Consider the following 59,422-nt stretch of genomic DNA (forward strand, 5'->3'; position numbering starts at 1 on the left):
CCTTCATAGAATTCTGACACAAAAGATTGGTTGGGTTGAACACTGGCTCCCATGATTGCATGGTCTCACACATTTGACTTCTTGTTTTAATAGCAGAAGTCTATGACGTTAGCAGTACCATGCTGAGGACCTGTGCCCATTCCTGCATTTCTGTGGAGACCTGAGTGTGGTCTCAGGTATCGTAGAGGATAGGCAGAGATGGACTAAAAAGGGTTAATGCAAGGTTTTTTTTCTGTGTTTTTCCTCTTTCCTCCAACAGATGGAAAATCAATTGTCTGATTTGCTTTCTTTGGAAGCCAAGTTTTAACTGTATATGGTTTTTAGGATATTTATTGAAATGAATCTACTTTCTCGTCCTTCCCCTTTTGGAGTGTATTTGTATATTTAATTAGTTACAGAATCATACAATGGCTTGGTATTGTAGGAACCTTAAAAATGATCTAGTTTCAACCCTCCCTACCATGTGCAAGCTTCAAACTCGCTAAACTAGGTCCTAGATGAGGCTGCCCAGGGCACCATTCAACACCTTTCAGCCTGGCCTTGAACACCTCTAAGGCTGGGGCATTTCACAGCTTCTCTGGGCAACTTGTTCCAATGCCTCATCATGCTCTGAGGGAAAATTTTCCATCTAGTATCTAACCTAAATCTCCTCTCTTTTAATTTAAAATCATTCCATCTTGTCCTTCACTGTCAGACTGTGTAAAGTGTCTGTCTCCCTCCTGATCATAAACTCCTTTAAGTACTGGAAGACCACAACGAGGTCTCACAGTGGACTTGCTTGAACAGCTTTGTGTCTTTCTTGTGCTGGTGGCATCATACCTGGATCAGTACTCCAGATGAGACCTCACAAGGGCAAAGTAGAGGGGAACAATCACGTCCTTTGCCCTGCTGGCTACCTCTCTTTTGATGAAGGATACAGTTGGCCCTGCAGACTGCAGGCACGCGCTGTCGGCTCAACACATTTTGTCCACTTTTTGTCCACCAGGACACTCACACCCTTCTCCACAGGGCTGCTCTCAGTGTGTTGTTCTCCCAGTGTGCACAGATCTAGGATTGCCCTGACACAGGTACAGTACCGCAGTTGGCCTTGTTGAACTTCATTAGGTCCATGTGGGCTTATATGGGCTTATGTGGGTTATATCCAGTTTGTCATTCACCAGCACCCCATCCTCTGCAAGGCTGTTCTCAAACACTTCTTTGCCCAGTGTGTTCTATACCAGGGAATGTCCTGAACCAGGTGCAGAGTCTTGCACCTGACCTTGTTCAACTTTATGAGGTTCATATGGGCCCACTTTGCAAGTAGGCCACTGTCACCTTTACAGACTTGAATTGCCTGATGTGAACCTCATGGAGTTTTCTCTGCTTGGCATTCTTTGTATCAAATGCATAACTCAGCTTTATGTAATCCGCAGAATGCTGAGGGTGCACTCAGTCCCATTGACAATGATATTGAACAGCATTGTTTGAGGTATGGACCCTTGAGAGACAATGCACATTTCTGGCTTCCAGACATTGAGCTGTTGGTTGTACCTGTAGATGTGGTCATCCAGCCAGTTCCTAATCCATCTAATAGTTCGTCCATCAAACCCATATCTCTCCAGTTTAGAGGCTAGAGATATTTTGAGATACTGTTGTCAGTGGTGTTACAGAATTCTAGGTACATTACATCAATTCCTTTTCTGTTGTCTTCTGATATCTGCTCCGTTGTAGGTCAGTGGATTAATCAAACACGTTTTGCCTTTGGTGTTGCCATACTGACTGTCTCTGAATGCCTCCCTGTCTTCCATGTGCTTTCATGTAATTTCCAGAATAATTTATTCCATCTGATTTTATCAGGCAAGTAGAGACAAGTAGGACATTGCTTTGCCTTTAGGCAGGACTGTCTCTTCGCCTGGTACACAATACCATGCATCAATCTCCAGCTCACATTCCCAAACACTGTGCCTGTTGAACTCCTCTGGTAGCGTAGCTACTTGTGTAGCTATGATATCTACCCACTACTGCTTCATGTACTGCAGCAACTCCCATGTAGCAGGTCTCCATGCATCATAAGGTCTGGACAGGTATTTTAGTCCCTGGGAGATCTGTTTGGATGGAGATGGAAGCACTACAATCTACCTGTGCTGATATTTGTGATATATTTTGTGATATATATTGATATTTCAGCTACAGCCTTACTGCACTTTTTTTTCTTTCAGTGGGTCACAGTCTCCCGTACAAGTTCAAACTTTTGATGAAACAGTTTCTTCCATTTTCTTTAGTAACATTTTCACAAGCTGAAAGCCATCAATTTCATCCGTTCCAACATCCTTCTTTGTGTTTCTTCTGTAGGAACTGGGAAGCTGAATATTTGGCTGCAGTAGATTTGATTTCCCTGTCAGATGCTGAGGTCCAGGGCTTCATACTACATGCAGGCCTCTCACATACCACAGGAACGCATTCTTCTTACAGTAAGAAGACTCAACAGGACAGACTTCAGCCAGTCCTTAGCATTGTGCTGTATATTGTCTGCTCTCCAGCTTTTTCTTCCACAGCATCTTTCCATTACTGCTTGTGCTAAGTCTCTGCAGCCTGCCTTTATCAGTGAACTTACTGTTTAGCACACGTCACTGCAGTCAGCACCCTTCAATTTTGTCAAGTCTGTCACGTGGGTGTTTGGGGGTTTATTTTACATTTTTCAAGCCTGGTGCTGAAGGGTAGCAGATGGTTCTTTCAAGTACTCTAGTAAAACAGCAAATCAGAAACCTGTTCTTATCAATGCTACAGAATTCCCTGGGCTGTTTCTCCCCCACACACACTTGCTGTGGGTGCTGACCTTGAGATCAGTGGCAAGCCTTTGCACCGTGAGATCATCTGCATGATTTGGCTGAAAATTTCTCCCTGTAACAAGTAAAGAAACTGGTGTAACGCTTCTTATTGCCCAAAGCCTTCCCAAGTGGAAGATGCTCACAGAATGCTGCCCCCTAGGTAACACTTTGACATCTTCATTGTATTTTATTTGCATTTTGAAAGCTGTTTTTTGAAGAAGCCTATAATTCTAATGGTGTAATTGTTTCATGCCCTTGGAAGAAGAAGTAATTCTTCGTTCATAGTACGAGGCTTGCTATTAACACAAACTTGCACCAAGATTTTAAATTAATATTTCTGGCTCTGTGAATTTGTGGTATGACATGTATCATTTGCTCAAGCACAGTTTTGTCAGGAAATAAGAAGTGAGTGTAGCAAGGCTTTTATTTCAGTTCAGTCACGTTTTTGTTTCTAGAAAAACTGCTTTACTGGTGCATGTGAGGTGGAATGAAAGAGAAGAAAAGCCAACTGTTAAGGTATAAACACAACAGCTGAATTTAGGACTGCTGATAGCTTTCTGATTTGGATTATCAATTACATTTGGGTTTGAAGCAAGTACACAGTCCTCACATTTACTTCCACACAGCTTTCCTCTGTACACAGAAAGCGTATGGCAGCTTCCTTGTGAAATAGGGATGGAGGCTTTCCCACCAGTCTTCTCTGCTCTTCTAAGGTACAGCTTGCCCTGTACAGCTCTAAGTCCATTGGAAAGAAATGCACAGCTTGGCACTGGTAAGATGCTCTGTTGGAACGCAAACAGCGTGCCAGCACTTGGAGTTCATAGCTTTGGTGTAAGTTCTGGATTCTCACTTTCATCTTGGTTTTACATTTATAGATGCTGGCTGATACGTGGACAAGTAGAGGTTATCTAGCTGTGTAAAGGGCTGCCTCTGCTGCATTTTAAGTAGGGAATATATTTAGAATAACTTCCTTGCCATTACTGCCTGATGCAGTAAAGAGATTCAAGTATTCAACATTGTTATACTGCAAATAATGCTTTGTGTTTATAATAAATCACTGCTGCAGTACAAACTGAAATTTACCTGGGCGAGTCTGCTGTGCTACACATCTAATGCATCTGTTGTCCCATGGTTCAGCCTTTCATTCAAAAAAAAAAAAAATGTGAACAGTCTTATCATAGAGGAGTTTATTTGCAGGGGGAAAATAGGATATTGTTGTTTCATTTGTAAGAATTCACTTACAGCTACATCCTTCTGGGTAAACAGAAGATGAGCAATCTCCTCTGCCAGACCTATCACATACAGGTTTGTGATAGGTCTAAGCACATACAGCTCCTTTTCAAGCACCTGTTTCTTTTGCTGTCAGATGTGGTTGCTTATATAATGTGGGTTTTTTTCTTAGTTAATTGTGGCAAACAAAATCAAGTGCAAACATGTAAGGAAGTTCGCTGTGTCAAAAACAGAGAAATTCTCAATGCTGAGTTTGAACTTTCCTTCGACAGTTCTAATATTCTTGAAATAATTTTCTTGGGCAAATTTCCTATCCTTCTTTTAGGTCAGATGAAACTAGTTTTGTACCTCAGTATACTGGTAGTGGGCTCTTGTCAGCTGGAGTTTTGGGATGGCAGTAATGAAACGACAAGCATGGGTCTTCTGAGCCATTTTTATAACCATTGAGAAAGGAAAACATTTCTCTAGAAGGAAGATAAGCTAGAAGTGAATTAGTTACCTGACTAGAATATTGAGCTCATACCTCTGCAGCAAAGGAAAACCTATACCATCATACACCTTTTAGGTCTAGAACTCCCCATGACAAGGGAGCCTTAAAGCTTAGAAATAAAATACTAAGAAACAAAAACACAAGAAAACCCACCTTTCTTTTGCTTAAGGTATAAAGCAGGTGCAGATGAGCCACACATCACGTAGCTGGTCTGTGTATAGAAAAACTTCTCCCTGTGGGTGGATGGGTGAGCTATTGATACAATTAATCCAATTCTAACAAATGTTACTTACTGAAAATGACAGTGTATTGTGACTGGAACCATTTCTGAGCTGAAACTACGACATTTATGTAACTACTAATAAAATTTTGTCTTTTCTTCTAGGAACTTGGTGGGGTACTTTCTGTATTGGACTTGATACTCAAGTTGGGCTAAGAGAGACATTGTGTATAGCATAGCTGAAGTCTACTCAAGAAAGCAGCATAATATCCAATCCCTTGGCTTGCTATTGACAAAAGCAGAAAGGTATCTTACGCAGGGAGGGAGCATAATTCAGTATATCAGGGAACAGGAAAAGCTGTTTTACTTCGACTTACAGAATTTCCTGCTTTTCCTTGGGTTAATTGCCTGCGCAACCTTCCCCGTATCATTTTTAAACCTTTTGCTTTAAGATAGGTAGAGCCTCGTATAAGCAGCAGGGCTGACAAAGGACAAAAAGTTATCCTTAAGTCTGCACCAGCTGCAGAGATCCAGCTACTTCAATGCCAAGTCACAAGGAGATGCTTTTTAACTGCAGGATTGCCCAACTCCCAGTAACACTTGAATGAACAATGAGCTGATAACAATAAAAGCTATTTTACTACATGCCAATTTACATTCTGCAAAGCTTATGAAAACATAAAATCAATCATAGATGTCTTCAAAAAAAAAAGTCTGCCAAGTAAATGGACAGGCCACAGAACTCTAGCTAACTTATACACTTCATTAAATCCAAAGGTCATGGTGACAAGGAATGAAGAAGAACCAGCTATTCTAAACAAAATTAAATGCTAGATATTGGTCAAACGTGAAATAAATCTTAGTAGCACCAATTGTCTTTCTTCACTGCTACTAATTGCTGTTACCAGGACCTGGAGCCACCTCACTTGCTGTGTTTTCCAGCACTACCTGGAGCTTGGGCCCGGAAACTGGAAATTAGAAATCATTTGCTGAAACAGATGAGAATAAGGCTTTTAAAACCTATTTAAAATAATCTGAGAATCATGCAGGTGATAACATCCCGAAAGCAGGGAAACGCATTCTGATCCACAAAGCCCATCTCCTGTGGTAAAATGCTTGATTCAGCACAGGAGATTTGCGTATGGAATAACTCATGGCATACAGATATGTCAAAGTAATTTCACCTACTTGATTTAGACTGAAGGCATTGTAATTTGGGACAGCTAATCTTGCTGCTGCAACACCTGCATGTGGAGAAATGTCTTTCTTTCCAGTGCTAAGCTTGGCACAACAAAATATACAAAATATCTGTGGAAATCTGAGGGGCAGAACTTGCTGCTGTCAGCTCATGAGTTCAACAGTGAATATTGCAATAAAGCAGAAAATCCAATGCTTTCATATAAGTTATTTATTAATTGAAAATGTCTTTTCATCACAGTTTTAAATCCAGAAATTTCTGAACATCACCGACATTATTAACATAACTCAAATGTGAGGATTCAAGTATCAAGAATCACAGCTTTTGCTATGAAAACAACTTTAAGATTATTCTGTGCTTACCTTAATGACACAAACATATTGTGCTGGAATCCAACCACAATCCAATCTAGACAAAGGTGTTTTTCAACTTCATGATACAACCTAATCATGGTTTGTGCTTGTTATCAGGCAAAGTTAAAAAAAAAAAAATACAAAAAAAGTAAACATTGACTCATTAATTGTAACAGTGCTATTCTGAGAAATTACATCCAGGTTTTAAATTCACCAAGGCATCAGATCACTAATTTTGCAATGAAGAGAGCAGCAGACTAAAAAATTAATCCTCCAATTGCAGTGTCCCAAGAAGTACATCTACATTCAAGATTGCACTGTCACACAGCAGTACAGAAGTTTAACCTTAATTTGATAGTGCAAGCATGTTTTAAGTCTGTACAATTGAAGTGGCAGATATTCCAACCTGTGTATAGTATCTGTAAGGGTGCCTTCATCACTGTACTACTGGTAACCAGGCACCAAGTTACTGCTTTGTTCTGCTGAGCTACATTTTGCAAGGAGTAAAAATGTATCAGCAGCCAGAGCTGGCAAAAGACTCCCTGTTCCACGACATCATGCTCCCCAGATTCAGGCAGCCTGTGCACACAGCAGTGCAAGCTCAGAACCTGTCTAGAAAGAATTTTCTTGCAATTTATGTGGGTAGAATTAAGCTGTCCCTTTTTGTTCTTCAGAGAAAGCAAATGTGCTACAATTGATAACAGTATCCAAGCCTTACCCTTGTAAATGTGCATTCTTGGTGCACTGGAAGTTTCTGATGTGCAGTCAAGTGTCCTTGTCCTTCAGCTGGCAGGACACACACACACACACACACCATTGAAATGATGTTGTTTTGTTTTTCTTTCTTACTGAGGAATCTCACATCTTTTAAAGATGTCAATTAAAATAGTGGAATTGTGGGTAAAAGTCTTGCCTACAATTACTTTTAAGTCCTTACTAGATTGCAAGTTCCCCAAGTTAAAAAAAAATGTATATACCTTTCTCAGTAAGGGATATTTGCTTGTGTGACCATAAATACAAGGCCAGAAGCCCATCTGCTCCTGTTCTTTGGAGTTAATGAGGAACATTGACATCAGTGACTTTCCTTCTACAAAGGACAGTTACATTCTTTTTACAGAAGAGAGTTTATATACGTTCTCACGTCAGCATTTGGGATTCATTCCTATAGGCCCTTCAGGGTCCCCTTAACATTCTGTAAGTTATTCCTGCGGCTTTGCATCCCATCTTCCTCCTCCTCCTCGCTGAGCCAGCAGCTCATTGTCCTGCACTGCCATCCTCTCTGAGCAACTGAGACTCACATACATACCAAACAAGGGCTGTACCTGATCCCAAACTTGCCAGCTGTTAGGCACAAATTACAGCTCTTTGCTCAGAAGCCCAGAGGCTAAACAGCTGACAGCTCTGCAGCCAGTATTAAGATGCACTTACAAAGCTGCTCATTCACCTGCATAGATTCCTAGTTGTAGCCAAGCACTTCCTCATCTTTCATAAGCATCAGATTATCCCACAGTTTTTAAAAAAAAAAAAAAAAAAAGGACATGCCTGCTTCTAAAAGAAAGTTACATCACCACATTAGAAGATGTTGGTGCTTGCACAGACGTTTAAAGGCAGTTTGCTTCCCCCATCCTACACAAACAGAGGCAGTAGAAAAAGGTGGTCTGTTTTCCCCTTGACACAGATGGTGATCTATTTCCATAATGCAGCAATCTCCAAGTTCTCCCCACTAACGAGGGTGATGTAAGAACAATAAACGTGCATTTCTTCCCTACTCCCTTTCAGAGGTAATGGGCACTGTGATCACATTGCTGAAGAACAATGTACTCATGTAGTACACTAAACATGTAAAAACATGTGGCACATCATGTTGTCAATACGTCTCAGTACAGGACAGGGTTGCTTATTTTTAAAGAAGGTAAAAGTTGCATTCATGACATTTTTCTGGTTCAGAAAGCTTTCAAAACTACAGCAGTCTTTTGCAAGATGTTGGGATTGTGCTTTCTGAAGATTGCTACAAGCCTCCAAAACAGACGTACTTTATTTCTAAGTATTCATCAATGCCATACTTGGAACCTTCTCTCCCTATGCCAGACTGCTTTACCCCACCAAAAGGACTCTCAACCGAGGAGACTATGCCTTCATTCACACCAACCATTCCAACTTCCAGCTGCTCTGCAACTCTCCAGATCTGTGCTGGATCTCGGGAATAGAAATATCCTGCCATGCAGACACAGAATAATGCCAAATGAAAATAAAGTCAGGAGGAACAACAGCAGATTGATACTTAGTGATATGGTGCTTATTACTTCATTAAATATTCCCTTAGCACTGAAGCTTACAAGAGATATGAAAAGAGAAGCGTACCTGCTAAACCCACATCAGCTGCATTCGCTATAGCAATGGCTTCTGCTTCAGTGTCAAATCTGTCAACATAAAGAAAAAAGAAATACAAATGAGGCCTGTCCTTGACACAGCATTTTGCTGACTATGCTTTAACAGGAGTAAGTCAGTATGCAGGTTTGTTTGTTGGTGTTTTTTTGTGTTTTTTTTTTTAAATATATTTTCAAAACTAATTTAAATTCAAAGTAATGGAGAAGTTTCTAAGACTTACTTCAATTTGAACTACAATTAAGTAGGTTTATCTTCCCTAGATGCTGGTAGTTGAACATTTACTTTCACATGAGTTAGCTCACTAATCTCCCCAGCCATGCAGGCACTCAGCTATGAGATTACTGTGCATTCTTCTGTCCAATCACTGTGGACAGAGGCAGAGAAGATTTTAAGGAGAAAATAGAACCAAGTTATCCTCAAACAGAAAAACTCAGGGCTAGCAAATCACATAACAAATTGCAAACTCCTGCCTCCCACTTCATGCTGCAAAACATGAAATTTGAGTGTTTTGCTGTTACCATCCTTGCTTAACTGCTGATGCAATTTAAAAGAAAATCATTTTCAAGAACGTGCAGCAATGCTTAGATCAGGTCAAGAGAGAAACAAGCAAACTGGATACACGTAGTACGTTTCCACAGATGAACTTGAGCCTTATAGCAAGACCTATGTGGCCTTCCAAAAGCTTCTGGCAGTCAGTCAGTCAAATCTTATTGCTCAAAACAATACCTCATCATTTTATATCGCTGCGTTTTACCAAGAATCTTACTTGATAACTGGTGCTAAAGGGCCAAATGTCTCCTCTTGTGTGCAAAGCATTTTTGTTGTAACGTTACTCAGTAAGGTTGGCTCAAAGAAATTCTTCCCCAAGCTGTGTCGTTTCCCTCCAGTCACAACAGATGCTCCTTGTGAAACTGCATCGTTAATGTGTCTCTCTACCTAAGGTGTGCAAAATGAAAATCTCAAAGCTAGCATTTAAAAAATGATCATCACGGCATTTTTCACTGAAAAAATAATAGTATTAAAAAGACTCTGAAGAGAGGTTTATCCTTCACCAACTATTTGCAGAGTTATTCAAAATTTCTCTTGAATTAAATTATGAGTATGTCCCCCATCTAGCAGACATCCAACTTTCCTACTGAAATGAACATCTAATGTGAGGAAAGGACTGAGTAGCACACCTGACATTCATCATCAGGCACTGTGCAAACACAAGCACATAAAGAGAAACAGGTAACAGAAGGAAGTTTTCAAGACAGGCCTGACAAAGACATTTTCTTCCCCTGTGTAACAATTTATCCAAAGACAAGAAAGTACTGACAAAACCAAATCTCAATCTAGAATAACTCCCTTGAAATAACAGAAAGGCAGTTATGTGACTATGCAGTGCTTGCAGACTTGTGTGTACGGCCCTATGCTATACACAATACCTTTGTGGTACAAAGGGAAAGAATTCAGTCACATCTGTATACTTGAAGGCAGGCCAAGTATTAAATCCTTTGTCTCCCAGCTAATTCTGAGTATTATCAGAATTTCTAATTGCTTTAACTTTAGAAAGGGTGAAATGTTAGAGAAAATGTGACTTACCACTGCAATATAAAAATAAAATTCCTGGGGTCACAAGTAATTCAAAATAGAAGATCTGAACTATGCATATAGGATTTCAAATGATTACAGCATCCAGAGCCCTGGTGCTTTTAGCCTCAGTGTGTTACTTTGCTTAGTTTCTGCCAAACAGAGGCAAAGTAATGTCTTCAAAGTAAGTTTTCAATCACAGTGCCTCAGAATTGTGGCTCACCTCATCACTCTCACAGCATATCCAATCTCAGCAAATGTTGTTCTTGAGAACAGCTGAGAAATAATTAGGAAGATTTATTTTCTCATGAAGGAGGAATCTCTTTTCTCTTTAATGGAAATAAGAGAATGACACATTAACTGGCCATGTCTCTTTCCCTATATCTACACACAAGCTTGGAGGAGATAGCAAACTTCCAGCCACACCGTTAATACCTTCTAACAACCATAAAGAAGTTAAATAGAATTCTGTGTTACTTTATGGATCATAAAAAAAGGAATTTATGTCCAAAAAAAAAAAAAAAAAAACTTTAGTTATTTATTTTTACCTTCTCTACTGCTTTTTCATTAATTAATGGCCCTTGGGTAGTTTTTGCATCAAATCCACTTCCGACACGCAGCTCGCTCTCTATGGCTTTAGCAAACTTCTCTACAAATTTGTCATGGATCCCCCTTTGCACCAGGAAACGGTTTGCACAAACACACGTCTGAAAACAAGCATGAAAAGGAAAAGCAAACAGTGGTTTATATTGTATCTCATTACCAATTCCTTCTGCCCACCATGCCACAATGACAGGATACTACAGTGCTTTGTGCTCTGCCTATTCTCCAACATCCTAAGCTGTTCCCCAATTTCTTTTGCCATCCTGTTCTCTTAAGAGATACAATTCCAACCAGCTGTAAACATTTGCATAAAATACACCATGCTGTTTGATTTAAGTGGCTTATGCTGGGAAAAGGCTTTGTGATTTCTGTGGATACTGGTATACGGATGGAGCAGGGTTCAGAAGCTGCAAGAAATATTACATTCTAATTACATACACCAGAGAATGCTGAATTGAGCAAAAGAATTTCAATTCACACGTGGTGGTGTGGGATCTTTTTTTTTTTTTTCCCTCCTAGCTTCTTCATTAACTGAACTTGAGTTTTCTTTCCTCCTGGAGTTTGTTTGCAAGTGCTTTCAACTGCCTGCTGTTAAACTCATTTATGCCATCCCCTATGCTCTGACTGAATCCTTCTTTGATTACTACAGCCTTTCAAAAGTAACAGCTATCTTCTATATGTACCAAAGTATGTCGATGTAATTTTTTTTTTGTTATTCAGACTTGCTGCATGATGGCTGGTTTAAGTGCCCACAGCCATGTGTGGCCCCAGCATCTTTCTCTGAATAACAAAATATTTTATGTTTACAGCCCTTCTATTCCCAGAAACAAGGACTCTTACCTGCCCGGAGTTTCTGTACTTAGAAGCAAGGGCTCCTGCAACAGCACGGTCCACATCAGCACTGTCAAACACTATAAAAGGAGCATGCCCTCCAAGCTCCATGGAAACTCTCTTCACAGTGCCAGCTGCATGTTTCAGCAGTATCTGAGGAAACATAGAAATTTCTAATTCTACTAGATGCAAAACTAAGGGACCACAGAGCTTACAAATGGAAGGCACTGAGAAAATAACTCCAGCAGGGAGTAAATCTGCATCTTCTGCATTATGCTACACCATCTGTTTTCTCCCATCACAAATACAAGGAATAATTTCCTTCATTAAAGTCTTTAGAAATTACACTCTGCTGAGAAAATAATGAAGGAAAGGATTTGCATCACACTCAGGTCAGGCTGACACTATATGCTGACACTGTCATTGTTTGCTCGTTCATTTCTTTTTTTTTTTGTAACAGAAAATCTTGACAACTCACAGCAGTTTTCTAATATGTGCCAGTATTTGGTATTAAGACTTGCTTTAGGTATCAGGCCTTCTCTTCATTCCACATACAGCCATTACATAGAATTCTTCTATCTTTAGCCATATCTACAGTTTTACTGATCTCATTGGGGACTGATTAGTAAGTCTGTTTATGCAGTAAAGCTGACAGGAGGCTGAAGTTGAAACAACTGCTTTCTTTCAACTACAGAAGCCGTTCCCAAGCAGCACCTTTGAAATTCTATTTCAGTGTTCATATTAGTGTGCTGTCACAGTATATGAAACACAACCATTTTATACAGAAGTGCTCAGGTCCTAATTCAGTAAGGAGCAATTATGCAGAAGCTGCACACAAGCATCTTTTTGTGAAGTACTGACACAGAAGTAAATAGGCAGTACCTCAACAGGTACACACTGATGTGTACAATCTCTGCACAGCAGCCAGAAAAGAAAGCTCTATATGAAAGCACACATTTCCCCCTACCTTTCTGGTGTAAGTACAGTAATAATCTTCAAGGATATTCTGCCCACTTATGTACCTTTCCTGTTGCAGTGGAGCCCGTAAAAGATATTTTGGCTACCAATGGATCAGTGCACAGAACTTCCCCTACAGCTGGTGCCTGCTGTCTTGAACAAGGAACAACATTATACACTCCTGCTGGAATTCCAGCCTGGTTTGCAAGCTGCAACAAAGGAAAGAGAAATTGCAATATCAGTGAAGTTTGTATGAGGAATATGTAATTTAATGTTTACTGTTTTAAAGAAATTGGTTTCCAGTCAAAAGAAGCACAAGGTGCACACCACAACTCTCAGATGCCATAGTGTCTTGCGTGCAGCTTCACCCCTGATTAAGCAGGCTGTCATTCAAAGTAACCAAAGAAAAGATACAAAAACATTTCCCATGCTTCGGTGGCCAGATCCACTTTGAGGGTCTAGGCTGTACTAGAGACAACTTCCAAAGACATCTAATGAAATAAAACTTCTTTATCAGTTCAGCCAACTTGTCTTCATGTATGAAATTGGCTCGAGTTATCCACAAATCCCATTTCTAAGTTCTGTCGTGTAGCTTCAGTCCATCATTAACCTACAGCTTAGCATAAAAGCTCACCTCTCCAAGAGCTAATGCTGATAAAGGTGTGTCCTCTGCAGGTTTCACTACCACTGTACAGCCAGCTGCCAAAGCTGCACCAACCTTCCGGGTAATCATAGCACTGGGGAAATTCCACTAGAATGAGAGAAAAGAACAATCAAACTTAGGGAAATATTGCTCCAGTTGTTGCAGCAATAGTAGTAGTTGTTTTCTGTGCTTACATGGCAGCCTAAACAGACCTGCATGGTGTGCTTTGGCTGAGACAAACATTACAAAGAAGCACTACTGGCCAATGAAGAAGTAGGACAAGGGGAAACGGCTTTAAGTTGAAGGAGGGAAGATTTAGGTTGGATGTCAGGGGGAAGTTCTTTACTATGAGAGTGTTTAGGTGCTGGAACAGCTGCCCAGAGAGGCTGTGGATGCCACATCCCTAGAGGTGTTCAAGGCCAGGTTGGATGGGACTCTGGACAGCTAGGTCTCATTATTAAATGGGGAGGTTGGTGGCCCTGCATGTGGCAGGGGGGTTGGAGATTCAGGATCTTTGGGGTCCTTTCCAACCCAGGCCATTCTGTGATTCTGTGGTAGAACTGAAATTTTACAGGGGTGTTTCCTGAGGCAAGAGAAGCTGTAAGGCCCCATGCTGTAAGCTAAGCTGAAAATTTTCGTATGATTTGAAATATTCAGCTGCACTTACTGGGGTTATAATTGCTGCCACTCCTACTGGCTGTTTTAGAACCAGGATTCTTCTGTCTTTTGCAGATGCTGGAATGACATCACCATAAACTCGGCGAGCTTCTTCTGCAAACCACTCCAGAAATGAGGCAGCATATAGGACTTCCCCTTCTGCTTCTTTCAGAGGTTTTCCCTTTGATTACATCAAATTGAAAATACACTATAAATGGCAGACCGAAGCAATACAAATAAACTGACATAATTTCAGAATTCTTTTCAAAATGCTTTATAATCCTGTATTACATACCTCGCAGTCTCCAGGAAGAACTTGGTGTTATTCCACCAGCAATCACTATGCAGTTTCAACATACATACAGTCATCACACACTCACACTTTGACAGCTGTGCCTAGCTTCTACCTGCACTCCACAAGGGAGATGGAATAGCAGACTGTGTTTATTTACAAACTCTGCAGTTAGCTGATACTGCCATTCTGAAGCAGATACAAATGGAGGCAAAACATTTACAAGCTTCTGTCAGGGACCACTGTGTTTGGGTGTATTACTCTGCAGACCTTCAGGTGTGGTCTTGTGGTCTGATGGCCACTACCTGTTGAAGAGGGTCCAGAGGAGAGCCACAAAGATGATCAGGAGGCTGGAGCACCTCCCTACAAAGACAGGCTGAGGGAGCTGGGCTTGTTCAGCCTGGAGAAAAGAAGGCTGCGGGGTGACCTCATTGCAGCCCTTCAGTACCTAAAGGGAGCCTGCAAACAGGAGGGGAGTCAACTCTTTGAAAGGGTAGATAGCAGCAGGACAAGGGGAAATGGTTTTAAGTTCAGGGAGGGAGGATTTAGGTGGATGTCAGCAGGAAGTTCTTTACAGAGAGAGTGGTGAGGTGCTGGAACAGCTGCCCAGAGAGGCTGTAGATGCCCCGTCCCTGGAGGTGTTCAGGACCAGGTTGGATGGGGCCCTGGGCAGCCTGGGCTGGTATGAAATGGGGAGGTTGGTGGCCCTGCACGTGACAGGGGGGTTGGAGATTCATGATCCTTGAGGTCCCTTCCAACCCTGTGAACACAGCAGAGGAGCTGCTGTGGCATCTTCCAGAATGGCTTTATTCAAAAGAACACCACCAATCTGTGCATTTCCAGACTGGTCTGCAATGCAAACTCAAACATGTTAAGTGAGCACAACTGGGAGACTGGCTTAGTGGTACATCCAAAATCAGGCACTAATGCAGACATAACACATCACTCCTACTTACAAGCCACACTAAAATCAATTTGACTTGAAAAGGCTGTGTGTCAGTTTAACAAACATCATTACTGCAGTCATTAATTGTCAGATGGCTTCCCTGCCATCTGAAGAGGCTGCAGTAAAAAGAAGCCTCCACAAAACACTAGGATCTTCAGCAAAGCTTGTTCTTGTTACTGTATATCTGCACACATCCTTTGAATCTAGTTAGTAACTTTGTTTTCCTATGATTAGGCATAAGCTACAGAATCTAACTGGTAATTTCAAGCAATACCAGTCCAAAAATAAGAAAAAAAAAATAGTTAAACTAGTTTTTATCTTGCCTACTAGGGGACAAAGACATTATTAACATAATTTTTCCCTTCTAAACACATGAAACCGATACAACACAATAGCTTTCTGCCCTTACGACTGCAGTTCGGATTTACATGTTGCCACTGTACCACATGAAGCACAGTGCAGGTGTACCTCCAGCCAGGTACTGCTGGAAAAAGCACTTCTTTGGTTATTTTTTTCCCCTCTAAAAAAGATAAACGCTTCCACAGCGAGCTCTTAGGTGGATGTCAGGGAGAAGTTCTTCACAGAGAGAGTGGTGAGGTGCTGGAACAGCTGCCCAGAGAGGCTGGGGATGCCCCGTCCCTGGAGGTGTTCAAGGCCAGGAACACACGCGAGCTCAGAGATGCGTACTTCAACCCGCGGCTCTGCCCGCCTTCCTTCCACCTGCCTCCATACTCACGTTTTCCGCCGTTATGATCGTCGCCAGATCTGTTTTCCTTTCAATCATCAGCTCATACCATCTGCGGATAAGGGCGCTCCTCTCCTGCAAGGACAGAAGCCTGCCGTCGTCCCCGCACACAGTACGGTCCCCATGCACAGGACGGTCCCCGCACCCCCGCTCACCGCCCCGCCGGCGCCATCTTCCCCCGCCGCTCACCTTAGCGGGAAGGCGGCCCCAAGCGCCGCCGGCTTCGTGCGCGACTCGCACGGCAGCCCTCGCCTCGGCTTCGCCGCAGTCGGCCACCCGGCCCAGCTCGTCGCCGCTGGCCGGGTCCCGCACGGGGAACGCGGCGGGCGTCTCTAGCCAGCGGCCGCCCACCAACGCGCCGCGGCGAAGCAGGGCGGCGGGCAGAGCCCAGCTGCTGCGCCGCGCCGGCGGCGGGAAGAAGGCGAGGCGGCGGGCGGCAGCGACACGCCGCCTCAGGAGGCTCGCCATGGCCGAGCGCCGGCTGCGGGAGCCGGGCAGCGCCACACGCGCCGCCCCGGAGGAGGAGCTGCGGAGGGCCGGGCCTAAAGCCGCATCACGTGCCCTTCACGTCCCTGCGTCAACAGATCCTTGTCCTCTGTGCGCCTCTGTGCCGAGGGCGTAAGAAGGAATGGAGCTGTAACTAATGCTCAGGACGCAGCGCTTGATCACGTTAAAGCTCGTACCGTTGGCCTCCGCTCGTTGATCCAGCCTGTCCCGATGCCTCTCCCATTCCTCAGACAGAACCACGCTTACTGCCAACTTGCTGTCATCTGCAAACTTATTAGGGTGCGCTCAGTCGCCTTGTCCGGATCACCAGTAAAGGCACTGAACAGTTCAGACCACAATACCAACCCCTTGGGGCACTGCTAGTGACGGGGCACCAGCACGATTTAACTCCATGCATTGCCACTCTCAGGTTTTTACCCAATGAAGAGTATATCGGTCCAAGCCATGGACAACTAGTTGCTTCTCCAGGAGAATACAGTGGGAGACATCGCCAAAGGCTTTACGAAAGTCTAGGTATATTGCTTGAGGTCAGTCACTTCATTTCAGACATCTTTTTCCTTCTTTCACGTGCCTTGGTGGCCACAGCTGGTGTCTGGCACAAAGACCATGCAGAGCACTTGCCCACCTTGCCTATAGACTGAGCTGCTTTATTTGTATTGCTTCTTCTTTGGACAGAAGCTTGCAGTGGTATGAATGACAAGAGTTCTTGTGATTACCTGCTCCATAGATAGGGTTAAATTGGGTTATCAGTCTGGATTACAAGACCTAGATGCATGTGTGAAATGAGTGGAAAGCTTTAAACTTCTTGCCTGCCAAAGCTCATGTATTTCTTCAGTGAAAAAGCTCCCCCTCAGGAATCCAAGACCCTGGAGGTTAGTGAGAGGGTCTGGGGAATGGAAGACCTCCCTTTAGTCAGGGAAGAGGTGGTCCGAGAGCGCCTAGGCAACACCAATGTTCACAAATCCATGGGACCCGATGGGATACATCCATGGGTGCTGAGAGAGCTGGCAGAGGTGATTGCTGAACCGCTTTCTGTCATCTTTGAGAGGTCTTGGAGGACGGAGGAGGTGCCCAAAGACTGGAGGATAGTCAATGTCACTCTGGTCTTCAGAAAGGGGAAGAAGGAAGATCCAGGCAATTATAGGCCAGTCAGCCTCACCTCTGTCCCTGGAAAGGTGATGGAACAGCTGGTGCTGGATGTCATCTCCAGACAACTGGAAGAAAAGGAGGTTATCAGGAGTAGTCAGCACGGGTTCACAAGGGGGAGGTTGTGCTTGACCAACCTGGTAGCTTTCTATGATGTTGTCTCTGGCTGGGTGGATGGGGGGAGAGCAGTGGATGTAGTCTACCTTGATTTCAGCAAGGCATTTGATACTGTCCCCCACGACATCCTTATAACAAAGCTGAGGAAGTGTGGGACAGATGAGTGGACAGTGAGGTGGGTTGAGAACTGGCTGACTGGCAGAGCGCAGAGGGTCATCGTTGGCGGTGCAGAGTCCGGTTGGAGGCCTGTAACCAGTGGTGTTCCTCAGGGGTCTGTGCTGGGTCCGCTCTTGTTCAACATCTTCATCAATGACCTTGATGAGGGGACAGTGGCCACCCTCAGCAAGTTTGCTGATGATACGAAGTTGGGAGGATTGGCTGACACGCCTGAAGGCTGTGTTGCCATTCAGCAAGACCTGGATAGGCTGGAGAGCTGGGCAGAAAAAAACCGGATGAGGTTTAACAAAAGCAAGTGTAGAGTCTTGCATCTGGGGAGGAATAATTGCATGCACCGGTACAATTTGAGGGATGAGCTGCTGGAGAGGAGCTCTGTGGAGAGGGACCTGGGTGTCCTGGTGGACAACAGGTCAGCCATGAGCCAGCAGTGTGCCCTTGTGGCCAAGAGGGCCAATGGCATCCTGGGGTGCATTAAAAAGAGCGTGGCCAGCAGGTCGAGGGAGGTGATCCTCCCCCTCTACTCTGCCCTGGTAAGGCCTCATCTGGAGCACTGCGTCCAGTTCTGGGCCCCCCAGTACAAAAAAGACAGGGATCTCTTGGAAAGAGTCCAGCGGAGGGCCACAAAGATGGTGAAGGGCCTGGAGCATCTCTCCTATGAGGAAAGGCTGAGTGAACTGGGTCTGTTCAGCCTTGAGAAAAGAAGACTGAGAGGGGACCTGATCCAGGCCTATCAGTATCTAAGGTGTGGGGGTAGAATGGCGAGGCCAGACTGTTTTCAGTGGTGAGTGGAGACAGGACAAGGGGAAACGGCTGGAAACTGCAGCATAGGAAGTCCCACACAAATGTGCGAAGGAACTTCTTTACAGTGAGGTGACGGAGCGCTGGAACAGGCTGCCCAGGGAGGTGGTGGAGTCTCCTTCTCTGGAGATGTTCAAGACCTGCCTGGATGCCGACCTGTGCGACCTGCTGTAGGGAACCTGCTTTGGCAGGGGGTTGGACTCGACGATCTCTGGAGGTCCCTTCCAACCCCTACGATTCTGTGATTCTGTGATTCTATTACCTTCAGTTCTGGAACTAGTGTGTTCCTATTAATACTGCTTTGGCAACTGGCTTCCATTTATTTTTGTTGGGGGAAAATCTTGTAGTGTTGTAAGTTAAATGTGCAGTGAGGCAGACATCCTCTGGGAGGCTGCCCTTCTCCTTTGTGCTGTGGGTTAAAATAAATCTCTCTGCTCTTGTGCAGTGATGGCAATTACACTGCCAAAATCCCAGAGAGAGAGGGGGGAACACCTATAAATTACTTATTTTAAAAAAAAAACAAACTATTTTATTTGAGGTAAAGGTATAAAACGGTGCTACCAATACCACAATAGCTTGCTTGCTGTGTCAGCAATAGGTCTGAAAGACAAAATGTGTGCCGTAACCCACATTTCAAAGGTCACTGCTACTGCTGCAGGCTTCTAAAAGCACAGCTTGAGCAAGCGTCACAGCATCATGGCTGGTCTGAAGAGCTGGTCTGTTTTGATGATTATACTGTACAATTTCTTCCACAAATGTATTCCAAGTGGAATTTCAACGCATGTTGAAATAGGTAAGGCATATTCAGAATGAAATTTTCGTGTGTTTTGAATTGCTTGGGAAGAAAAGTAAATTCAGATGGCTGAAAAGCAGAGGGAGGGAATAAGGTGAAAGCAATGAGCGTTCCACGTTGTTTAAATAATAGTAATTAATAATAAAAGTAATAATACATGGATTGAATGAGTTCTTCTTCTTTTGTCATTTGAACCTTAACTGTGATGTTTTTATAACCATACTGCTTGAATCAGTTTGGTTGCATACTGTTCTGTTTTCTGAAACACGGGCATTATGTAACTGAAATCTTTGTGTCTGTGAGTCTGACATAAGTGCTTCCCTCTTGGAGAAAGGAAAGAAACACTCATCTTTCTTTTAAGTTAATGTATTTTTGTATAGAAGTACAAAGTAGAGAATAACATAAACCTTTTTTAGTAACTTAGTTTTCAAGTAACAGTCATAGCTGCATCATATGTGAATTAACTTAATGAAAAACTTTATTCTGTATCTCTTTCTGGGAGGCCTGGAAGCCCAGAGCCCTAATTACTGAATATGAGCTTCTGAAAACTTGAAACGATGGGTTTGACAGAATACAAAGCACTTACAAAATATCTGTAAGGAGAAACACGGTCTTACAGATCTGTCCCAAAGCAGTCATTTTTCTCTGACCAAGCAAGCATGCTACAGAAAACCTATATTTACATAATTTAAAGACCTTGGTTGTCTGAGATGTTCTGTGTACTCTTAGCTGTCAGATCAGCATTTAGAAAAAACTTTGACCATCTTGCCTGGGCTCAGCTCTGACACTGCTAAAATGCATGCTTCCATTATAGACAGATAGAAGTCTGTTATGATAAGATACTGGAAGTTATTTCCAAATGCAAACATGGAGTATTCCAGGAAAAGCAATTCTGCAGAAAACAGCCCTCCTGCTTCAAATCTCAAACTGAAGTCGATCCTGGATACATTCCTGCAAGTGCTTTAAGTGGTGAAAAGTTCTTCCTGTTCAAAATGTGGATCTCATTTGGAGTGCTGAGCAGTGCAGTGCTGTGCCCTACTTGCTGTGTTTTTGGAAGCAGGCTGAGAGGGCAGCCACTGCCTCTTGTGGAGACTTGACAGAATCATAGAGCTCTGGATCAGGGTGAGCCCATGTGAGGAGTGAGGGAAGACAGGGAGGGAGACAGAAACTGCCCACCTGAGAATCCCAGGCACTGGAATCGATGTCTGTTGAGCGGGCTGAGACATGGAAGCCTTCTGTATTTTTTTTACTTTTGAATGTAAATCCTCTTTTGGTGCAAGGCTGGTCATTAAGTGCCTCTTCACATATTTGAATGAGGATGGTTTAGAACAACAGCGGGTAATATTCAAAGTGAAATATCACTCAAGGAAAGGGATAAGTTAGTTTCATTCTTCTGTTGTACTTGCTGAATGATCAGTTTGGCAGTAAGCTTTATTTCAATGAATAAATAGTGTTATTGATTTTACTGACTTGTTGTTCTTCATGCTTGTTAATAATCAATTAAACTGTCCAGTATTCACGTTTATTCCTGAGGACAGTGAAAGTTAAACATGATTCATATGTGTCCTTTGCAGTTAGAGATTTGTGGTACCTATGTTCTGGCTGTGATCAGTGTCAGGAATCAATTCTGTATATGAAGTTTTCCTTTTTCCTTGCTGTTAGGCACTGTCATCTCTGTTTGTCAGCTTGAGAGCTGAAGTGAGAGAGGGACTGCTGAGACTCCATGGCCAGATGTGCCCCAGAAACAGCATTTCTGCATTAGATCCCTAGATAAGGAGACTTCTTCATGCATTTGTTAAGAAATTATACTTCATATGGCTGTGCCGTTTGGTTTAGTTATGATAATGCAGTTTAATCTATTTTTGATAATGCATCTAACAACCATTGGCTGGTGTGAACCAATACTTCCATATGTTGTTTTTTAGCACATAGAGCTCTGGAATTTTTCACCAAACATGAAGGGAATGTCGATTATAGACAGGTAAGAAGCAATATTATTTCTCAATGTTGTACCTTTCCTCTGAGTCTTCTTCTGTCTTCTAACCTTGCTTTATTTCGTTCTCAGTAATATGTGTGTAACTGCTGTGCCTGGGCTGGATTTTTTTTTCCTTTTTTGTTACACAATCTAGCAGACCACTTCAAATGTACAGACAGTTTTCATAAACACGTATGCATGTGCACAAACAAAACATATTTGTTTTTCATGAAGAACATTGTCAGTATCATTTATGACAATCTAAAGATAACATGATCTCTTATGATAGTAGGAGATCACCCAAAGGAAGCAGTGATGTTTTTCATGGATGTTTTATCTGCTTTAGACATCCAAGGTGTGACTCAGAGGACGCCAGTTAGCAGCCCAGGCTTTGAGTCTAGTCAAGAGGAGGGGGCACTTCCTGAAGGTGGCTTCACCAGTACCTAACTTATATCACATCTGTCCTTTCCTCAATGGCCTTTCAAATTATAGTGTGTACTGACCAGCTTAATTTCACTTACAGGGTCTGGAGTGGTGGGAGGGAGGATGATGGCACTGAAATAATGGCACATCTCACTGGCAGTATTTATCTTTGATACTGACAGTAGGACTTGGTTTTTTGCTATGTAAGAGCATTCTGATTTCTTTTCCAACTCCTTTTCTCAGTTGTTACTAAACCACCAAGATGCATTTCAGGCCGGGAGCATTTATCCTGATGCTTTTTATCCTCCAATCTGCAAACGTGGTAAGAAAAGATTTTTGAGTCCAATATTGTAACCACTGTGTTGTCATGTAAAAACTCTACAGAATTTAATAGGGCTGAATGTAAATGTGCTGTAAGAAATCGAATGTGACCAAAAGTACCTTCCTATAAAAGCATCCACACTTTTTGTTAGAATTCTGAGCCTTTCTTTGTAGAACTTGGTAGCAAACTAACAGGCTTGAAAACGTTTTCAGAAAACAGATTTTGAGTACATTTAGCTGTTTGGCACGTGGAGCAATTTGATGTAAGGATGCTGTTTGACTGAAATAGGTTAGATTGCAGAGTACCCATCTAGAGAGAAATTGAGAGGATGAAATGATCATTTTTCTAAGTCCTAGTAGCTGCAAAGGAACAGCTGATGGTAGCCCTGCTTAGCCCTGGGTGAGTGGTAACTGCCTTGAAGGTACTGAGTTGGCTGCTATGCCCATCATTTTTTCTGCTATATACTTTGAAGCTTTAATTTACTCAGAGCTTCTCCCTCTCCTCTCCACTTGGAAGGCAGTATTTCTTTGTATCACACTTACAGAGAAAGGGAGCAGGCACAAAATTTTTGGATGCATCAAACGCAGTCATGTAAGCATCTAGCATCTCTTCTGTCAGTAGAAATCATACAGAAAATATAGCTAATTTGGCTTTTGCTATATAAACAGATTGCAAAATGTAGCACCTGTGCAATATGGAATTGAGCAAAGATCTGTTTGTTTTCATGGAGAACCCCTTATTTTAAACAAATATTAATAAATACAGATATAATTCTGTTGCAATAGGGATATACCATGATGTGTCTGAAGATACTCACTGGTCACCATTTCTTAATGCAAGTATTCACTACATCAGAAGGAATTATCCTCAGCCTTGGGAAGAGGTAAGAAAAGTTCTTTAACTTTTGAAATGACTTTCTATTGTTCTATTTGACTGCACTTGTTGCTGCCTTCTTCAGCTTCCCTTGTTTTTGCAGCTTTATCCTTTGGGAAATGTGAAAGAATACATAAGATTTTAAAACTAAAATCTCTGCTGATAGAGGAAAAGTTGAAATCTTGCTTTCATCTTTACCAGACAAAAAGTTAACAGCTTCCACATAAAATCTATTGTCTCTAATGTGCTCTGGTGCTTTTGGTGTATTTTGTAGGTCCAAATTTTTAAATGTGATTGGTGGTTTTGAGTACTTGCATAACTGTCAGATCTGGCTGAGTGTTTGCCATTTGAAAACCAGACCTAGTTTAGAATTCATACTTGGACTTAATCCTGATTTGCTCTTTTTTATACCAGGGGAGAGGAAGAACAGATTGTTGGAAGTGAGAATGATTTTAAAAGTCCTGCTGTTTTCTTTTCCTTGTTGGAGTATTTGCCATTCTCTCACTGCACAACAGAACTTTACAGTTGGAGCAGCATTTGAGTGTATTCACTATCTAAAAATACACAGAAATCTGCCTGCTTTTTGACTGGCCTGTAGTGATACTAAAGTGTGAACTGTTTAACTTCAGGAACTATAAATTCATCCAAAACTTGTGACTTGATTACAGATTTTTTTAATGGCCTCTGGAACTAACAAGGATTTGATATAGAGGAATCTTTTCTGAAGAAGTGAAATGAAATTTGTGTTGCTCATAAGTTTATTCTGGATAACTTTTTTGTTTGTAGGGATAAAATGAGTAACTTGGCTTTAGTCAAAAGCTTTTACAATGAATAGCACTTGCACAGGAGTGCAAGTCCTGTTTCTCTTCTCTGTGTGTATTTGCACAGTACTTCAAGTGGCAGAAGAATTTCACTCCTTGGGAGGGGAAGAGTTTGTCCCTAGTCCCAAAACACGTATCTGACTGGAAGCACACAGGCTGTGTTCTCACATCAGCCATTTAACTTCATGGCCTTGAATGAAGTGCTTACAGATCGTCAAGTTACAAAAACAATTCTCCAGTATCAAGGAATGAGTGCTCACTGTTCTGTTGTGCTAAATTCTTGGATTGCAATAGATTATCCATTGCAGCTTTGAGTAATGTAAAACAAAAAAGACAGGAATAAAATTATGGATGGTACTACATGTGTATTGTTATTGTGCAGGCTACAGAGAAGCTGGTGGCTTTCCTGTTTGGAATTGCCTCACATATGGTGGCAGATGTTAGCTGGCACAGCCTGGGCATCAACCAAGGATTTTTAAAAGCCATGGGAGAAGTAAGTTTGGATTATTCTATTAACGTGACTGGAACTGTTAGTATTGCTAGTTCAGCTCTGGAGTCTGGTACAGAAAGAAGACAAAAGCTGTACTCCTGAATCAGGAAAATTTTGAGAGAGACACAATGTCACAAAGTCTGTATGAACAAAGTAAGTCAGGTTTGGGACCTACAAGCTTCAGAGCTGTTTGGACAATTTGATTCTGCTCTTGTGTTTGTATTGTAGGATGAGTAAAGTGATCAGCAAGGTGTTTTGTTTATGTTTTTTTTTTCTTTCTCCAGGTTGATTTTCATGGTTCATATTCAGAAGCTCACAGTGTTGGAGATTTTGGTAATATTTCTGTTTGCTGAACATAGATCCTTCGTGTTGGGATACCTAGTACACATGAAAAGCACAATTGGTGACTCTGGCTCTTACCCTGTGTAGTGAAAGTCACAAGACTCTCCTGCAGCTTGCAAAATCCTGCTATCCCTGTCTGCATGTTTTGTGTTTCAGGAGGTGCAATAGGGCATATAGATCCTTGACTTAAAGCCAAAACACAGGCTGAAGTATGCTAAAGGTTAAACGGAGTCACTCCTTGGATTTTAAATTTGACACCATTTTTGCTATTGTCTGGAAGTACAAAATATGCAGTATTCTTTCAGGTGAACCATTTCTATATTTTAAATGACCAAGATTTGGGTGCCATATAAAAATATACAGCATAGCCATATTAGATCCATTCACACTTATCCTTGTCAGATACTTACATGTTTGTTGGGTTTTGTGTTTTGCTTGTTTGCTTTTTATTCCTCCATCTACAGGAGGAGATGTACTGAGTCAGTTTGAGCTGGACTTCAGTTACCTGACACCAAACTGGTAAGAGAATGGCCTTCAGCAGAGGTTAACCACTCCAGTAATTATCTCAGTTTATTCTGTACTTTTCTTTCAAAACCTTTGCTACAGGAATATTCCTCATATGCATATTTTGTGTTCTCTGACATAAAGAACTGGGAGGACAGAAAAAAAAGAGTTTTAGATGTTGCAATACAGCAATAAAGATTTATTCTTTAACTCTGATGGAAATCATAATTATAGATAACAAAAAATTGCTTCTTGGAATGTCCTACCAATTATTTGAATGTGCAGGTAATGTCTCACTTAGATCACCATTTTAATTTTAGGGCATTGGGGATGTTTATGGCTATAGATACTGAGGAATTCAGACAGGCTTTCAAAGCATAAAAAGAAGCAGCAGTTTTAAATAGGCATGCTTGTTTTCTTGCCATTTTTAAATGAAAGACCTGGTGTGGTAGGCCATTTGAGTCTTATTGACATGAAAGATAGTTCCTCTAGGTATAGAAGATGATCAATTATCTCCTCAACTTCATCACCTCTGACGTATCTCTGAGAAATGTTGAGATAGCAAAATATGAGCACCATCCTTTTGGCTAGGAATGGAGTTGAATTGGAATAGGTTTGGCAACAGTGGAGGTTTGGAGGTTATGTGATCACCACACCAGGGAACCAGTAGAGGAAGAGTGGAAACTAACCAGCCATGGCTATAGCTGTTACAGAAACTGAATTATCTTTTACCAGGTGATGTGGAAAAACTTTTACAATACCTCAGTCTTGTTCTTAGGTATGTACCTGTCAAAGACCTAGCCTCTATCTATAAGGAATTTTATGGAAGAGAGATCATAACTGAAAGCACAATTACTGACTGCACTTACCTGCTGTTTCTTGAGCTGTAAGTTGGATAGCTTTCTGTAGATTTTCCTTTGTGAAACTTATATAGGAAAAAGATGATAATCTGGCTTGAAATGCTAGCTCAGAAAATTATGCTTTGAGGCCAGGAATACAAAAATCATGAGGTACTTTTTTTTTTTTTCTTAAAGTCTAAAATACATATTTGGACTCCTTAAATGGCTGTTAGTTTTGTTATTACACCATAGCTTCTGTGTCTAAGCTATTTAACAGGTTTATGCATTGAACATATTTAGGCCTGTTTATTTGAGAACAGCCAAGTCTTCAAGTATTGTTGCACTGTGACATGTTAGCAATGTAATTTTAAGGTAATGAAGCCCAATATGCATACTTAAATGGACAGTTTACCTACTGTTTGTGTATATCCTATCAAATCCAAGAATAATTCATAGAGACAAGAACTATGACATTTTTGCTATCTCACAATGCCTGCTTGGAAGACCTTAAACCACCTAGCTGTATTCTTTATTTCAGTTAATTACTACCAGATGTGCAGTATTTAAAAGCACTGTAAATCCCTCCAGATTAAGAGCTACAGTACAGTTAAAATTGTTACTTTTCACATTAAAATCCTATTAACAACTAAGAAGGAAATGTAATTATTTGCATAGTATTTACCACATGCAGAAGTACAGAAACCTTGAAAAGAAGCTTACAAATCATGAAATGTTTTTAAGTTAAATTTGTTGATTTCTGAAGAATTGTGATTTATTTTTTTTCAGACATGGAGAAAGGCTTGCTGTTGCCAAGGTTAGTTTGCTCTTTTTGGTTTATTTTTTTGGGTTGAATATGTAATGTAAAGAGAGTGTGATCCATTTTACTATCCGTTTTACTGAGTATGTTGCTTGTCTCTTAGCTCTTTCCAACATACGCCAGTAAATCTCCATTTCTGGTGGAAAAGTTCCATGAATATTTCCTTGGAGGAGTAGATGACATGGCATTCTGGACAAACAATATTTTTGAGCAGATGAGCCGAATGCTAGAGAATGGAGTCAGGTAACACTGTGTTTCTTGCAACATTAGATATAGTATTCAAGCTCTGGCACACATTTAATCCTTCTGAAAGCAGGTCATTTCCTAGAATAAACACTTTAAATCCTCATGTGGACCAAAGGAAGTATGCCTGTTCTTTGACCAGATGCACAGAGGAAAGCATGGACCCTGAGACTGCATTTGCAACATGGTCACATTCTTCTCTCCATGCAAAGCTGGGTCATGCCCAGCAGATACTCAACTGGGGAAACCTGGGGCATTCTTTAAGACGTATCCAATGGTGTGCACAAGTGTTTCATAGCCACACTGAGGTTCTTCCTGGCCTGGTGATCTGAGCAGTGCTTGCACTATGTGACTGCTCTCATCAGCTGGCGGAGATGATCCTTCCTAGAGGAGGCCAAATGCTCCCTGCAGGTAATGCAAGCAGATAGGAATATAAACAGTAAGAATGGATGTTCTAGCATTGGAAGTTTGGGCTTATATTCAAAATATCATGTTTTTATTGAAGTTCTGGCCCTGTATTGCCTTGGTACAAGTGTAACTTTACTATAAATAACATTATAAGACCATGGGAAATAATCCATACATCTAATGGATAATGTTAACAGAGATATTTTGGGAAATAATGTTTGGACATGATATGGCATAATCAGTTGAGTTCTTTGTTCCAAAATATCATTTTCATTAAAAGACTGTAAAAAATAATTCTTTTCTATTTATTCTATTAATACTATTAATAGAATTAGCAGGACATGTTCCAATCAGTTTCATTAAATGAGTGGAGACATGCAAGATTCATATAGAACCTAAGTCATTAAGTACAATCAAGGCCATTAAAATACACATCAAAGGAGTTTCTATGGCTTGTGATACCTTCCTGAAATTGATTAAGCAGAGCTTCTTTAGAAAGTTGATGCCTTCCAACAGGAGAATCAGTAAGGATAAATGTTGAAGCTTTAGTTTCACTTGCATTGCAAGAAAATCTTCAAAACACATTCTGAATATTTTTTTAGTGGCTGCTTTCTGCCTGAGAACCCTCTGTTTATAAACTGTACAAGGGACCACAAGGATAACTACCTGTAAGTATAACTAAAGGTTCAAAGACTTAATACTGGTGACAGAAGAGTCAGTCTTTCCCTAATGTGGACAGTGAGCTATTGAAAATGAGAGATCTATTTTTTTTTCCTTCAGAACTTTCTTAGCTTACTTGCAACAAGTATTAATGGTTTAATTTACAACTTCAGTCACATTAGGACAGTGGAATGTTCCTTACAGGGAGATAATGGTGGGAAAGAAATAAAGAACAAAAAGATGTGATAAAAAACACATCCTCAAAGACAACAGTGCGTCCTTGAAAATAGCCATGCTGAGTAAAGAGAGGACAAGAAAGCAAAGAGTTCACTTTACTAAAGTCTGTCTTTAATTTACTATGAAGAATAATAATAAACTGATGCCTATGATTAGATGAAAAGAGCAGCAGCAACCATAGCTAAATCAGTATATGGGGTTATGAAACCTTATGGGTTGAGATACTAATTACATTTATTTTATTGCATATTTACTGTGAGAGTTTTTATCTTCAAGCTCTTACCTTAGCTGAGAAAAGAGCTCTTGTCCTTGGGTGCTCTCCTCAACTAACACCACACCAACATCAGCAGTTATAAGTTGGAGCAGAATTCTGGCCAGGGCTAGGTAGTAATAAACTTATTTGTTGAGGAAGAGTAATTTCATTGAAATAGTGGAAATATCTGAAACAAGTGAAAACGACTGGCAAAATGTAACTACAGCAAAAAATTAACTTCTTTTGTGGGGAAAGAGAAAAAATGGTGTGTGAAGTCAAGAAACAGGCATGTAGCTTTGGTAATTCTGGATTCAAAAGGCAAGATGATTATTTCTCCTTGCTTTGCTATAAAAAACATCATTAATTCCGTTGTATTAATTGTTATTAGTGCCTTTTTATTTTAACAGAAGCAAACACTCAAAAAATGAACATCACAAAAATACAACTTCTTCACTTCCAAAGACATTTGAAAAGAATATAACGTATACAGAGAGAGGAGTTCACTTCAATATACAGTCTTGGGCAACAGTAAGTGAGATGTGGCATGTGTCAGGTACAATTCAGCTCTGGATAAAACTGTTTTAATTTCTGTCTGAGGTGCTGTTTGTGGTCTCAGGATGTAAACTGTAGCCTCTCACTTCATGGAGATTCTGGCAACCACTGTAAAATCGTATATGATGTAGATATGAAGTACATCATAAATACTAAAGCCTTGGGATTTTTCCTCATTTTGTAGTGAGGTTAGAACATATTTTACAGTGTCAAAATGACAAAAATACATCTTTAGCATTAAATTTTATGGAATCATATGATCACTTTTTGAAGTTAAAAAACTTCAACCTAATCTAAGGCATACAGACTTTTTGTCTCTTTCTAAAGCAGTGCTTATGACCCAAATCAGAGTTGATTTAGATCAATGTGGTGTTTTCCACTGATGATGACTTGTTTTTGGAGGTCGTCTGTACTGTTTCAGCCTACGGTTCACAAATTCTTGTGTCTCACTTATTTTTATTTCAGAATTCCCTCCGATTCATAAATCGTGCTTTTGCAAAAACTGTCTGGAGAGTGATAGCAACTACACATCAAAAATCCTCTAAGTACATCCCCAAGCCAGTATCTTCATATTTTCTTGCTTCGCCATATGCTAGACTTGGATGGTTTGTACTTTTTTTTTTTCAAGCCTCCCTCCTAATTTCTGAAAAATTTGTGTACCTACCAGAATATTGATTTTTATTCTTTGGATACTTGTTAGAATCCAGACCTTCAGGTGTGGTCTTGTGGACTGATGGCCACTACCTGTTGAAGAGGGTTCAGAGGAGAGCCACAAAGATGATCAGGGGGCTGGAGCATCTCCCTACAAAGACAGGCTGAGGGAGCTGGGCTTGTTCAGCCTGGAGAAAAGAAGGCTGCGGGGTGACCTCATTGCAGCCTTTCAATACCTAAACGGAGCCTGCAAACAGGAGGGGAACCAACTCTTTGAAAAGGTTGATAACAGCAGGACAAGGGGAAATGTTTTTAAGTTGAGGGAGGGGAGATTTAGGTTGGATGTCAGAGGGAAATTCTTTACAGAGAGAGTGGTGAGGTGCTGGAACAGCTGCCCAGAGAGGCTGCTTCTTGCGCTCACTGCAAGAAAGACATTGAGGCCCCGGAATGTGTTCAAAGGAGGGCAACAAAGCTGGTGAGGGGTCTGGAACACAGGCCATATGAGGAGAGGCTGAAGAAGCTGGGAATGTTCAGCCTGGAGAAGAGGAGGCTCAGGGGAGACCTCATTGCTCTCTATAACTTCCTGAAGGGAGGTTGTAGTGAGCTGGGGGTTGGCCTCTGCTCTCGTGTCATCAGTGATAGGACCAGGGGGAATGGTTTCAAGCTACGGCAGGGGAGATTCAGGCTGGACATGAGGAAGTATTACTTTTCAGAAAGGGTGGTCAGGCACTGGAATGGACTGCCCAGGGAGGTGGTGGAATCACCGAGCCTGGGGGTGTTCAAGGAAAGACTGGATGTTGTGTTGAGGGACGTGGTTTAGTGGGAGCTATTGGGAATAGGTGAACAGTTTGGACTGGATCAGCTTTTAGGTCTTTTCCAGCCTTGGTGATTCTATGATTCTATGATTCTGTGGATGCCCTGTACCTGGAGATGTTCAAGGCCAGGTTGGATGGGTCCCTGGGCAACCTGGTCTAGTATTAAATGTGGAGGTTGGCAGCCCTGCATGTGGCAGGGGGGTTGGAGATTCATGATCCTTGAGGTCCCTTCCAACCCTGGCCATTCTGTGATTCTGAGATTAGAGATGAGAGATGAAATAAATTTGTATAGCTGCTCATTTTGGTTTATTTCTTCTGATTCAAAAATTCAAGATTTAATTCTTGAGGTTACTCCACACCAGCCAATGGTAGTTCTTTCTCTCCATGTTCCCCCTTTAAACCTCTACTATGTTATTGAGGCCTGTGATCCATTTGTTTATCTACTGTTATGACCATTGATTAAATTAGAGATTTGGTTAAAATGATGGTTAATTTCATTTTCTGTGTTCTGTGTCATATGCAAGCAGCCCTTCTTCATGTGTTTTGTTCTGACTGCTCTTAGATGCCTTGTGTCAGTTAAAAAGCAGTCCATACACATCTCAGGTGCATTAGTGGAAGATGAACCTGTTCTTATTTAGTCCAGGTAAACAAAAATAAATTATATCATATGAAAAATGCCATGTAGGTCCTTAGTGAAAAGATGAGGAAAGACACATGAAATTACATGAAATTAAAAGTATTTATTTTCTGATAATGTAGAGGTAGTCTGTCAGCTAATGCTATGGTTTTGTTACCTCCCTTATACAGGGCAATGATTTCAGCTGACATAAACCAGGATGGATATGAAGATCTGGTAGCTGGAGCACCGGGGTACAGCACACTGGGCCACATTCAGATAGGAAGGGTATATATAGTCTATGGCAATCGTTCAGGTTTGCCACAAGAAGACATGGATCTAGATGAAAACGCAGACCAAGTACTAGAGGGTCATCAGGTGAGGAGTCATGTCAGATACTTGACACTGAGGGGCAGGATCAGATGGTCTTTTTGAGCAATAAAGTTGATCCTCTATAGGAAATTTAATTATTCACACAGAAGGGAATAGCTTGTCGTTTGTAAGCATGACATCAGTGGTGCATTAGACTCAAAAAATGAAATAGCACAGCACTGCCTTATTATATTCATTATATTAGCTTATATTTTAACAACAGCATATCCTCAAGGAGAACAGGCCACTCCCAATTAGTGTATTATTAACATGGCTGTTATTTGAGAGAACAGCGATGATAAGAAAATCTTAATAATTGTTGGGGTGGATTTTTATAATAGCTGTTTCCAGTTCTTCCCTGTGCTGTGATTGCAAATGTACATTGTGTTTTGGCGTTTTGTCTTTAAAACATTTGTTACTTTCATCAGAGCAGTCCCTCTTCTTTCAGCCTTCAGGCAGATTTGGTTCTGCATTGGCAGTCCTGGACTTCAATGAGGATGGAGTGCCAGATCTGGCAATTGGAGCACCTTCTGTGGGATCTCAGTTTCTCAGTTACAAAGTAAGTCGTACACAGGTTTTGTGTTTGCTTGTTTTTTGTGCATATGTGTTTGTTTTTTTTCCCTCAGATCATTTTTATTGATGCTTATGTTTTTTAGACTAATGAAATGAGACAAAGAATATCTGTTATTGTTCAAGGGCGCTTTTTAATACAAACAGAAAGGTTTATAACATGGATACTTTGATTAAATCAATGAAAGTTATCCATATGTCCTTTTTTTTTTTTTTTTTTTTTTGGCTGACTTTCTGTGCAAATCAGATTTCAGTCTTGCAGCATTGATGTGCTGGAAATAATAGAAGCCATTCATAAAATCTGAGTGTGCTGTTCTTTTAGGAACAAAAAGTCTGGAAGGAACCTGATATCAGTAAGCCTTGTCCTCTGCTGTCACAGGCCAACAGACAATATCTAAAATGCAGCATGAACACAGGTGCTAAAGTAATCAAAAAACTACAGTGGCTTAATAATTTGAAGCTTACCAAATTATCTCCTGTTAATGGTCACTGAATGTTTTCTTTCCACCTGAACTGAGAAGCATAACTTGTTAGGCTAATGCATTTCCACTAAGTTTAAAGCTCTTCAGAATTTTAAATACTAAATTAGATGCCTAAATACTAATTTAAATGCTTCTACGTAGACTAAAACTTTGGAAAATTGCAAGCATCTGTTGTGTCTGGCACTGCATCCCACTGCATTAAGGAATTTTAAGCAAAATGAGAGTCAAAAGAACTTGCATGTAGTTAATGTAATATACATTATACCATCCTCGCTCCTAAACTGCAGTATGATGAGGACGCACTTGGTTATAGCAATGCCCATTCCAGTTTGGGTATTTTTAGGCTTGGAGTGAAAAGACAAATTCATGAAAAAGCTTTGGCAGGAAAAATACAGTTGTATTAATAGCCCTTACAAAATTGTTTCACTCTGATCTTTGCCTTGGATTTCACACTTGGGGCTGACTTGCAAATCTTTTCATGTTGTGTTTGCTTTTCCTGTTATTCAGGGTGCTGTATATGTCTATTTTGGAACTAAGGGAAGAGGCTTGGCATCTGAACCAAACATGACCATAACTTGTCAGGTATATTGATCAGGCTAAGACAGTGCTACACAAGAAGGAGGTGAGGTAAAAGGGAAAAGGGCCTGTGGGATTAAAGAAAAGATGTTGGAATCAAACTTCTAATTGCAAGGGGATATAGACATGTAACTAGGGATGGTGTGAGCAGATGTTTGTCTAGGTTGGCTGTGCATGGGAAATACATTTGTAATCCACTTCAGGGGAGGGAGCAGGATGAACAGAAAGGAAGAACAGCCCTCCAACAAAAGAAAACAAAATTGGAGTCATGGAGTTGGAGGGTAATTTGATCAGAAGTGGGCAAAGTTAGCTCTTTAGAAGTAAATTCTTTTATTTTGTTAACGAATCGGTGGTTTAAGTTCCATTTCAGGCTTAAACTAACTGTTTATTGCAGTATTCCTACTGTAATCTTGGTTGGTCCCTCCTGGCAGCTGACATTGATGGAGATCAAAACGCTGATCTGGTTGTTGGCTCTCCATATGCACCTGGTAGTGGTCAACAGAGAGGATTTGTAGCTGCATTTTACTCTTATTTCAACAGAAGTAACCAAGGTAGTATTTATTGGGTAAAATTAATCCTGCTGTTTTTTATATGACTGCTCACGTGTTCCTACTTAATTATAAAATAATTCAGATTATCAGCCACTCCTCTCAGTTTTGAGTCATCCATAATCTTGCTAAGGGTGCACTTCGCCCCATCATCCAGCTGGTTAATGGAGATTATAAACAGGACAGAAATACTGCTAATTACTGGCCTCCAGCTGGGCTTTGCACCACTGATCAATATCCTCTAGCTCAATTATTCAGCCAGGTTTTTTTTCTACCTCACTGCCTGCTCATCCAGCCCATACTTCACCAGCTGCTCTGTGAGGATCTTGCAGGGAAAGGTGTCAAATGCTTTAGTGAAGTCCAGGAAGACAATATTTCCTGCTCTCCCCTGACATGTAAGGATGGTGTTTTGTTTATAGAAGCTTATCAAATTGGTCAGGCATGATTCTTAGTGATCATGCCTTACTATTCCTAGTGACTTTCTTGTTCTTTGTGTGCTTGGAAAGGCTTTCTAGGACTAGCTGCTCCATCACCTCCCTAGGGTCTAGGGATGCTGACTAGGGACATCCTTGAAGATAGGAGTGACATGTGCCTTTGTCCAGTCTTTGGGCACTTCTAGTCACCATGATCATTCAAAGATTATTGTGACCTAGTAATTCAGATAATAATTTGATTTTTATAATTTGAATTATATTCAAAGAATAATTCAAAGATTCAGACCTTCACAATTACTAATTGGTTGAGTAAACTAAAGTCTACTTGCCTGAAGTTCAGGCTCTGCTACCATTCTACTTGTTTTTTTTAATCCATTCAGGCTCTTGACCTCCCCTATTTCATGGCCACGAGGGCCAAGACTGCCACTGATTATAAGATCAGGTCTATAGTGTTAGTGCACAGCAGATCAAGCTGTGCAACACCCCTGCTTAGCTCATCCAGTACCTACACGAAGTCACACCTGACACCTTCTAGAAATCATACCCTGTGAATCCTGCTATGTCTCACTTTCAGCAGATGTAAGGAAAGACCAAGTCTTTTGTAAGAACTGAATTAAAAATGCTAAAGGTCCTCTTGTAGTAAGCATGCACTTTTTTCCTGTACTACTCTCAGTACCTATTTCCTATGGACTGTCAATGTGTCATGTATGCTGTCTGATAATACGAGAATTGATTCTGATCAATGAAAACGTAAAGTTTATAAACATACACTGTAGGAAGATGAAATCCTCCTTCTAGGAATGCAATCCTGGATTTTAATATCTTTGACAGTCAGGCCTGCTAAAGTCATTAGTTTGCACACAGACAGCAACTCTGTGAGACAAAAATAAATGGGTGATTTTGTAGGAGCTGTGGATTCAACTGCAGACTGACAGGTCTTCCTTGAAAATTTGCAAGTGTATCTTGAAAGATGATTTTCTGTCATTACCTGTGCTCCTTCGTGTGGACAAAGGGGAGTGCTACAAGTGAAATATCTAGTGAGTACAGGTGATGGGGGCTGCTGTGAATGGGGAAGGAAAGGCCACATACATGACTAAGTAAAATTAGTTTAAGATGAGGTGGGATATGCAGGTATTCAAAGCTGCATCAGAAACACATAATTGAGTTTTCCAAAAACTTCTACTGTTTTTTTAGCTTATTCTACTTTATCTGAAATTGAAAACCACAACTGAAACGCATTTAACGTTTAAAACATCAGTGACTTTCTTTTTTTTTAACCAAAACACTGATTGAATGATTTGCTGACTTAAAGCCTGAATTATTTAATGCTCCTCCACCAACCTGGAAGAATTACAAGTTCCAATGAATAGTTCTAGCTTTTTCCCATCCCTAAGGACTCATCAGTTCAGGGCAGACTTGACTGATAACTGTCATGTAGGCTATTGTGATTCTTTACAAGCAGGATGCATTGACCAAAGGCTTTGATGAAAGACTACAGTTGCAGATTTAGCATTGCTCTGCAATAAGTTCACAATAACTGGTGTCATATCATTGATGGTAGTAATACTAAAAGAAACTTCTCACCATAGCATGAGTTTATCAGTAGATGATTGCTAATAGAGTTTTGTGTGCCAGGTTACAAAATTTAATCTGCATTTTTCCGGTCTGTCAGGGCTTCTGTCTATAGAGGATGCCAACTGGATGGTGAATGGGGAAGAAAACTATGCTTGGTTTGGATTTTCACTTCATAGCTGTCAACTGGAGAATGCAACATTACTGCTGATTGGTAGCCCTACATGGAAGAATTGTTTTGAGTGTGTGATGAACCACTGCTTTGTTTCTCCTCTATTCTGTTAAGATTTGTGATAGATGAGACTTCCTGCTTTTCAGGAAGCTTCCTCTTTGTCTTCTTTAGAGTATTTTTGTTTTTATTTTATACCTTTGCCCTTCTTCATGTATTTACAGTGCAAGGACTTTGTTTTTTTAGAGACACTTGAAAATTTGTGGTGCTTTATTGTGGTTCAGCCTGGCAGGTGGCTCAGCAGCAGAGTTGTTCATTCATTCTCCCCCTTCCCAATGTGATGGGGGACAGAACAAAAAAACCCAGCAAAGTATAACTCATGGCTTGAGATAAAACTAATTACTAAGATAAAGAAAAGAAGAATAGTTATGACTATGTAAGACTTTATATATCTAACTGTATATAGCTAGCATTGCACACATAATTTCTCACCACCCCCTAACCAATGCCCAGCTATTCCTCTGAGCAGTAGAAGAGAGCCAGATGCACTCCCACCCCTACAAAACTCCTTCTGCTTGATGTCATATGGTATGGAACACTCCCTTGTCCAGTTTAAGTCAGCTGCACTCATTCTGTTCCCTCCCAGGTCCTTGGGGCCTTCATTGCAAATAGGCCTTGGCTCTGTATAGCGCTGTTTGGCAGTAACCATAAACATAGATGTGTTATCAACATTGTTTTTTCTCCTCAAACCAAAACATAGCATCCTACCAGACACTCTGAAGAAAACAACTCTATCCCAGCTGAAACCAAAACTGATTTTTTTGATGGGAGGGAAGGGAGCAAAAAAATGCCAACAATTAGATGTGTTTACAGATAGCACTTATTTTCAGATAATGTTCTCAAAAGCAGATTAAACACAAAAATATTTTGAGTGTTAAAGAAGTGGAGGATAAGTCTGTGCCGAAATGATCTTAAAACTTGTTAGAACATGAGAATGACTAAAATAAATTCCTAAATGGGAATTTCTAAAATAGATTTGCTGCCATCGTTATTCCCAACTAAAAGTGGAAAATATTTTAAGATGAACAGACAGCTGAATCTGAGCACTTTAAATTCTAATTCAAGGTGCAATCCCTTCTCATCGGACGTCAGACAAAGTGTCGGGAAAGTGTATGGATATAACCCACCAAGCACAAAGCCCTGGTTTACAATAATTGGAAACAAGGTAGGGCTCTCTCCGTGGGATACTGCTTTACAAACAACTGGAAATAGAGTGACATTCTGTGGAAATAAGTGTTTTTAAAATCTAACAGGCAATGGGCAGAATGGGTTTGTCACTGGCCAGTGGTGTGATGTCTGTGGCTGGGATCACCAGGACAGTATTGGTGGTGGGTGCACCTACTACAGGTATGTCATTCTCAGAACTGCGAAGTGTTTCTGCTTTGGGATGTCTGTTTTTGTGTGAGTGAAGGGCAAAAACAAGAAGGGAAATTTTAATTGCCAATATAGTGTAAAAATATTTTAAAAATTTAGAAATAATCACTGTCATCACTTACAGGTGACTTGCATTTTTTTCTTCTGTTGCATTATTTATGGAGCAGTAATTTCCAAGTAGACTGCACAGTTCTTGGAATTAAAACAACGTAGTATTTTGTGCTTACTCTGGAATTGGATAGTGAGGAAATGCATTAATCAAAATGTGGAACTATAATATCTGTCGTTAGAATGTGCTTTTGCCTGTTGCTTTCGCTAAGAGATTGTTTCTATGCTAACCAGAGTTACTGCCATATATTATCTGGTGGGTGCTTCATACATTTTTTTAATTTGGTTCATTTTGTGTAATGCCATTATTATTGCTGTCAAGGTGTTTGAAGTACTAAACATGAATTCTTATGTCTGATGATCAACTTACTTTGTTGTTGCTTTCTAGACAGTCTATCTAGGATTTCATTTTTGTCCTCGGTGTTGCACCAAGCTGGACTCGCTCTGATATATGATCTGGCAGACAGCACCAAGCCTTCTTTGCTCAGTACATTCAGTGGGGACAGAAGGTTTTCTCGCTTTGGAGGAGATACATACTTAAGTGACCTGGATAATGATGGACTAGGTAAAGCCAGATGAATCTGAATTGCAGAGTTGAAATGTTTTATGCTTTGCAGCAAGATTGGTCATACACATTCTCATACAAGTGCTGAATGCAGCCTTCTTACTCAGTCTTCTTAGTTACTTGTACAACACTTGTACAAATATTTCATCATGCGGAGACATCTCTAAAATCCCAAATAATTCAAACAGAAATTGAAACATTTTAACCATTTTAATCACTACATACCTCTAAATACCACCATTCCATTTAAAATGTTTTGATTTCAAACTATCATGTTGTGATACAGCATTACTTCACTTTTGATAAGCTCTGTCATTCTTCTAATTTTTGCAGATGAAATGATTGTAACATCCCCCCTGAGAACTAATGATATCACCACAGTACTGCTTGGTGGGACAGCTGGCCGTGTTTACATCTATAATGGAAATCAGTCATCTTCAGGGAATGTGACAGACCACTGCAAATCATGGATATCTCCCTGTCCTGAGGACTGGGTAAGAAAAAATAACAGTGAAATCATGATGCAAGATCATAGTGATAGCTAATTAATTACATCCTATGCAAATACTGGGCTTGGTTTCAGAAAAAAAAAAAGAAAATTACTTCTGTTTCAGAATCTGTGTAATTTGGCTTCTGTTTGTTCTCAAGCACTTTGGAGCACTGAGTCCAGTTCTGGGCTCCTCAGTTCAAGAAAGACAGGGAACTTCCAGAGAGCCCAGAGGGCCACAAAGATGATTAGAAGCCTGAAGCATCTCCTTTGTGAGGAAGGCTGAGAGACCTGGCACTGTTGAGTCTAGAGAATACTGAGAGGGGATCTTATCATTGCTTATAGATCTACTGGATTGGAGTCAGGTGGAAGGGGCCAGGCTCGTTTCAGCAGTGCCCAGTGACAGAACAAAAAGCAATTGGCACAGACAGGAACACAGGAAGTTCCATATGAACATGAAAAATAACTTTGCTGTGAGGGTGACAGAGCTCTGAAACGAGTTGCCCAGACAGGCTGTGGAGTCTCTCTGGAGATCTCTTCTCTGGAGATACTCAAAATTTGCCTGGATGCTTTCCTGTTCAACCTACATTAGGGAACTTGCTTTAGCAGGGGGTTTGGAGTAGATGATCCCCAGAGGTACCTTCCAACCCCTGCGATTGTGTGATTCTGTTTCTTTGCTGTCTGGGAGCCAGGGCTGTTGCACTGGCCTTCTCCTCTCCTACTGTGGTCCTCTCCACTAGCTTTTTCTTTTTTTTTTTTTTTTCCCTTCAGGCACAGTATGTCCTCATTTCTCCTGAGGTGAGTAAATGGAAAACAAACTGCTATGAGGAATGGAAAAGTCCCACTTTAAAAATAGCATTGTAACAAGTAGCATTATTTTACAGGAACAATCAAGATTTGGAAGTTCTGTCATCACTGTGAAATCTGAAAAAAAGGTGAGCAAAGTAATTGCTTCTGGTGGCTTTGTTACATCTGTCTACATCACTTATGTGTATGGGTCAACATCTCAGGTCTTGCTCATTGCTCTTCAAACGTGCAATGAAGAAACACCTGGAAATGCGAATGCATCAAAGTTAGGTTAGAACTTATAATCCAACAACAGGCACAGACATTGCTGCTGGTTTCTGCATGAGTGCAGATGAGGTAGTTTTCCAATCATTTGTGCTCTTTTCCTGTGGCATCAGTCCAGGCTAAACTTCAGCTATATTTCTATTGATCTTGCTGGTGAGAGTTTATGTTGACGCGAGATTTGACCAGTTCTAGCATTTTCCAAATGAAATAAAGTCTATTCATCAAACAGTTTTGTTAAATGCTGTTCAGATCAGGTGGGTGGCTTTCCCATTTCTTCTCATAACACGTCCATATGATACTAAAACAAAATCTAGTTTCCACTGGGGAAGCTTAAGGCTATCTTTCATCTTTAGTTGCACTTTGCTGACTCTTTTTCCAATCCATCTCCACAGAAAGAAGTCGTAGTGGCAGCAGAGAGAAGTTCAGCAAAAGCTCGACTTGGAGGAAGGCTTTTTCTCTACTCATTCTGAATAGTCCTGGTGGTCTTTAAGACCAGGGCAAAACTGGTCTTTTAAGGAAGAATCTCTGTAATATCTGTGATACTTTCCTTAACCCCTAACAAATCAACAAAAACATGACAGCAAACTTCAGTAGATACGTGGTACAGATAGCTAGGTAGCACCCCACATAGTATCCAGGGAGTGAGGCATGCTCACTGATCTTAAACCATGGCAAACTTTCACAAGTGAATTACCAAAACAACTTTTTGTTGTGAGGTTAACCAAAAGGATTTATTAATCACTGTTTAGCAGCAAACACTCTACTGCTTACTACACAACTAATAATTAAGCAAACATCAAAATCTAACACATTTTCCTTCCCTGAAATTACTGCTAGTTGATGCCTTAATATCTTTGTCTCCCCAGTAGCCCCTTTAGCTACAGGGCCTATTGTACTTTTGTATTCAAATCTTGTTATTTTTACTTTCCATTGGTGATGTTTAACATAAGTAATTTGAGCATCTGTACTTGAGATTATTGACATTTGAGGTCCTGTACCAAATAAAAAATTTACTATTTGTCTTTAGGGGCTGACTGGGACGTAAATGTGAGAGTCATCTGTGTTATCCCATTGTTAAGTTTCATTTCTTCAGACAGGCAGCCCAAATACTATTCAGGGCTTACTTGTTTGGTTTTTTTTTGCTGCAGTGTTTGCAGTTCCTCCTGAAGAGGTCTAAAATGATCATTCCCATGGGTTTGGAGAGCAGGTGGTTATTTGGTTTGCTTCACATTTCCTGTTACTCTTTGTTTTTGAAAGGCTGGGTGTAGACCTGGGTATAGCTCCATTTGGTCAGTCCTATATCACTACCCAAGGTGTGCTTCACACAAAGCTTTTCTCCAAAGCTTATGCCTCTCCTAGGAACTTATAATTTTGTTAGGGGGTGTTGGGGTGCCTGTTTTACTTGTGTGACCAACCTACAATCTACTTGATCTTCCCACCACGCTCCCACCACTCCTGGCCATGGCACAGGACTACAACCACCTTTTCAAGTTGCTTATCACTGGCTGTTGCATTCTGTGGATAATACATTCTCAGGCAGCTACATTACCACAGTTGGAACTGATTTTAAAATCCAGACAGTTTAGATCGGTGAAGAGGAAGTGAAGCCATTGATCTGGGACAAAATTGAACAACAGTGCTTCCAAATTATTACATCAGCATATTACTGAGGAACACATGGGATGTTGTTGTCTAAGAATTAACCAGTGCAGAATCTTTTACGAATGTAAAACAGTGTTTGCATGAAATTAATCAAACCTGTGATGATCTCTGTCATACCAGTGGGGAACAAGAGTGATGACCAGCAGTGAAAAGTAGTAGGCAGAGGATGCCTGTAAGTTTTCTGGGCAGATGGAAATACAACTGTTTGAGATGAGTGTAAAAGAAAATATTAATGTGCAAGAGGTGTTTAACTGCATTACAGAGCTATTCTGTGAGCAAAGAAAGAAAACTCAGTAACAGCAGAAACAGAATGATGGGGTGAAGCTAACAGAGTAGCAGAAGGAAGATGCAGTGCTACTCATGCCCTTTCCCTGCTGAAGTGACTCTGCTCTGACAGGTCAGCCCTTCCACTAGACTCAGGCAATTCCACTGGGGAGGGCTTTGGAGGACTTCCTCAGTTTTGTGCCATTATTTAAATATTGTTTTTTTCTCCATGTTTTCTATCAAGAGGCACTGGTACACAACCACTTCAGTTCCCAGAAGGTATTGGATGGACCCCTCTCTTCTCTCCTGCTCATTCCAGTGTGCGTTGTAGACAAGAAAGGACATTGCCTACCAAGTGGTCTAATTAACCCAAAGTTTCTATGTAACATATATTGCTTAAAATAGCTTTGACTCCCTGTTGCTGTGTTGGCTTATGCCCTTTTTTATGTCAACCAATCACAGGCTGAAAGTTCTACTTTAAATGAAATACTTCTTAATTCAAGTTGGCTCCAGCCTGGCAGCAGCTGCTTCCTTGGGCCTCTTGCTTCGTTTCTCTTGGGCTCCAGGCTGGCAGCTGTTACCCCTGGGGCCTATAGCTTCACTTTGAATTCCAGGTTTTTACGGGGGCATAGGCTCTATTTTTCTAGGTACCAGGATTGCAAGTGTTGCTTCTTGAGCCCGGGGTTTCACCTCTCCAGCCCCTGGACTGGCATCTCATGCTGCTGCTGAGTGGGGCCTTGAATTTCAGTTTGCCACCATGATCTACATCTGTGGCTGGGTCCTTTGATGTCACCTTGTGGAGCAGCCCGGCTGTACCCGTGCTCTCCTTTATTTTGTACCAAGGTACAGAATGTGGGATTTATTTGGAAAAAACTTTTTTTTTTTTTTTAAATGGGCAAAACTAAACTCTTTTGACCTCTGCTTCTGCCACAGTCTTAAATGAGGGTCTATGTCTTTTTAGAACAAAAATAGCGTGATTCTCCCAAATAACAATACCCTTCCTTTTCAGTGCCCTGATAACAAATAGGAGAGCTGAACGTTAGTGTGAACTTTGATGGCAAAGCTGTGTTGTTGAGAAAAGGTATGAAAATAAATCTGGATTGATGTCTGAATACGAAAGCTGCTGCAGAATCATTCTCAGGATACTTCTAGGAGAAAGGAAACCTGCTGTTCAACGTAAGGACATTGAAAGATTCCTTGCTTGGGTTATGTGGTGGTGGAGGATGACCCTTAGTAACAAACTGGTCACACTGTACCCAGCAACATTTTTCCATGCTGGCTTTTCTGGGAGAACAAGCTTATCCTATGTCATATCTCATCCAGTTTCTCAATTGTGACCAATGATGTCCTGCATCAGTTCCACCCGGGCTGAATGGGCCAGTGGTGAGGCTGGCCATTTCCACATTCTGCTCCACACATTGCTTTATTTTGTCCCTTTTTGCAATGAGGTGTGATTTTAGAAAAGCAAGAACTCTCCATATCAGTGGTTTCATGGATTGAGGGTCTACAGAGGCAGGGATGGGGTAATTTCCATGTGCATTTCCAGGATGCAGGCTGTTTTTATAGTGGCAGTAGAAAGTTTTGTTTAGTGATTAACTTCATTACAAGGGTCTGCTCTCCAAAAGTCATCTACCTCATTTTGGTCTGATATAACACGATCCCCTCCGGTTAGGGACACCACAGATTTGAAGTTTCACTCTAAACCAATTTCTGCCCACAGTTCTCCAGAAATTATCCAATTAAAGGATCTCAGAGGATGGTTCTAGTGGTATTTCTCAGGTTGCCTTGTTGAGCTCCAAGAGATCCTTCATAGATTCTGCTGTAATAGCAGCACTTAGCATTTCCACCACGCCTCCATATCCTGGCTGTGCCGATTTTTGTTGCAAGTGAATTATTTGAGCTTCTTGTAAGGTTAACAGAAATGACTTATTAATCAATATTTAATGGCATTCAAGTACTCTGCTAATTAATACAAATCTAATGATTAAGCTATAATTAACACAAAATGTCACTTAAGCTTGATATGCATCAATGTTGCATGCATACAGAAACGTAGCTTACCTTGTTGTAAAAATCAAATGCAGGTTATGGTATCTCTCAATCTTTAGGATTAACCTTGAGAGGCTGCTGCTGCTGTCCCGGAGAGCTCAATGGGCGCCACTGGCTGCAAATATTTTAGAGTTGCTGACTTGCAGCTAAACTTCTTCCTTCCACAGTCATGCAATACACATACATGCCATTTTTTCTCTATTTGTGTCTTCTCAACTATACCAGCTCAGCATAGGAGTTCAGGTCCTCGACTCTACAATTTCGCAAAGTTTGCCTGCAATTAGACTGCTCACCAGCAGCATCTGAGCCAGTACTGCCAGCAGGAGACAGATGAGTGCAACTGTCACAGGAATGTAAGCATTGCGATGGTTTGACTTACAAACCAATCAGTCTGAGTCAGTCATGCTGGGCAAATTAACTTCTGTGAGCGGCAGCAACTCCTGACCTGGTACAGGTAAGCCTGTCTGAAAACTTTTTTGGAGACTAAAATGAGCAGAAGACTAAATTTCACTAGCCAATTTTGGCTGTATAACATATGTTGAGTAACTGTGTCACATTCCATACTGGTCGTTATGGTTTTCCTTGACAGAATCAAGAAGAAATAGCATGTAATTTACATTATTAGCATACTGTGATAAAGACGGGGATTCTAAGACACCAAAAGTTGCTTTCAAGATAGTGAGTATGGAGGAAGGACAGCTATAGGCCAAAAAGAACAGGTAGATGCCAATACGAAAGATTATCTCTAGCCAAGTGTTGAGGCCCACACTAAGGGTGTAGCTCAGTTGGGTTCTCCCCAGAAGAGGGCAATGCAAGACTGAATAACTTTCACACTCATGGCTGAAACTATTCAGAAACCCTTTTTTATGCTTTAGGTATAATTCCATGAGCATGATAACTTAGAATTGTGCTTTTATTGTTAACAGTATTGCCTTCAGCTGACATTAACATTGTCCAGTGCAGGTTAACAGTGTGCATCATCTATTAAAAAACCAGAGCACCAATATGTTATGCTATTAGTAACAACAATCCACAGATACACGTGTATCTCCATTTTCTCTTCCTTGTCTCCTTGACAAACACAAGGTATTATTTCTGGTAACACAAGTCAGTGGAATAGCACAGATTTCTACAGGCCATACTTAAGCATAACACATCTCAACTTGTGTGTTCTAAAGAATTCTCTCTCTGGAAGGTTCTCTTAAAAAAAAAAAAAAAGATGACAAGGCAAACATAAGCTTGATGTGTTCTGACATCTATTTTGGGGACCTTATTGCCCAAATAGGAAAAATAACTACGCCACTGAGTTACTTCAAAATCTGCACTTCATGGAAGCAGTAACTGGATGGAACAGGAAGCACTGAACACAATACTTATCTACCAAATCTAGGGCTAGTGCTATGAGGCAAAACAAGCCATGTGTTCATAAGGGCAGATTTTTTTTTCTTCTTCTTTTATAAACAAAAACTGCTGATACAAATATATTCTGGAGCCAATATATTCTCCTGGCTTTATTTTTTCTGTGTGTGACCTCAGAGTAATTTTATTGCACATTAATGCATTTTAGTTACTTGAATGGTATGAAAACCACTAGAAGTTTGTATATGTCCATAAAGAAGACAGCAGTCAGTCAGTGCTTTGATTATGCAGTAAGTAGTTATGCACAGGAAAAGGAGTCAACACATTGTATTAGCTTGTACAGTATGTGTACAAGCTTGTATACATACTAGCTTGTATTATACAAGCAAGATACAAAACAGCCTATGATTACATGAGAAATTGCTCTATATGCAGAAGGAAACTGAGAGAGGCCTGAATCCTGCTTTTTCTTCCTTATATGTTACTGAAGTTCAAAAAGCCCATACAAAACCCTAGACAATTAGCAACCTGATTTGGAAAGATGTTTTTACTTCCTCTACAGACTGAAACAAGCCAGTAGAGAGACACGTCCCCAGAGGACTCAAAGATGAATCCTAAGAAAAAACACAAATAGTGACAATAAGAATTTTACTTTCTTTTAGTCCAGCACAGGACACATGCTACGTTCATGCAGCAGATAACAACTGCATTACACATCATTCATGGACCTGCTTTTCAAGTTATTAAGAGTGCATACAGTTTGAACTTAAACTGTTCAGTAATACCCGCAGTAAGTCACGTTTCAAAGCTCACTTAAGATAAGCTGCATTATTTCTGGCTACTGTCAAATTTGAAGTAGTGCTTTACAAAGAGATGCACACGTGCTTTTGGCTTCTGAAAAATCCATTCATTCAGCAAAGCTTTAAAAAATAAATAAATAAAAAGGACACTTTGAGGGTAGATTTTTCTTTGGTAGTTGAAGGCAGATTCCTAAACTTGCAGCTCAGAACCAGAGAACCACTACTGATGAATGCTGACTGCTGTCATCCTTAAGCTGAGGATGCTGCTCTTTATGAAAACCTGCTACATGAAGAAGTGTTGGAAAGAAGCTTGAAATAAGTACGTGATACAGAAATCTCACAGAACATACATGGGGTGGAGGCGAGACTGCTGTGAAAAGCCTGTCACTGTTTTCCCTTCAGTTTCCCTCCTTTTATGTGAGCATTAAAATATCACCATATGTTTTTGGCACAAAATATGTATTAAATTAGCAAGTTTATAAATTCTTAACATTTTCAGGAAGGAAGAACAAATGAAAGTGTCCAAAGTTTACACTGTAACAATAAGTATCTCCTCATTCCTGCCGTTCCTATTGGTTTGCCAGTGTGCTTCTGCTCAGTCCAAAAGTTTCTGCTTTAAGGCTGTTCTTTATCTCCACTCTTCGAGCTGCTGGTTGGGATTTTTTCAAAACTGCAGGAACCTAAGCAAGATACAAAATAGTCTACAATTACATGAGAAATTACTCTATTATGCAAGAGAAGGAAATCAAGAGAGGCCTGAATCCTGCTTTTCCTCCCATTTTCAGTAGGGATGTGACAGATACTGCTCTTTCAGAACATTCCTCCAAGACAGTACACACTGCAGTTGGTCTTGAGCAATGCTTGAGGACAATCATGTTACTTGTAGCCACAGTTAACAATTAACAATGAACTACTTCCATCTGCCTCTTAATGGCAAGAGAGGAGAGGGAAGAAAAAGAGCCTAATCTGGGTCTCTCCTTCCTTGGTCACCTGTAGGAACATAACTTTCAAATCCACTGCTACTCAATTATTAGAGAGTAGAATACAGACAGACAATACAGTCTGCCAACTTTTGGCAGCAAAGAGTAGTGAACAAGGAAAATGACTCATACAAATTTTTTCTTTTCTGATGACTGCCTCCTTGGAAATCTTCATACATCTTGGTGACATATGGCTCTGCGATGCCATCAGCACGAATAGCAAGGACAGCTGCCTTGCATGTGAGAAGCCACTGCAAATTTCTAAGCATCGGGACATCAGAACCACAGCACCATTCTTCAGAAAGATATTGCAGCTAGTACTTGTCCTTATCTTCCTTTTATCTTCATCTCTTATGAGAAAGGGATCACAGATCCAGTGATAGCATGCAGGTGGGAAGAGGAGAGCAGCATCCCTTATGTTGCCCACTAAGAAGAGACTGCTGCAGCAGCTGAGAAGGCAGGTTATGTCTGTTTCTCCCATAATCCTCAGCTTCCCTCAGGCTCCTACACAGAAGTAAATAAGGCATCTCTCAAAAGCCTGCAATATCTTACTGCTCAGATATACTGCACAGCATTAGGCTTTCCACCTCATTCACTCCAACCAGGGAGACCCTTTTTCATCAAGTCAAGGGGCAAAGACTTAGCTTAACTCCTCACAAGCTCTACGATCCACCCCTCTACAACTGCACATTTCTTCCTTTAGAGATGAACTGCATACACACTCTGAAGCAGAAATCCTAGGCAACCAGACATACATGAGGAGGTAATGAAGGTTCCAGGTGCCGCCCGAGGAAGGAAAGCAAACGCCGCCATATCAGGCCACTTCCCAGGAACATAATCCCAGTCACCAGCCAAAAGATTCTGGGGTCCTAAAAGCAGAATGACACCATTAGTAACATAATTCCCACCTCAGAAAAGGAATTATCCAAAGAAAATCTTTCACTCCCCACCAGCGTTCTATTCCTTCATGTGAGGAAAGTGGTAAACTTATCCTTAATAGCCAAAATACACCATGGAAAAAGGGCTGTTTCATAGCAAAGCTATTTGGAAATCAACCCAATGTGTTTTTCAATTGTCCAATGCAGCTTTCCTTCCTTCATTGGGAGTTTGGAAATTCCACCATTTCTATTTAACGTATTTGGGAAAGAAGAGGTCTTTCTAGTTTTCCTGTTGTTTTTTTAACGTCTCTTTTCAAACAGCACATACAATTGCAAATACTATCACCAGTCTGGGAATAGCCACATAACTGACAGTACAGCATTTCCCTCTGGTGTGCTGGGATGCCTTGACAGACAAGAAGGCTAAGCTGGGCACTTCAGAAGCAAAGGCAATTGTTAAAGAAACCTGAACACTGTTTTATAGTCAGTCCGTATTTATGCATACTTCTATTGCTTCTTTTTCTTGGATACAGACAAAAAAACCCTGTAATATGGTGCTACAAGCCATGAAATAATTTGCTTTCAAAAAAAATGACGTGAATTACTGTCTTAAAATACCTTACTTTGCACACTAACATGTATTTCCCTGTGGCAAAAATTGAGTCTTACTGAATGTAAAACGCACTATAAAAGCACGGAATGAATTTTATGTCACTGAGAAAAGCAACATTCATTCCTTACCTCTTCAAGAGATGACTCCAAGTTCATACCAAATGCAACTCCTATGAGTCCGAAGAGTGAAAGAGAGAAAGTCCCCATTGTCAGCTGCAAATTCAGTCTCATCATCACATTACGGTGGCTAAAGAAGGAAGAAATATCTGAAAGGGGAGTCCAGAAATTATCTGTTGCATAAACTCTTAAATTCCTTACAGCACGTATCAAAAATAAACAACAAAAAGGCATGCTGAATTTAGGCTGCACAGGACCAAATCATGAAATGAAAGTATAAGGAGGCTTCCACTTTGACACTGCTGCATCAGTATACCTCTAATACAGAAGGCTGTGTAACCATCTGGATACTTTCTGGCATCACTTGCTTCTTAGAGGTACATGCACAGAATAACAAAATTCCAAGGAACTCCTCTCTCTTTCCCTCACTGCCAGTTAGCTGAAATTTACGTGAGTATTCAGTCAACAAAAGGTTTGTTATTTTGCAAATTAATATGATTACAAAGAAGCAGAGTAAGTAAAAGCTGCAGACTATAATGTTAAGCTTGTTCTGAGGAATTCCATTTTCAGCTCTTCCCATAAAGAATTTCCGTGGCTTCCTGATGCAGCATCCACCAATTATTTCTACAGATAACTCCTCAGTAAAGAGGAGAAAGATATCAGAAACTAACCTCAAATACAATGTGGCATGCACTTCCAAGTGCAAGCAACAATTATTTTCCAGTTAAAAACTAATATGTAGTAAACACGGTAACGCAGCGAAATAAATGAATCATTCATTCTTGAATCACTGCTGAAGATGATAATGCAACTTGGACTGCACATCTGAGTAGCCCAGACTGACTCTCATTTAAATATGAATTTCAGTTCTGCTTACTGCGAGTCCATTCAAACCCTCCCAAAAATGGAATTCTCCACCCTTCAGCAGTGATTTGAGAAAGGACAGGCAGCATTCTGTTCAGCTTTTGTCAGTCCAGCAGACAGCACAACTAACCTGTCCAGGTTGATAAATATTATACTTTCTGAATCATCAATCAGTACTCTGAGCTCACGAGCTTCATTTGCAAGATCTTCTGCCTGCCTGTAATAGTTCTCCAGCAGCAACTCCATTTCTTCTGCATGGTCAATCCCAGATGTGCTCTCCTCACTGTGAAAAATAATTTATATTTTTCTAGTTAGACACGTGCTGTACCAGAGTGTATTATCAACCATTAAGATGAGACCCATTAAAGAGTTGTGAGCAACAGTCAAGAATGCTATCTGACACCAGACCTCAAAATCCAAATTTTTAGACTGAGAAAGGGGCCTTCTCTAACACGTACAGCATAAAATGCTTTCCCACCTCCCATCAGCTGACCAGTACAGGCAGTCAGTTGTTTCGAGTTAGCATTTGATGTGCTCAAGGCACATATAACAACATGAAATCTAACTTTTTCGTATATAAAGTTATGAAGAGCTGACATTTATGAAAGGAAATAATTTCTTGGTGCCCTCAATTGGTGGAAGTTAATAATGGTGCAGTCAAAAAGTCCAAGAACTAAAAAACCAAAGTCAGCAAACGATTACACGGTAAAGGCTGTGATTTGGGTATGCATTCAAACAATTTAGTTGCAAATTGTTTTAGCTATACTTAGTAATTATTGCACAACATTCTTGTGAGCATGAAGCTGCCTATAAAGGTGAATGCCAAACAGATGCTGCTGCTGTCTTAAGTGAAGTCTGAGCGACTTGGATGTTACTGTATGGTCTACGATATGAGAGTCCAACCTACTGATGTGCCTGGGCCACACTGAGTGAAGAGGAACTGCCTTGGGCCACGTGCAAAATATATAATATAGTTATTGCATATAAGTAACAAAATATCATTTTGTCTTTTTTTATTATTATTAAAACATCTAAAAAGAAGGCAACAAAAATGTGAAAGTAACAATTTGGACACATGTGGTCTAGAATGCCAAGGCAGCAGCCTTCTCTAGAACCACAAGTTTATGGTGGTGTGCTGGATTCTTTACCATACAGGCAAAAGCTGAGGTACCCAAGATCCAGAAGAGACCAGAAATTAGCAGAAAAGCCAGGAAGGGATTTCACCTTCTTTTTAACTTTTGTGGAATGGCTTCTTTTCTCTGAAGAGACTAAACTTTCTATAGAATCCAGAATCTCTTTCTGGTGTTGTTGACACTCTGAAATGGTTTTCCAAGAAAGTCAGTGGTATATCTTAAGAATCAACAACTCAAGCTCCCTGGAGACCTTTAACAGGGTCCCTTGCATCTTAAGAAGCAGAAATCTTAAGTTAGCCAGGCTGATTTCAAAGTCCTACAGAACTAGAGGGTCTTTTATCTCACACAGAGGAGCTAGGTTGGGGATTTGAAAGCATCAGAGTACTATCTGCTATATTACAGATCCGTTTCAAGTTCCTATTTGATAAGTATCTTTATACTGGTTCATCTGTGTGTGCAAAAAAGAAAACTATAGCCATAAAAACTTGAAAATGAGTGCCATCTGATCTGCATGCAGAAATTAGACTCCATCTGTCTCATAAATCTTTAACACACTGCTGTTCCTCACAAAAAGATAGGATGTTTGCCTCATCTTTTCCTTCCGTCTCAGCTCATCATTTCTGTTCCAAAGGACCTCTGAAGGCACCAACATGCCTACTACGTGTGTTCCTTCAGACCTCCTCAGATAGGCTTCTTGATTTCACCACATATCACACATCCTTTGTGTCCTGGGGTCAAAAGAGCTGCCCACACACTGCCAGTCTGCATGCAGAGACATTGTTTGGACAGTATTTGCAAGTGAGCCTAATGCATGGACTGTCTCACAGCATCCTGCTGCATGGCTCCAGCGCTCTTCACAACCTCACGTCACCTCTTGTAGTCTCATTCAGTGGCCACATCTTGCAGAAAGTACTTCACCTTTCTCCTTTCGTGAGAGTGCATGGTGACCTTAATATCTCTTCTTGATGCTCCCTACACATTTTGACTACGAGATTTGCCAGCAGCTCACATGAAGACCAAACGAGGGCTGATAGCAAAAGGCAAGACAAAGACTTAGGAACAGCCTGGAATTCAGATGCATCACAAGTGCAAACCACGTCCCACTTCCAGGATACCAGTTTTCTATCACATGTTTAGCCTAAGCTCTGCAGGGCAAGAAATTTATTTCCTGATTTCACACAGTACTGTGTGAACAGTATCAATATATTCACATACAGTGTGTGCTTAGGCAGAAGCATTACTCAGCAGTTCCTCCAAGGACCTGAAAGGTATTTTGTCTACTTAAAAAGATAATGTCTACGCCCAAGATCTAAAAACTGTTCAGCCCAAAACAGTGGAATCTGACATTCTCTGTCTTCTTCCTTTTTAGTTTTTGTTAAAGTGACTTGTGCTGCTGCTGATGCATGTGATCCTTCATTAGGACTTGAGAGAGTGCAAGTTGTGTGTGCATTTTTCCTGAAATTAGGTGCATTTACACAATCACGATTGCCCTGAGGCTTCCCTCATGCCAGTTCTGTTAATGAGCAATAAGCTGCAAGCAAGATGTTCAGAACACTCGTCACAAAAGAACAGGTGTCTGACCTGCTCAAGTTTTAAACACCGCCCCTTTGTTTTGTTGGTGAAATCAAAGACAGCTCTCCCAGAACTCGTTCATTTGTACTGAAAAACAAGATCTGCTTTTTCTTCTTCTGCCATCCCACGTACTAGATGCACTGGCCTGCAATGTCATGAGCTATTTGAAACTATGCTACTGGAGCTCTTCTCCAAAATGGTGTTTAATCATTGGCAAGCATTAGGGCTTAAAGAAAACAAAGAAGTCTTTTTCTTTCTTTTTTTTGTTTTGGAGGTGAACATTCTGATCACTATTCAAGTTCTCCTTAAGCAAAGCACACTTTTTCAAAAGTATCTGGTTTCACAATATACATACAATACTTGTGGATCAGTCCATTTAGACAGACAGAGCTCTTCAATTAATTCTTCTTCATCTAAGATCTCCAGAATTGTTTCTTTGAAAACCTTAAGGTCTGTTTCCAGTTCTGATAAGCTGAAGAAAGAACAGGCAGAAAGTCAGTAATCCCACTGGCACCAACACACAGAGGTCATTTTTAGAAGAGACTGACAGCACCCTTGCCAGTCTGAATACTCAGGGAAGAGTTCTTTAAAGGGTTTTGAGAGCTGCTCTAAAAAAGCTTTTTAGAGACCATACGTTGAGCAACGGCAGCAATCTGAGAATCAGAGAGCTACAAACACAGCTGAAAGATTCAGCTGGTTTTTCCCCAATATATTTAAAAGAAAAAAAAAAAAAGAGCACTCTGTGAGCAAGTAGGAAGTGCATATTTGCACTGACCATTAAGACAGGCTAATACATAAAGATACCAGTGAACTAGTGTTAGTAACCATAAAGCACAGAACCGATGGCTAGCTGGTTTTACACTATGGAGATTACAATGATATTTTGTTTTACTAGGTGTTATTTTGTTCTCTTAGATGTTATTTTGTTGTATTAGGTGTGTTACTTTAGAAGCTTGACTGTACTTCTGACAAACCAGAACAGATTTTCTGTTTTTCCCCGCATCACTAAGTACACTATACTGTTTTTCACATTTACAAGATGCACAACACAGCATTACAGTAAGCTATGAAATTCATAATAGGTATCATTTTTCTAACATTATAATTTTCTATGGTCACCTTCTAGTCTCTGCATAGCTTATTTACCTCTTGCCATTTTGCAGGAGAATGTGGAGTTTACTCCTATCCACAGACAAAAGCTTGGGATCCACTAGAGCTTCCAGTGTCTCAAGGATCTGAGGCTGCAAAGTATTAAGTCTCCCTTGCAGTCTGCTGATCTAGATAACAACATGATCCTTCATAAGAATTAAAGCAATCCCTTCAGAGTGGCTTGGGCAACTGGCTCGACTGTCTAAACACAGAATTCACAGTAATTGGCAATTAATATAAACTACTTTCAAACACCCAGGCAATACTTGCTGCATGGATTTCACCTGCAGTTTATCTAGAAACGTCACATTACTATTAGCTAGCATAGATTCTAAGGGTAGCTTGAACTCATTGCCCAAGAAGCCCTCAGTGCTTCTGCATAACATTCTATTTCAACTGTAGCACGTCCTCAGAAAGGTACTCTAATTAGCTCTTTGTTTTTCCACGCCATGACGAAGCTATTGCATCCATATCCAAGTTGTTCCCTCACTGAACTTTTCAATTAGCACTTATTAGAGGAGGAAATGGAAATACACAAAACCTTAAAAAACACAACACCCCCAGCGACCTACAATAAGCATGGAATACACACACAATTATGGATGTGTAAATATTAACATAGGAAGAAAATCAATGTCTTTCCTATGAAGCAAAAGCTTCAATACAACTTAAAATGCAGACAGCTCACCCGGTACTGCAGTATTGCTTCTATGGCTCGGAATTCAAAGGGCAGAGAATATGTAACTAGTTGACCTTCCCCAGACAGCTGAGATGTCAGTTCATTGAAGAGCCATTGCTCCAGATTTAAGTTACGATAATCTAGTACCAGAAGAAACTCCGGTGTTATGACAGCCTTCAAGAACTGAAAAAGACAGAATACATGTAGAAGTCTGAAGAAAAAAACCAAGCCCTCTGAAGATTTCAAATCTCATTGTTATGCAATCTAGACTTAGATTAAGGCACTCCTCAAATAGCTTTTCAGTCAGGGAAATAACAGAATCTCACTAACTGTGAGCTCCCAGTGCACTCCAGATTGTTCAAATCCAACCCTGCACTAATGGGGTATGGTCAAGGAGGCAGAGCCCCAAAGACACATTTGCTGTTGGATCAGAAAGCTGCTACAAGAACTGCATAAGGATATGCAAGGCAAAGCTAAGATGGTTCAAGTCTACACTGGGTTGCAGGGAAGTCATTACCTCCATTCTCATGATGATCCTGTTGTTCCTAGTTGCGATGCTCATAAGGTGCTGAAATCTTAGATCTCGAGCTTGAAGACCCAGTTCCTGGTACAATTCTGTCTTCTTTTTCTCTGTCATAAAAATATTTTTATATGAAGATGTTTAGAGGACAAGCACGTATGCCCTGAAATTGCACTTTAGTCTGTTACTCAGTCCCACAAAACAAAAAAAGTTGTGCAATCTTTAAAACCATTTTTATCCCACTGATTCCTCAATGAAATTCATTTTTTATGAAGTTCAGAAGATTGCATCTTGAGTGGAAAGAGAAAAATTATAGATGTAAATAAAGAAGGACGCCGCAATAATTAATAAGGCGTCAGAAGTGAAGTGGCTGGTTTGTGAAAGCACAAGTAATTCCATAGGAGGGGAAACAGCAGAAAAGGAATAGGAAAGCAGCATGCTGGTTACACAGCAGGAAAACAACGAATGACCCTCCTAGGATGGGCCATACACATTACTTTCAATCTGTTAATTATAAATATACAAATACTGAAGTGATGAAGATGCTACGAAAACCTACAGAAGGCAGCAAAACAGAGGAAGCATTGAAACAAATTAATAAACAGTGAAGTAGCTTGAATGGGATTTTCTACCCAACAAAGATACTTAACTGAGTTTTAAGCAAGAAGAAAGAAGAAAAAAAAGAAAACACAATGAAAACTCACCAAAAAAGGTAGCATTCCCCTCTTTGTCAAGCTTCATCTAGAGGAGTGGAAAAAAGGGGAAGATACTCTATGAAGAATAACTAACTTTTAATATTTTTCTGTACTGTTCATCTCAACTAAGATTTTGCAGCCACAAATTGCGCTGTGTTTGTGCATAAAACAAGCGTATGAGGACCTTTACACGCAAACCTTGGGAAGGTGGCAATTTACAGAGGATCAGAGATGCTTCAGCATAAAAGGACACCTTATGCTTCGGATTATGGTACTCATGGAAATAGCAAGATATGTTTTAAGAAAATTAAACGTAACTTTTAAATAATAAAGAAGAAGGTAAATGTGGTAGCCAGGCCCTATGTCTGTGCCAAGTGTTGCATTCAGTTAGCATCCTTCTTAGCATTTGCCATTTATTCATTTCAGACTTTTATCTCCCGGCAAAATTATTTTAATGAGAAAATTCAGGCTTAATTATAGTTTGTTCTCTTGCTTATAAGCCATGCAGCTTAATTCTTTAGTAGTGGCTTCAGAAATCAAACTTCTACGACCAAAACACACCTAAGCATACACTCCAGCACAGCTGCAACACAAACTGCATGGCCTCACGGATCCATATGCATGGATCCATATGCATGGATCTCTCAGAATGCCTGCACAGGAGCCCTTGCCTATAGAAACTGCAAACAGCTGTCTCACTTTGAGAAGCTTGTCTGCCCCCAGACCCTACCTTTGGTTAGGCTTACAGTTAACGTGACACAGGAACATTTGTGAAAGCCACCAAGTAAGCCTCACCAATAACGGCAGTACTTCTTAAGGGCTTATCTGACTTGACAAATAAGGCAAGAGAACTTGCAGCAAACGCTTTCTCTTGGAAATTCATCCCGATGGAACCACAGCTGGTCCTCAAATCAGAAAATAGCTCAAAGCAACCGGAACATCACAGAAACACGGAATGCTGGAAGGGACACAAGGATCATCACGTCCAACCCCGATTCCCAACAGACCACCCAAACCCTACGCTAAGCCCAAACGTTTCTGCATCTCGCAGTACTTTTGCTAACCGCCTGCACTTACCACTGCAAACACAGGAGATACGCTGGCTAAAGTGGCTTGAGAGGCTTCCGTAGTGAAACGCCGGTAGAGGTTACCTGCAGAAAGACGAGCCGTTCCGCCGCCAGCACTGCCGGAACCCGGCACAGCTCGCTTCACCCGCCCGCCTCCCCGCCGCCGCTCACCAGTCCAGCGCAGCCCCCGAGCGCCCGGCGGCGCGGCAGCCCGCAGAGCCCGGCCGCAGCCCAACAGCAGCCCCGGGGCGGCCCGCAGGCGGGACCAGCCGCGGGGTCGAAGCGGCAGCACGGCGCGGAGCATGGACGCACCGCGCCGCCACAACGCGGCCCAACCCGGCTCCTTGTGCGCAGCCGCAGCCGCGCTGCTCTGGGCGGAGCGAGATCTACGGCGGCCCGGCGGAGCGGCACCGTGCCCAGAGGAGGTACTGCGATCGAATCTTTGGCGTGCGTGTGTGTGTGAGGTACGGAGACAGCCTGCTCAGATGGGGCTTACGGGATCATAGGATCACAGAATGGCCTGGGTTGAAACAGACCACAGTGATCATCCAGTTCCAACCCCCTGCTGTGTGCAGGGTCACCAGAGCCACATCCAGCCTGGCCCTGAATGCCTGCAGGTATGGGGCATCCGCAGCCTCCGTGGGCAACCTGTTCCAGTGCCTCACCACCCTGTGTGAAAAACTTCCTCCTAATATCCAACCTAAACCTCCCCTGTCTCAGTTTAAAACCATTCCCCCTTGTCCTATCACTATCCACCCTCATTAATCAGCCATTCCTCCTGCTGTTTATACGCTCTGTTGGAAGTATCCAGATAATTTTCTAGGACGGTATCTCTGATAAAGCAGATTTTATTCACAATTGCAGTGGCGGGCCTCCTGCAAGCAGGAGTGCACCCGGAAAACAGAGTTACATCTTTTATTCCCTATTCCCCGACGCTTATCTCTTTCTCCCTTAATTCCTCATTGGCTGAGTACTTTAGGTTCACAATCTTCTCAACACTTCACTAAACATGGAAACACTGGAAAATCATAAATTTTTGCTGCCTAAGCATAAATCTGTAGTTAATTAATTAACTTATTCCACACCTGAATCATTATTTTGCAGATATCTGCTTGCCCTTCTTTCCACAAAGATAAGCTTGGGAGAAAGACAGGGGAGTATCTTGGTGCCTGCCTGTCACATCCCAACCTCACAGGGTGAGAGTTCGGCTTTGTGTAGAGGCCCAAGCTTCTTTAATGTTTGCTAAATCTGGTTTTCTTTTGCTGGGAGTTTCTTATCCTAACAGAACTCTACAATATGTTTTCTAATCCCTAACACTATACGTGCATTGTTTGGAACATTTAACAACTATTACAGTTTTGCAAGAAGGAATGAATCACATAATTCAGTAATAATGTTTCTAAAACATGCCGCTAATATATGTAGTATTTTACTTCTTAGATCAACTGTTTCTAAGGATACATTACAGAATACAAATGCATTATGTTCTACTTCTTCATTCCAATTGCTCTTTTTAATATCAAATGCAGAAACAATGTTCCATTCCCACAACCCCCTCCAAGCACTGCAAGGCCACAGTGAGGTCTCCTGGAGCCTTCTCTTCTCCAAGCTAAACAAGCCCAGTTCCCTCAAGCTTTCCTCATAGGAGAGGTGCCCCAGCCCTCTGATCACCTTAGTGCCCTTACAGCTTTGTTAGTAGCACAGCAGCTTCTCTCATACACGTGGTACATTAGGGAAGTTGGATGGAAGTGACCTGAGGGCGGGCACTGGCTCTCTTTTTCTTCACCAGACCCCGATTCCACCACAGTGTGTGTGTGTGTGTCCATAAACATGCTGACATGAGCATGTGTTCAATGTTCAGCAATGTAACATATGGAATTACACATGCTTTGCACAAAGATAAATGACTGAACAAGGAAGTAATTAACTAAAAACTTTTTTTACTTGTCACAGCGTATATTTGTAGGCTGAGGCTAATATAATCCTTCAGTTTTAGGGAGAGGGTACCTGAATGCAAATGCTGGCACCTGTGTGCTGCATGAAAACACTGAAATCCACTACCAGGAATACTGCTATCTCAGCTTTAGTTTTGGTTAACCACAGCAGGTGGCAGTGTGCACAAAATTAACTTAATACTCTCAGATGTGAGAGATGCTCGAACTAAACAAAACTTGGAACAGCACAGAATATGCTGCAGGAGAGCAGGGAACTAACATGTACCTTTGCTGGCAACTACTTTCAGCTTCTGTAAACTGGGTATGTTTAGAATGCAAAAGATAGGGAAACATCTGAAGGATATCAGACATTTATGTTTAATGGATTTGCAGCAAGTCTTACCCAGCTGATCACAGAATCACAGAATTGTAGGGGTTGGAACGGACCTCCAGAAATCGTTGAGTCCAACTTCCCTGCCAAAGCAGGTTCCCTACACTCAGTACTCAGTAAAAAGGGGAAGATACATTATCTGCTTGTTTTCCTTTGTTCATCTGTTATCCTGTCTGCCTACACGACAGAACTGCTGAAAATAAGATGATATAAATTCACAGCAAATACGTATTGATGTGAATTCTGACACGTATGATGAAATAGGCAAAAGTACCGTTAAGGCTTGGTATTGAATCTCACTATATCTGTGATAGGTAGTCGTCATCATAATTGTCTGTCTGAAAGAGCAGACAACAGCTAAATATCATCCCTTATTTCTAGAGGTGAAGGCAACGTGTTGGTATGAAGTGGCAGCCAGGGATGCGTTCTGAAGCACAGAGGCAGTGTCTAATTGTACATCCCTCCTGGAGACTTACAACTGCCTTCTGTTTACTGCAGGCCTAAGTACCCATGAGCCACTGGTTGCTTCTGTTGTATGCAAGTGTCAGTTATCTGGTGTCTCCTGTGGTGCTAAACTCTGGGAGGAGTATTCTATTTCATCATCATTAAAACAATAAGTAGAACAAGGCATCTGCTGTTTGTGGGACAAATGAGCACGACAGCTATCATCTATTTATCTTGAATGAGGGGATGGCTCTTGCACAGGTTTGTTCAGCCATGAAATTGCCATCCAAAACACGAGGCGTTTGTAAGATTGAATTATTTGAGCAACTCGTTCCACTGCCAGGTGAATCTCACTGCAGAAGTGAGGGACTGATCTGACAGAAGCTGGGGTATGCAGAGGAGAAAATACAGAAACACCGAAGAAACAGAGGCACCAAAGAAAAGTACACAGAGAAGGAAATGGATGGATGTTTTGCGTTGCTCCATCAGAATATGATTACAGAGAGAGAAAAGGAAACACCTCAAGGGAAAACTAAATACATCATAATCATACC

The 59,422-nt window shown here is 41.1% G+C and overlaps 3 protein-coding genes and 1 pseudogene across 3 annotated transcripts; 2 read left to right on the plus strand and 2 right to left on the minus strand.

Annotated features, from left to right (window-relative positions):
* Positions 1 to 6,140: 6,140 nt before the first annotated feature.
* ALDH5A1 (aldehyde dehydrogenase 5 family member A1) lies at positions 6,141 to 16,400 on the minus strand. The gene is made up of 10 exons (XM_042869273.1): positions 16,122 to 16,400; positions 15,924 to 16,007; positions 13,960 to 14,130; positions 13,284 to 13,400; positions 12,715 to 12,858; positions 11,702 to 11,845; positions 10,807 to 10,965; positions 9,453 to 9,622; positions 8,660 to 8,718; positions 6,141 to 8,512 (listed from the first exon to the last, which is right to left on the minus strand). The coding sequence occupies exons 1-10, from the start codon at positions 16,398 to 16,400 to the stop codon at positions 8,307 to 8,309; spliced, it is 1,533 nt and encodes a 510-aa protein (XP_042725207.1). The 3' UTR covers positions 6,141 to 8,306.
* Positions 16,401 to 19,326: 2,926 nt separating this feature from the next.
* GPLD1 (glycosylphosphatidylinositol specific phospholipase D1) lies at positions 19,327 to 40,725 on the plus strand. The gene is made up of 25 exons (XM_042868934.1): positions 19,327 to 19,470; positions 21,396 to 21,451; positions 22,112 to 22,190; positions 22,976 to 23,073; positions 24,267 to 24,377; positions 24,659 to 24,707; positions 25,181 to 25,235; positions 25,999 to 26,106; positions 26,846 to 26,873; positions 26,980 to 27,119; positions 28,130 to 28,195; positions 29,085 to 29,205; positions 29,695 to 29,834; positions 31,503 to 31,689; positions 32,132 to 32,242; positions 33,243 to 33,317; positions 33,706 to 33,862; positions 35,966 to 36,107; positions 37,160 to 37,259; positions 37,348 to 37,441; positions 37,965 to 38,141; positions 38,475 to 38,635; positions 39,400 to 39,426; positions 39,513 to 39,563; positions 40,092 to 40,725. The coding sequence occupies exons 1-25, from the start codon at positions 19,374 to 19,376 to the stop codon at positions 40,167 to 40,169; spliced, it is 2,508 nt and encodes an 835-aa protein (XP_042724868.1). The 5' UTR covers positions 19,327 to 19,373; the 3' UTR covers positions 40,170 to 40,725.
* Positions 40,726 to 40,830: 105 nt separating this feature from the next.
* Positions 40,831 to 42,744, plus strand: LOC122178663 (annotated as a pseudogene).
* Positions 42,745 to 44,569: 1,825 nt separating this feature from the next.
* MRS2 (magnesium transporter MRS2) lies at positions 44,570 to 56,403 on the minus strand. Its single transcript, XM_042868935.1, has 11 exons — positions 56,271 to 56,403; positions 56,110 to 56,183; positions 55,042 to 55,078; positions 54,335 to 54,447; positions 53,827 to 54,000; positions 53,136 to 53,266; positions 52,345 to 52,461; positions 49,415 to 49,567; positions 48,433 to 48,550; positions 47,569 to 47,682; positions 44,570 to 46,513 (listed from the first exon to the last, which is right to left on the minus strand). Exons 1-11 carry the CDS (start codon positions 56,401 to 56,403, stop codon positions 46,403 to 46,405), a joined length of 1,275 nt encoding a protein of 424 aa, XP_042724869.1. The 3' UTR covers positions 44,570 to 46,402.
* Between the last annotated feature and the right edge of the window lie 3,019 nt (positions 56,404 to 59,422).

This window comes from Lagopus leucura, unplaced genomic scaffold (genome assembly GCF_019238085.1).
Source record: "Lagopus leucura isolate 7727_CA_CO unplaced genomic scaffold, USGS_WTPT01 Super-Scaffold_100002, whole genome shotgun sequence".
Lineage (NCBI taxonomy): Eukaryota > Metazoa > Chordata > Aves > Galliformes > Phasianidae > Lagopus > Lagopus leucura.

Coding starts and splice junctions, on each gene's coding strand:
- ALDH5A1 (XM_042869273.1), bottom strand. CDS start 16,400: ATGGCGAGCCTCCTGAGGCGGCGTGTCGCTGCCGCCCGCCGCCTCGCC. Junction 14,131..15,923: donor CGATCATAACGGCGGAAAAC/GTGAGTATGGAG, acceptor ATGTAATCAAAG/GGAAAACCTCTGAAAGAAGC. Junction 8,513..8,659: donor AGCTGATGTGGGTTTAGCAG/GTACGCTTCTCT, acceptor TCTGCATGGCAG/GATATTTCTATTCCCGAGAT.
- GPLD1 (XM_042868934.1), top strand. CDS start 19,374: ATGGCTGGTCTGAAGAGCTGGTCTGTTTTGATGATTATACTGTACAAT. Junction 21,452..22,111: donor GGAATGTCGATTATAGACAG/GTAAGAAGCAAT, acceptor TCCTTTTCTCAG/TTGTTACTAAACCACCAAGA. Junction 37,442..37,964: donor GGTGGGTGCACCTACTACAG/GTATGTCATTCT, acceptor GTTGCTTTCTAG/ACAGTCTATCTAGGATTTCA.
- MRS2 (XM_042868935.1), bottom strand. CDS start 56,403: ATGCTCCGCGCCGTGCTGCCGCTTCGACCCCGCGGCTGGTCCCGCCTG. Junction 48,551..49,414: donor ATATTTATCAACCTGGACAG/GTTAGTTGTGCT, acceptor TTCCTTCTTTAG/CCACCGTAATGTGATGATGA. Junction 46,514..47,568: donor AACCTTCATTACCTCCTCAT/GTATGTCTGGTT, acceptor TATCTTGCTTAG/GTTCCTGCAGTTTTGAAAAA.